The sequence below is a fragment of the Accipiter gentilis genome, chromosome 9, assembly GCF_929443795.1.
Source record: "Accipiter gentilis chromosome 9, bAccGen1.1, whole genome shotgun sequence".
Classification (NCBI taxonomy): domain Eukaryota; kingdom Metazoa; phylum Chordata; class Aves; order Accipitriformes; family Accipitridae; genus Astur; species Astur gentilis.
The window spans coordinates 4,544,880-4,616,968 of NC_064888.1; the positions used below are offsets into that span (position 1 = coordinate 4,544,880).

Genomic DNA, 72,089 nt, shown 5'->3' on the forward strand with positions numbered 1-72,089 from the left:
CACTATCTAGGTCACAGCCAGGAAGGAAAAGTTTAGTATAGCTAGTCCTGTTTGGCTAAAGCACATTTTTAAGCCTGGATCCATGCAGGCAAAGCCTATTGCTTTGTTGTAGTGTCCAGTCAGGACCACTTCTTGATCAGGCAAAGATTTTGAGAAGCAAGAGGTGGCTCGTGTCAAGCCACACCACTTTCAAATTAGTTTTTTGGCCAAGAAGCACTTGCACTAGATTGACGTGAGGCTCCATTCCTGCAGCAACATCCTGCAAGCCCAAGGCTAATGACCCAGCAGATGGGAAGAACGGATACTGCAGGACACGGAGCAGCTCTTCTCTTCCTGGATCAGATATTAACTATAAAAACACAAATAATTAATCCTTTAAAAGTGCCCTAGCATGAGAAAAGGTGAGAAAAGGGCGGGGGGGGGGGAAGCGATGCAGAGAGCAGGCCCCTCGATAGCTTGATGCCAGAACAAGATAGGAATGTCAGCACCATGGCCAAGAGGCAGCAAAACAGTGGTGGGTTTTCACAAAATGCATTGGACAATTTTACATTGTGTCTGGATTTTGAGAACCAGGTGGTAAACAAAGTGATGAAAGCACAGAAGTGAAAGGCAGATTTTTATTTTTTTTTCTTCTAAAGAGGGGAAAGGCTCTTCCTGCCTAACCTGTACCTGTCACGTCATAGTCCCACCTGATGGCATGTCACAAAACACCCTTCAGTCGGTTCCCCAACTTTTACTGTGAGGATGCCTAAGGGACAAGACAACCCCCAGGTGAGAAAACACATAGTCATTTGAAACACTGTCATTCAGTTCGCTTAAGTGATTTTGCTTTTGGTAGTCCTTCCAAGAAGCCTATGAAGAAAAAGGGTTGGGCGCGCACCAGAAAGGGCACAGAGAGATTTCCTCATTCCACGTCAGCATCTGCTATCACACCACCACCGCCATCAGCGATTGTCCCCATTAAATGAGGACAGCAAAGCAGTCTCTTGATGAAGAATGCAGATTTTGATGCCAATCCACTCCATGACTTTGGGAAAGTACCTCTGGCTTGAAGCCAGGCTCAGCTTTGGCACAAGTCAAACCAGACCAAGCACAGACTTTCCCCCACAGATCAGGGATCTTCTGATTTACATCCGTCCAGGAAAGAAGCACTGTGTACAAATGCACACGGCGTTAGCATATTGTTATTTCTGAAAAATTTGAACTATTATATTTCAAAGGGATATGTAATGCATAAGCGTCTGGGCTCATATATCTTTCTCATCATCCCTTCTGCCTTGAAGTAAGGTCTTGCTCTCTAAGAATCTAGACAAGAATAACACTTGAACAAAATGAAAAGCAACCTGGCTGGTGATATATATAAAAGATGACATCTCCAGAAATCCCAAACTTCAAAGGGGCAGCTTTCAGCTCATGACTATCCACTTCCTCCAGCCCTCAAGGCTAGTGTCATAATTTTAAAGCCACGGGAATCATTTGATCTCTCCAAATGGCAGCTCAGTGGTCTAGCACACTTCTGGATGTCAAAAAAGTATGCACCGCCACCAGCAATATTCTGCAGGGGTTAGTCTTTGAAAGGACAGATTGAGTTGAAACAATCAAAAGATTCAGTGGCAGGAGAATGGGGGGGGGGGGAGGGGGGGCAAGGGGGGAAGGATATTTGAAAGGACAATTGCATGCTGAGGGACTTTGTGGTCCATCTTATGTGACGCTGGAGCACAGGGTTGATGGCACAGCAGGATGTCCGAGGTTCCCAGGTGTGACGGTCACGCCAGCATGGTGCATTAATCTCCAAGGACTCCTCCCAGTCCCATACAACAGCCTGTAGCCACACTGCAAGTACCAGCCCTTCCCGAGGACACTCAGAGAGTGGGCGAAGAGGAGGGGACAGGAGAGGCTGCCAAGATAAGTAATTGGATGCCTGCTAGCGAGAACTCTTAATTAGAGGCTTTTCAGCAACTATATGTTTATATGGAGTTAATGTATTTACTTTGATGTATACACACTGTAATAAACGAGCACCCTTCCTATGCTCCGGCAATTAAAGAAGTGTATTGCAAACAAACAGACCCACTCCCTCCCACGGATCGGCTCGCACGCAGCGACTGCGAGGAGCCAGCCTGCAAACCTGCCCCTCTCCCCTTCCCCATGGCCCAAAGGCGACCTGCGGAGCATCCCCGAGAGATGGGATGGCCACAGGTTTCCCAGGGCAATGCCACGGGTGACCACGCTGCTGGAGCAGGGTCCCTTAGTCCAAGTAGGCTCCGTGGGTGAGAAACTTTACCCGATCCAGCCTAGAAACCAATAAATCGAGCACGGTTTTCATGTCGCAAACCGGGAGAAATACCTCCTTATAAACAGTCCGCTGAATTGTGCACTGGCGGCAGTTTCTGAACAGATTGGAGATGCTGTGTTGCCGCAGTTTAATAGAGTGAGTATTTATTCCTGTGTGGGAGAAACACTCCATTATCTGGTTTATTAATTGTTAGTTAAGTAATGGGAAGGTGCCCAGAGCAGGAGATGAGCCCTCATCACTTGTTATTAGCCTAGAAACCAGCAGAAATAAAATAACTGAAGATAAATTATCACAAGTGCTGCCCCAAGTACCGCAAACTGACAGATCTGCTCAGAGGGGAATTCACAGAGCGCTCTCAGGGGGAACGGAGAAGAGATAGCAATAGTCAGTCCAATTTTATACTTTTTTTTTTAAATGAAAAGATTTCATCATCTTTGATTTTGAACACCACTTTTCATGGCTGGGATCACATAGATATTCATGGCTGAGAGGGTATCCCTGCTCCTGCAGGAAAACTCAATTTATTAGTCTATCACTAGGAAAGCGAGACAGGCTTTGCATTAGTAGCACAATGCCGCACAGGAAAAAGAAGGGCTTTTTTTTTTTTTTAAAAAAAAAAATAAAGGCAACATGCAGCTGCAAACAGTCTGGCCTGCTCACTGCAGGGCTGCAATAGCCTCGAAAATACAGGCGACCCCATTATCAGCAGTCTGGAGCAGGGATGGGAGTTTCTATAAAATTCGTTTAACAAGGACCTTGAGCAGCAGCCAAGAAGCCAGCAATGAAAAGATACAGGAGTCTGCTTTGAATCCCAGAGAGGTAAAAACACCCAAGTTTCTCAAACATTGTAATAGCTACCAGATCTAAACAAGTAAAATCCAACTCTTGTTCAGCATCCGCATTCATTTCCCCAGAATTCATCTTCCAGTGGTGGCCATATATTCTCTATTTGCTGGTTCTCACACCTAGGCATGGTTTTGAGCAGGTTGCCCATCCAGGCAGAGCATTCCTGCCTACACACAACTCAACTACAGGGAGGAATAGGAGGCTCCCACCCATGTAGAGAAGGTGGGCTTGGATCCATTCGTGAGAGCAGGGTGCCCACAGGGACCTGGGCCAGCCGAAATCATCATGCATTTATCAGACAGGCTTGCAATTCAAGAGGAAAGCAGAATACCATGATGCATAGCACAATAGGCTAGTCAACCAGCTAGCATGCCATTACACTGAAGAAATTTAACAAAACAAATACATTTTGGGCTATATATCAGAAGAAGAAGAGTTAAAAAAAAAGAAGAAAACAGATAGTTGCTCTTGTCCTTGCAGCCATTTACCTAGAAAACTGATCCAAGTAGCCTTTTTACAGTACATCTAGCATTTTTACCTGCAGTTCTGCCATGCAAGGTAGATATAAGGAGACCAGTAGACTGAGCCAACACCAGCAGCATACTAATATTAACCAGAAACCAGTGACAGCCAAAGCTTTGGTCTAACTTTGCACGTTGGAGCCGAAACTGAACCAGGGCCATTGCCTCATCTAGGAAAGAACAGAAGCACCTGAGGCTATTCTCCACCCATGCAACCAGGCTCTGCTCCCCAAGGAGGCAGCCTCTCTCAACAAAATATATATTTCTGGATCCTCCAGACAGAGGATCCAGCCCCAGATTACTCCTTCCCTAGCAGTTTACAGCAGTTAAAAAAAAAAAAAAAAAAAAAGCAGGTTTTATTCACATGCTTCATTTAGTGACCAAACACCAGAGCTTGTAAGACAGCAAGTGATCTATGAAGAATTAATTGTTCTTATTTTAATCTCTGCAGTATATGCAGAGTTTGCCCTCCCAGGTGTCCCAGCTGCAGACACAGCAGGAGAGCTGCAGCACACTGAAGTCTCTCCCATAGCCCAGAAGAAGCCCTGCTCACACCACAAAGGCCTTTTTTTAAAGAAGTTTTACAAGAGTTGTGCCACTTTCAGAGTCTTAGCTCTTCAGGTAAGCATCTCTTACTCCACGTTTCATTTAACGCCTTCTAGAAATACAGCGATAAACACTGTTTCATCTGCATCCTGCAACGGAGCACCCTAGAGGGTGCCCATTCCCAAACGTATTTGTTTGTGAGAGAAAAGACAGCCTCTCCTAGCCCTAGAGGACTCCTAAAACGTTATATTTAGCTCAGTCTCTTTACTGGCATGTGTATCTCAAGTTAAAACAGAAGAATTTCTTAACAGAGTAGCAGCCCTCTGAGAAATTAATTAGCTCAAATCTGCTCCCCCATTCACAGTCTCCAAGTATTTCTTACCTGCTATCCCAAGTTTTCCCTAACTTCAACTTCCAGAATAGAGCAGAAAACTTCACTACTGCCTCACTCCTGCTTTTATAAGTTCTTGCAGCTATGAAACTGTTCACAGGTGGGCTAACTATGGCAGCCCAATCAGGCCTCCCAAACAAGATCCTTTCATTTAAGTGGATCCAGGTGTACCTTTCAATTTCTTAAGGTGCTTTCTTTTCTGTGTCTTTCTAGAGAGGGTACTTTACTGCTAAATTGCTTATCAGTTGAAGAATACTTTGCAAATGCTGTATTTTCCTCCACCTATCTTGTAACTTCAAGGATATACAACTGATTTGAAAGTGCCCGTGTTTAAAAAGGAGCTCTCTGTTCGTTGGTACTACCTAATACCTCAGAGGTAGATGAGCTTTGGGTGAGATGAAAGGAGATAGACATGCTGGAGAGAAGCTTTTCCTCGCATTACCTCTATATGTTGATAATCTGGGTTATTACTTCATCACAGAACTGTTTCTCATGGATAAATTGTAAGGTTTAGATATGAAAATACAGCACCTGCTGTCAATATAAGCATTTTTTTTCCTAGCTATGGGCTGCTGATGGATGCTCCGTGCCCTAATCTCTTCTGAGATCTCCCTGGCTGCATGGTCACACCTTGCCTGTGGAAGATGATCCTATCTCTCTAACTTTTCCCTTTCCAGCCTGGCTCGCCCCACCTCTGAACTTAGACTTATTTGAGCTTAATAAAAAGGTATTTTTCATCATTCATGGGCATTTAGAGCTGTTCCTGCAGGTGCAGTTTTGTCCCTTTGTAACTCCATCCCTTTGCAAATCTCCTCTCCGGTGTCCTGAATAGCTGCATTGCAGTGAGTTCATGCTAAAACTTTTGCAAGGATGTAGCCTGTCTGTCTGACAGGTAGAGCTAGAGAGTGCTGAAGATACAAGGAGGACATTTAGCATTGGGGGTAGAGAGGGGTGCACACTGGGCAAAAAGATCCACGTCAAAAGGAGCTGGCCCCAGCTCTTCCTCTCACTGGCGCTAACACTGCTCCAGAGGTGATTTTGTCTTGGAGAAAGCTCTCACGTACACTGTGATTTTGTGAGAGGCAGGGACCAGAAAGGTAGGCAGGATGAAAATCAATCAAGATTTGTCAAATACACTGGAGAACTCATTTTTATGAGATAAGTGCCTTCAGAGGAAGCGTTGGTAGACACCTACCACATGTTCAGCCTGCTTAGTGGCAAAGTAGGCAACATTAATCACTGTCACTTGAAGGGGCCAGGTTCCAGCTGAACCATCTTCCAGTTTCTTCCTCCTTCAGCCATCCTCTCCCCTTTCCCCTCCCCGTCCACTCACAAGAAGACGAGTTCCATTCACAGACCCGTGAACCTGCAAATCAGGCTGATGCTCTTGGCAGCTGCCATACCAACCATCATTTATTTGATGCTGAGCCACCCTCTGTGCTTCAGCTAGTTACACTGAATGGACTCTCGTTTCATGCAAGATAATTAGTGGTGTGGGCCAAAATGATGTTCGAGATGCCTACTGCCTCTTAGCAGATGAAGTTCATGTGCTGTTGTAACAATGCGGTGGGACCTTGCCCTTAGAAGCAGCCAGGAAAAGATAAAGCGACTGGCTTGGCAAACACCCTCTTCTCAGAGCAATTATCAGCAGTGAATGAAGATGGCTTGATTGGCCAAGCTGGTTGCTGATCACCGAGGAGCTTGAGCTCTGCTGAAAAAAGTAGCTTAGGAGCAGATCATGGGAATCCCACAGCAGCACTGGAACAGAAGAGCCTGCAGGGACCCGAGTTGTCTAAGTTATAGAAGAGGAAAAACTGATGTGCTTCCAGGACATTATCTCCAGCCTCCTCCATCTGCCTCCTGCTCCCCATAACTTTTCTTACTGTAGTGCACCATTTGCTGCTGTGAGGCTTTGTTATGGCTTATACTCACTCATCCTGAAGAAGAGCAAGGGGACTTCATCACAACAGGGTGAGGGGACAGCCCTGTCCTGAGGGGTATTCACAATGGACTCCTCTTTTTCCATGTGTCAACACATTTTCAGGCTGAGATTTTCTATGGTCTTACCACAGATCTTGTTCCCACATTTTAATAGCCTGAGTTATGGGTCTCAGCTCTTCTTTTCAAGGTATACCCCAAGGAAGTCATACGGGATAAAGCCTGCTAGGTTAAATATTGCACCTAGCAAGTGGGGAAAACTGGTTTGTGGCAATAGGTATAAAGACCCTGTGGACTGCACTGTTAAGACTACAAGGAGAGAAAGAAATGGCTAGGAAGTCATAAAAAGACCCTATTTTCAGGTCTTAAGCCAGTTACCATCTTTAGGGATTAGCTTCAGCTAGGGAGCAAATTGCCCTAAGCCCTCCTGCCACAGGGCTCTGCTCTGCACCATTGCAGCTGTCACGGAGGACGCAGTACGGGATTAGAGAGATGAAGCTCTAGTGAGACCTGTTCCTTGCAGCAATGATGACACCCATTGCAGGAGATGAGCGGCATTTCCAAAGCTTCCGGGCCAGGCAAGATTATATCCCTGCGGTAGGACTTGATTTAACAGAACAGCAAAGAGAGATGGGCAACAAGGACCATAAAACCTGCTTCCAGTCCCCCAGTTGCCAGCAGAAAAGCTGTCAAGAGGTGCAGCTGCCCGCTCTTGCTGACCCAGGCTCTATTTGCGAGCGTGGCACTTCCTAGGGAGGGCTTGCCGCAGCTTTATTTTCTGCTTCCCCTCTCATCTCTTCATACATCTTCCCTGCCTCTCAAGACCTTTCAGCTAGAAGGCTGAAATAGCACCAGTATTGTTGTTTCTGGGCAGCCCTTGCCCATACCCCCTTTCCAGGTGACCGATGATGGTGCAGAAACCCCCGTCCCATCCTCCTCCACGGGTGGAAGCAGCAGCGATGGGGTGGCCATACCCACCGAGGCCACGGCAATAACTGAACCACCACCTCCGACCTCAGGGCTGCAGGGTTAAGGGCACGCTGCCCAGCCGGGAGGCAGCTCATCATTCAGCACGGCTCAAACACCAAATCTCATCATGCATTAAAATGTCAAGCCTTGATGATAGTGAGCACTTGAGGGCAGCAACCTGGCTGGAGGTGGGAGAGGACAGCTGCCTGTGACCTTATCCATTCCCTTTGTAGGCTCAACCACGCTGCAGCAGGGATGCGCAGCCAGCTGCGCTCTGCCCTCAGCCTATAAACAGTGGCAGGGTAGCTCACTGCGAGGCATTTTCCCCACGCTACCATAATTTTGGGAATACCTTTCTCTTTGGGCAAGCCTAACATTGCAATTGACTTCCTTGTGCGTCATTGACATCAGCAATGAGGCCAGCATCCAACGCAAGGGGCAGCTGCCAAAGCTGGGGGTCTGTGAGGATCTTGAGACCCCGTCGCAGGTGGTAGCGCAGGTTGTATTTTGGAAGACAGGATCCTGCCGGACACGGAGGGTCCACGGAGTCTCTGGATCTTTGCTAGAGGAGGGAGGGATTCAATTTCCAAACCACCCTGCTCCTTTCCTTGTGGCAAGGACTGCCACAAATGCAAGAAAAATTGTGGTGACATGCTCTAGACCAGGCAAAGGAAAACAACAGAGCTGAAGAGAAGCAAAGCCAAGCAAACACCCTGCTCTGTCTCCACATCACCTATCAGGGACCCTTTCAGGGTTGTTTTATAAGGGAATCCGCAGAATCCCAAGAATCTGAGCTTTTGGGGTTATAAAGGGCCCATGTTCCCATGTCAGGGATGAAACCAAATCCAGCTCTCCAGAAACTGCACAGCAGCAAGATAACGTAACTCATGAGTGCTGTGTGTTTTGGAGTTACTTATCACGTGCCGTAGCAGTCTGGGGAAAAGATAGACTTGGACCGGCACACATCATCCCACAAGGGCTGTTATGAGCCATTCGTTCATAGCTCAGGAGTGAGGGCAATTCAAAATTAATTCAACACGTTGTAGCAGTAAGGGTGATCAAGGATCTAGTCCCTAATTTTATGGAGCTGCTGTCGGCACACAAAAAAAAGATCAGAGCATGCCTCCGTGCAAGTCTAGGGCACTAGAAAAAGATATAGCCAACATATTCTGTGGCTATTGGACAAGGAGGGAAGGAAAGACGAGGAAAATGAATAAAAATCATGCTGCCAATGCCTCAGACTGCCCTTCTCTCACCCTAAAAAGGGACAAGGATTCTGCAAATTGGGTGGAGAGAATCTGCAGTAAACATCTGAAGTCAAGGTTTTTAACATGGGTTTATCTTTCCTTCTCAATTTCTACATCAGAGAAAGCAAAAAGCTTTCAAGTGCTATATATACTACTATTTTTTACACTTTTTTTTCCTTTTGCTTGGCAATGAATAAAGGCTCGACTCCTACATCAAACCCTCCAGAGCCCAGTCAGTAAACCCACTGCCAAGGTTATCTCATGACTTAGGGACTATGGGAGAAATGGATTGTTGCATAGTAGAAATCACCAAAAAAATACTTCTTACTCATGGGTGTGGGAGGTTCAAGGGATGGACTAGAGGGTGTGGTATCTTCTGGCTCCCTCTGCCTCCAAAAAGGCACAAGCCAGGATGATGTAAAGTCTTGTTATCATGCATAGGCATGTGAGCACTTTGGAAAGGGTAGTAAGAGGGATATTGTCACCATCTGTCAGCTCTGGGTTACATCCCTGCCGTCAGAAGTTGGTGACCCCCAACCAGAGCTGGCAAAAGGGAGGGCGAGGACACTCCATAATCTGCTCCAGCGCAAGTCAAACCAAATTGTGAAATCTCAGCTGCTTCTCCCCAGTCTTTCTGCTCTGAAGCCAGAGATTTATCCAGAACAAAGGGAGAGCGGAGGGAAAAAAAAAAAATACTTCAAATACAAGTATTTATTTGCAGGTGCTAAATGATTTCTTGATTAACTCTGCAACCTGCTGCTTACTTGCCTCTAGCCCTTGCTGCTCAGCATTTCACAGCGAAAGTATTTTAGCTCAGCAAAGAGAACTTTCAGGCTGAAATTTGCCTGATGTGGACAGCAGGGCAGTAATTGGTTCGAAAAACAAAACATTGAGGAAGAACACGGAACTAATCTGAAACCCTTTTAGCTAGATAAAGGCTTTGATTTACCATCGGTACAACTTCTCCAGACCTAATAAAGAAGCATTATCATGACAGCAGATGTTAAACGCAAGCATTACTTTAAAAAGGGGGGGAGGCGGGGAGAGAAGAAAGAAATAACCTGTATATAAATATAGATACAGATAGATCGTCCCATGGTAGGCTCTCAAATTGCAGGCTTTCACATCCCTCTATTTTACAGTGGGATATCATCAAAATTAACATGACAATATATCATTACAGGAAAGGAATAGCTATCACACCCTTACACTAGCAACCCAAACAGGATTTGGATACAGGATCCTTCGCCAGACTGTCTTCCCAAGTCATCAGCATTGCCATTTGCTCCAAGGAGCACACGCAGAAATATGTGGCAGATGCAATATTTTTGGAGGTATTAATTACACAAACAGCGTAAACCATTAGGTCAGACTCCTGCCTGCCAGGCAAAAGCCCGAGGAGCTGGGTACAGAAAGAGGTGACATATTGAAATCCTGGATGTTTCAAGGAGAATTTCAGCAGCGCTTTTTAGTTTATTCATGATTTGCCACATGGTATGGGGTTCCCCTTTTCAGCCTGGGACAAGCCTTACTCAGAAAAAAGAAGAGTCCTGTGCAATATATTACCTCTTCCGTCTAAATGCAGCAGTAAAAACAAGATAATCAGATCTGTGACAATTTAATTATCACCCTCCTAAGGCGGCTGCCCCATCCCAACCCTGTTAGGGAGCCCATGGTGTGCTAAAACCCCACGACTTGGCCAAGACCCGCTGGGAAGCCAGCAGCAAAACATCTCCGCAAGGCAGCTGCCTTAGGAGACTGCATCCCCTTTTTGTGCATCGCCTTTTTAAACGGGGAAAAAAATGATTGAACCTCAGATCAGGAACTTGAGTAACTTAAATATGAAGAGCCTTAAAATCTTTGCAGCACCCTGGCACTGGTCCGTACCTAGGGAAACACGCCGAGGGTGGGCCCATCCATCAGGACTGAGGAATCCCCTTTTTTCTTGCATCAGGGATGCCAGAGGACTCCGAGGTGCAACAACTTGCAGGTAGCAGGAATGATGCGTTTTCTAGCAAGGAGGGGGCAGGGGAAGTCCTCTAGCAACATAAGTCAGTTCAGATGGTGCTGGCTTACAGGTCCCTTCCTTTAAATTGATTAATAATGACACATTTAAATGGATAACATAAATTAATTTCTGAATCGCACCATTAGTAAGTAATTAATTTCTTTGCTCTGTGAAACTAAGATATCACCGTTATCTAAATCTATAAAGAGAAGAAATGCTGAACGAGGACTCCATTAATGTAAAAATTGATTTTTCCATTTACCCTCTTCTGAGGGTTTTTTTTGCTCCCCCTCCCTCCAATGCATTTATTTTTCAAGTTGCTGGGGGTGGGGAGAGTAACCTAATTTATACTTCCAGTGGTAATCAAAAGATCATGCATGCTCATTTCAACCAAATGATGTCATTATGAAGGCTGTTAAAGCCGGGGTTGCCTTGGAAACACAAAATACTGATAGTTGAGGTTGGACATCCAAGTTCTCTGTAGGCACAGTAATGAGGAAATGCCGTGGCCCTGCCAGACCTGGCCTGACTGGTCACGCTGGGAAGATCACCCCAAGTTACTCAGATGGCCTCTTTAGCACTTATCAGGCTACCATTTTTCCTATTCCTCCCACCACCTGCCATAATCTATTACTTTTATGGAGCCAGGGGCGGAGAACTTGCTCGGTTCAAAGGCAAGCAGAAATGACAAGGTGTGGGGCAGGACCTGCTCGTCCCAGCGGGAAGGACACGCCAACTAAAAGCCGCGTGCTGCTTACCACCAGCTGGCTCACTTCTGCTTTTCGACCTAAAAAGACATAGCTGGTGCCTCTGCCATCCTCTTGGTGCAATCTGGGACTGAGAATTCCTGGGGACTCAGGGTGTCCCTGCCGACCAGAGCTGGGATCCAGCTGTAGCCAAGGTGTTAGATCCTCCTTTCCAAACTGAGGGACTCGGTAAACGGTCTGGGGCACGTTCAGCCTCAGCACAGGAGAACGTGCATTCAGCATCCTGTCGCCTGCTCTGGAGGGGAGGATGCAGCCTAGGAGAGGGGGAGCTTTATTTTGGGTACCCCAGAGCAAGGGGTTTCCTTGCAAAGATCTGCAACCTCCCTCTGACTGGACAAAACAAGACATGTCTGTCCCCTTTTACAGTCCTGGACCCTTCAAGTGAGGATATTTTGACTAAGAGTTATTTTAAAAACCATTCCAGAAATGGAACTGACTTTCTATCTACTACTTAAAGAAAAAAAAGCCTTCATTTTTTTTCCGGTGAATATTTCCATGGCTGTTCTGTCGAGATGGCTTTAGGCAGCTGTTCCCACTGGTGTCATCTGCATGGGGCAGACAACGAGAAGCCGTCGACACCAGTTAGGCAGCAGGCTTTGAGCAGCCCAGGACTTTTGGTCCACCAACAGAAAAGGATGCAGACTGATGCTGTAGTTTCAGGACAATTCCCTGGGTCTCTTTAGCCAGTTCTGCTCTTCCCAGTTCAAGGTACTGGGAGAGAAAGCTTAGGACTAAACTGGAGATACATTAGTAGCGCTGATGCAAAGAGCTGCATCTGCCTCCCTCCGCCGAGAAAGCCTCGTCCCTCCCACCGGGGTCCTTCAGCTGTGCCGAGCCATGAATTTCACAGTTCCTTTTCAGCTCTTTTTTACCTACCCTGTCCCAAGAACAATGCAATGTCATCTCTGATCACATCACGCTGAGCTGAAAGCCAACTTCAAGGTACACCTTGGAGAGAAGAGGGCACAGCCTGAACCACGTCTTCAAATGTAGGCGCTGTATCCACCACTCTAAAGAGAACAGAGCGAGTTGAATTATTTACAGCAAGTATTTTGACTGCATCCTTTTTTCTTTTTCCCCCCTCCTCTTGTTAAAGAGCACAAAACAAAACACGCATACAAACAAGTCAATGAAATGAAACATTTACTATCTGTGCAAGGAGTGTTAAATGAACTCATTTCAGCTTCTCAATTAATATCCGGATGTCCCCTAGTCACTGCCAAGTTTTTTTCACTTTGGTGAGTAGGTAATGACATTAATACCACCACGTGATCTTCTTTCTCTTCCCTTATTGAGTCACCTTCCCCTTAAGAGCAGGAGTTGCTTTTAAGGTTCATCAATTGAAATTGTTTGAATGCACCGAGAAAAATAATAAAACGAACATTTCATAACATTGGTAGGAGCATTTCAGGCATGAGCACTTTGAATATTTATTCGCCCTTTGTGTGAGCAATCTCAGCAAGAAAAAGGCGGTGTGAATAAAAGGAATTGCAAATACCAGCGAAGTAGGTAGGTAGTTTTCATTCATGAGAATATTTGCACAGGCTCCTGGGAGAATTATCAGGCAAGGTAATACAAAATCCCGTGTAGCGTCAAAGCTTTGGACACTCCGTAATCCTCCTTGTCCAATGAAAAACATCTTTTCCTGAGAGCTGAGGGCCTAAGCTGTTGTTGCTTGGGGTTTTTTTTCCTGGCTTGGGAAGCCTGGAGAAGGATTGGAAAAGCTTGAAGAATTGTTATCTTTGCCCTGTTTCTGTTTCATAGTGCCTCATATTTTCTCTGCCTCTCCTCTCCCACTTGCTCTCTCTCCCTTGAGCTGAAATGGAGAGAACAAGCTAAGCTTCTTGCAGAAGTCCAAAAAAAACAGGGGAAAAAAGGGATGGCCAAGCAGCCAACACTGTTGGAGGTGCAGAAAGGTGGGGGACTCAAAGGGAAAAGCCAGTCAAAGAGCAAGTCAGAGCAGAACTTTGTACCACAGGTCTGGATTAGACAAGATCCCATCTGGGATCAAAAGGAGAACGAATTGCTAAGGAGTAGAGTCAAAACATCCTTCTGCCTGGGAAAAAGAACGCAGGATAGCAGTATCCACTGAGTTTTGGGGGCTCAGCAATAAAAGCACCAGGGCCAATTTACTCATAATTAGCCTTTATGAGAAAAAAAATCCTACAGAATTTCATTCTTGCCATAGGATTTTATAGGGTGGTTCAGAAACGTATAGCAAGGATATTGCTTTCCATTATCTTGCACAGGTTTTTAGAGCATTTCTCTAGAACCCTGTTGGTTTCAGCCCTGTTAAATTCAATAACTTCCCTAAGGGAGTGCTTTAAGTGTCAGGCTTGATTCAGTTATATAAAGGGATAAGGGAATAATCGTTAGACAGTGCACAGAGATGGGAGAAGTGGTTTTGTGTGGCACCAGTCTTATTTAAGAACAGTCTGAATTTATAGATGAGGCTGATGAGAAAGTTGGAAGCAACTAACATAAGTGTAAAAGACAAAACCCAGGCAGTGCTTTTAGAGACGGCTGTGATTAACTGGGATACCACAGAGACATGAGGATGGTTTCAGACGAGTATTTTAAGTGGTTTTAGATGTTTGTCTTGGTTTCACCAAGATGATGCCCCATGTGCTCTTCTTGCTATTCATAACGTAAGCTATGGGCACTGGAGTTTATATAAGACCCTGTATTGCTTGCTTTGCAATTAACACATCCTGCAATTAGCAATCCAAAACACTGAAGTCTAATATTTCTTCTTACTGCTAATACAGAATATTTTACCTCTAATATACTGTTGTCCTTGCACCTTAATTTATTATGACAGTGTGAACCACGACTAATCCCTCTGAGTGCTGAGCACAGGCAGAGACCAAAAACCCAAATCACCGTCTCTCCTTCCAACTACTGACCTGGTATCCTCTCCAGGAAGGGAGGAGGGGGACAAATGTGGCCTTCAGGAGACAAGGAGTGTGAAGCATGGTGAATATCTCCATCCAAGTCCTGCTCTCATCAGGAGACACCTGCAATTTGAAGAGGAGAAAAGGCATGGGGTTGGTTTTACAATGTGTTGCAGCAGGGGAGAGGCAGATCCCAACAGCCAGGTTTCTAAGGGCACATGTGAACTTAACGATGCTCTGACAGACTTTTCACCTAGGCTGTGCATCTCAAATGTCAAAAAAAAAAACCCAAAACCAAAACCCAAGCAGACAGGCCCAACACCATCTTCTTCACTAACAGAACCGCTAACAGAAGCTTTCTGCCACTAACCAAGGATATTTATCAGCACTTCTGAGAAGATCTGCTTCATAAATAGGTTATCCCCAGCTTCCTCACCAACACCCAAAACCCTTCAGGAGGAGACACCTCATGACTCCTCACCACCTGAGTCTGATCCAGCCCCATTAGCTGGGACCCTTCGGGCCATGCTCGTGCATCGTGTGGTGCCTTCCCAAGTCTGCATCCAACGACGCTCAAGATGCCGTTGAGAAACGCTGCCAACACCAACTCCGACTGCAACGTGAGCCTGGATATTGCTGGAGTCAGCAGCAGGCGAGGCAGATTTGGGGCCTTTCCTCATTTTGCCATCAATGCCCAGAAACCAGTAGCAGCAGGTGGCAGGGCTGGTCGGTGCCAGGACACGGTGAGGTCACCCACGTGCCTCCCTGCAGCGCCCACGTGGCTGGAAACAAACTTCTTCCTCGCCTCTGCCCGTCGCTTAATGCCCGAAGCCTGGAGGAGATCAATAGCTCCTGGTTTTGTACAAGTCAGGACAACTGCAGGAACTCTTCCCAACTACCCAAACGCCTCATTTATCTCTGAAGTTACGCAGCTTTTCCTAGCCCTGTGCTGGGTGCAGACTTCCTGGTCCATCATTACGAACCCTTTTTACGGCTTCTTTGGGTTCATCCCTGGCCTGAGCGTGAGACGCTCCATTTGTTTTGGCAAGAACGTCCCTGAGATTTATACCTATAATTATACAGGTAACCTTTCCGACAGGGAATTTTAAAATGATCAACGCTAAAGCAACCTACGCATTAAATGTGATTAATAAGACGCCAAATGGCCGTGAGTCTGCACCTCCCTGCTTGTTAAGCACGTCAGCTGGAGCATCCCTGGCTGATCCCACTGCTGCGAAACATCGTGGGACACCCGAAAATGGTGTGGAGTGGCCTCGGTCATTCCTGTTGGACATATCCACCCCTCCCAGGCAATGTCTGTGGGAGGGTTAGGGTACACATGAGCACAGAGGATGACATTCATCTCCCAAAGTTTAATTTCCGAGGATGGAGACTTCTTCTGGTCCTTGTTAATATCTTCTCCTACCCTTCCTGCTCTCTGTCCTTTTATCCCCTTCCCGGTGGGAGCTGTACCGGTACAGCCGCAGCCGGAGGGATGCTGAAGAGGTGATGGCGGGATCTCAAGTGACAGGAGACAGATGAGCGCAAGCCTGGCTGGGAGGCAGGTTAAACGAGGTGCCTGCTCCCCCAGCGCAAGGTCCTCTCCGCAGAATTGTCTTGCCATCCCCAGGGGCGCCTAATGGAGCTCTTCTCCTCGCTCACTGAGCAGGCACCAGCTCCACCTGCTATCAAGGCACCCGCTACCCGATTAATCGGGGAAAATAGCATCTGTCAGGATATCTATCATGACTCGCGGAGGCACGAGGTCCCCTCCTTCCACCAGAAAGGGTTGCACGAGCATAAGACAAAGCTTTGCCGTGTGCAGCATTGCCAAGGAAGCTGGCTTCACGGTGTGCTTGGCAGGTTGCATAGCGCTATCCGTTATGGCCCGCGTTGAGTCGAGGTTTTACAAAGCTTGCATTTTGCTGATGGGTTGCCCAAAGACAGTAAAAATCAGTCATAGTCAAGCTTGCATTGACCTTCAGTTGACGGCTACAGCACACTAAAATTACAGGAGAAACCCTGATAGCTGCTTCCCTATTCTCTGGACAGAGTTATTGCATATAAATTGTGTATTGATTAGAGGCAGGAAACGTTAAGAAGCGTCTTTGGGAAAACTGGAGGGTGGAAAGAAATTCAGGGACTGACAAAAGAGTTACTTTGATTAGGAAGGAAAGCAAAGTAGTGGGAAGAAAAAACAAAGGCAACCACCCCTCAAGAGCCTCCCACTCCAGATCCAAAAATGCGATCAGGAATCATCTCTTTTAAGGAAAGGAAACTGGATTTGGGAGCTGTTGTGGCTGGGCATTGGATGCAGGAAAATGAGCTGGCTTCCTCGCTTCACCCAATGCTGATGAGGGTGGAGGCTGGGGAAAAGAGCAGCTATACTTTCTGCCGCTCCCAGATTTTGCATGCCAAATGGGGAAAGCGATAGATCACCTAACGAGTGTGTAACGAGCATGCTTGTTTCTGCTTTCTAGCTCAAAGTGCTTACAGGGTAAATACACATTTTGGACTTATTAGCTGTACTTACTAGGTTCTATAATCTGCAGAATGTGTCATTAGAGTATGGGCAATCTCAAGTGGTCTAAACACACTCAGAAAAGTTTCTTGTTTCTCTTCAACTTTTCCTGCCTCGACCTTAGATTACCATCAAGAGGTGAGGTGCTTGTTCTCACACTGGGAAGCCTCGCCAGCCCCCCCAGGACCCTACCAGAGGCTGCGGTTCCCTGACCTGGGACAGATGGGACACTCGTGAGAACACACGTGGCCCTGGCCTGCAGCTGATTACAGGGTACAGGAGTCTTTCAGAAATTTGGCTCTCATTCACACAGCCAAATAACATGTGGTGTTCATAGTAAAGTCACAGCACTCCTTTGGATAGACACCATTACGCCAGGAGCGGCTGGATCAGCTACATGGTTTCGGCTCCTGCCTCCTGTCACTTTGCTACTGGGCACTGCCAGGACTCTGCCTTCAGTAGGACAGCTTTTGAATTACACAGCTATCAATAAGCAGAAAATAGAGGTTTTAAAGTCGGTTTGGGTCTACGGGAAAACCCTGCCAGCTCGTCACAGATGGGACCGGTCAGGGCCAGAGCAAATGCAGGTTCCTGGGCTTATCCGAGCGTACAGAAATGAACTGTTTTAGGACTCTCCCACCTACCAGACTGGTACAGCCCAGGTTTCTCCCCACCCCAAATTATGTGCCTGTGACTCACTCCTCCTTTCGCCTGGAGTAATCTGCCTGCTGGGCTTCCTATCTGCCTCCCCTTTTTTCCAGGGCGCAGGCTGGACCCCCACCTCCAGGCGGCTGCTCCGGTCCATCCCTGCACGCAGCAGTTCCCCCCTGCAGCCATCTCGTAGCCCAGATCCTACCTTTGCCCCCAAAATTAAACACAGCCTCTCATTTAATGTTTGTCTCCCTTTCCAGACAAGAGCGAGCTGGCAGCTTGGCCAGGACTGGAAAGGCAGTCTGTGGGAAAGTCTTGGATTCCCACACCACGGACAATTAGCTTCTCCATACAACATTTCCCAGGGAAGCTTAGCTTTGCTAGTGCAGCCTTTTTTTCCAAAATCCCTTTAATTTCACACCGGTGCATGAAAGAGAAAAGCTGGTCTGGCCACCCATTCCTGCAAAGCACAGCCACATACAGCTCCAGCTGGGATCATCAGAGCTTCTGGTGGCACTGTGCTCCTGTTCAGAGAAGAGGGACAAGGGGGACCCTTTACCCCAGGCTGGAAACCACCCACAGCAGATGCAGAGAGGTGAGACATCCTTCCGAGAAGACGGATGAGGACAGGAGGTGAGCCAGCTCAGCTCTACCTCAACACCCAGAGGCCTCTCAGATCCAGGTTTTCCTAAAAGCCAGGAGACTGTAGCAGAGAAGCCCAAGGATGAAGACGGTTCTGCATCGCTTGCCTCTGGTGTAATGCCTCCAAGGCCATTACACCACAAGGACCAGAAATTAGACAATGCTACAGAGCCTAGCTTGACCTAAATCAATTGCAGCAGCTGTACCTAAGTTCTGCCTCTGACCTATCTTTGAGCAGTTTTTCTTTTTCCCCAACGTATGTCTTTACGAACACTTACGTGATATAAAGCCACGTTTTACTTCCTTCTGGTTCCTGCTTATTGTTTTGGCCAAAAAGCTACTTGCAAAGGCGGGGTGGGGGGGGGAAATAAATCAAACAAAACCAAAAAAGCTTGTGGAATATCCTGGACTGCAATGTACCCTTCCATACGGGGTCAAGGAGGTATCCAATATTAGGGTCAAACAGCGGAATAAAATCAAGTGGTGGTTGAAGTGGAAGATGGGAAGATACAGTGCCAAGCACATCACTTGCTGTCTGCGCACAGTGCCAGGCTGCAGCATCCCCTACTATCCCCCTCTGATCAGCAGTGAGCCTGGGCCACGGCAGCAGTGCCCGCACCCCTACTCCGTTTATGGCAGTGCCCCAAAAACCAGGCAGGCAGGGCGGGACATCAGGCTCCCCACAGGGGTAGGGACCACCTGGGATAATTGACCTCTTCCAGAAGCAGCAAACTCCAGCCCTACTAACAGAGCTAATGCATTTCTCCGGGACAACAAAATGCGACACAGTACAACACGAACAAGGATTTTCATGGTGATTTTACTCTAATTTATACGTAACTTCTTTTTATGAGCATCTAATACACTTTGAAAGCAGTACTCACCTGTGGGAGCCTGGTGGCCGCCTCACACTGGGCTGAACAGGAGAGCAGTGATAGTGTAAAACCAGAACGTTGTCCTTGTAACCACCTAGCGAGAGAAGAAAAAAAAGAAAAAAGAAAGCGTGACCACTGTTTTCTTTTTGTTTCTTTGGGAACTAACATCCCATCTGTGATGTAAATAATGAGCTACCCAAATGGACAATTTCTGGTTTCTCTTCCCTCGCGGGAAGCTCTGGCTCCGAGAAGCCTCCACTGAAGTGAGTAGAGCTTATTTGGGTTTATACAGGAGTAAGAGGGAGGAAAGTGGACCGTAGGCTTCAAAAGCAATGCCACAGCTACCTGTTACAGTAGCTCCAGATTTCTGGCCACCAGCCAGCAGGTTAGATGGCCAGATAACCCAAAAGTATCACTTATGTTTCTGCATGCTTAAGATTTCCCTCCTTATTTCTCTGTAGCGAAAGGCACTGTCCCGTACTTAAAGAAGAGAGTGGATATAATGCCAATCATTAAAGTAGCAATTATTTATCTCACAGGAGCTCCGAGAGGCTTAATTAGTTAATATTTGTAAACCACGATGAGCTCCGGCGATGAAGGATGCAAAACATCCAAGGAAAGAGAATGCTCACAACAAAGCCCAAAGCATCTCTGCTTTGCCGGCTGAGCTCCCCTTTGCTGTCCAGAAAGCCCGGCTGGTTTGAACCCCACTCCTCGCCGGTGGCACTGCGCGTGGTGAAGCTGAAAGACACCTAAGGGAGCGTTCCCTGCTGCATGCCAGCTCTCCGAAACCCAGCATGAATATGACACTAATGACATCTTTCAGAAATGTAATTAGCCTTCATTCATGGCAAGGTACATTAGGGAGAATTCAGAGGCTCGGAGAAGTGGGCTCCAGTGGGTGAGAACTGAGGCTTGTGCTTTGAAAGCTGCATTAGGGAAGGGGAAAAAAATAGAAAAGAAAATGTTCTAATATTACTTAATTACCCCAAGACATCCTCAGATGTAATTGAGCTTGGAGGGCTAAATGAAGGCTGCGCGTGTGAGACCGGCAAGAGGCTGATGCATTTATAATGAGGCCACTTTGCAAGGCAAACTAGGTCCCCACGGGGGGAGAGAGGGGCAAAGACGAAGGACAAGAAGGAGACTGGGGAAGTATCACAAGGTGCCTGAAGATCCGTCGATCTCCAGAGGCTTCGTGCAAAGTTCCTTCCCCTCTGCTCGTGGTTGCAGGCCAGGCTGGAGGGAGGAGGGAGGGTGGGAGATGAAGGGTGCGGATGCGGGTACAGCACTGCCCAGCAAACCACACACCGTGGAATTACCTCAACTCACAGTTTGGACACTAAAACCCCACAAAAACCCCTTAGTACCAAATAAAACGTATAAGAGCTGCTACCTCACACTGACGGCGAGACATCCCTCCATCCAGACCCAGACCCAAGACGTTTCGGCAGCTAATCAGCATCCTCCTCGGGAAGGCTCTCCAGGTAGGGAGCTGGGATGGGAAAGCGAGCACAAGCTGTCCTCGGGCCAGGGCCGACTGAAGATGAGAGGGGAAACCTTCCCCATGCTGGGCAGGGTTTGGCCCTGTTGCTCCCATTAACATTAATGGAAACCAGGTGGCTAAATCCCAGTACTAAAAATCAGCCCTTTTATCCACAACACCAGAGGCCCAATGCATGCTCACAAGCCCATTCCAGCCCTGATTTACATACTGTATAGAATGAGACATTAAAATCCAAATGGTTTATGGTAATTAATGCTCATTTAAATATTATACTGGTAACTATCACTTCCAATTCTACTCAGCCTTGAAGGGGCTCTATGCGCATGTATATATGTACAGGGAGATTTTAGAGGGATACTATATCTTCTCTCCTGATTGCTGCTTTCCCAGAAAAAGGATGTTTAATGTTCATTAATTGTTTCACTTTGAGAAATTGCTGTGAAAAGTCACCACAGGAGAGCAGAAATTTTTTTTTTTTTTTTTTTAGTTTTTGTAAAAAAAGTAATAATGGGAAGCCCTGCCTGTAGCACGGATGTATTAGCTGAGTACAGCACTGCTAGGGCTGTTTAAGCACTGCGATGTGTGACAAATAGCTATCAACGCTGAGCTCCCTGTCACCGGAGGAATGAAGACTATGAAGATCAAACAACCTTTAGGTGGGAACAAAATGCATTATTTATCACCAATTAATCTTTTTTTTTCCTCCTTGTTTGCTGGAGAGCCCAAGCAGTAGGACTGGCGTGGGAGGCAGCGCTACCTTGCTGAAAGCAAGGGGACCTGTCAAGCACCTTTGGTGAACCTTGCACTGATCCAACCCTTTGCGAGATCAAACATCAATGGGAGATAAACAGGCTGCAGGACAAACCTACAGGTTGTGGTACAAAATAAAGGCACAAGAGGCTGCAAGCATCCCAGTCCTGTTTTCAAGGCTCAAGGAGCCACTCCAGCAAGGGCAGGCGGGCATGGCCCTACTTTGCAGTCGAAGCTGGACCACGGCATCCTCAGAGGATGAGGAAGAAAAGGTGTTCATTGCCAGATTCTTCAGGAAGCAGTCCAAGCACCGAGGGCTCTGTCTCTTCCCGTCTCCTATGGAGTTTCCTCCTGGGAAGATGAATGATGCAGAAAATCATCCCTCAAGGGGTACCTGACAGCATCCACTCTGGCATCTACCAGATGTCCAGACAGCCAACCCCACTGAATCGCAGAGAGAGCGGCTCTCTCTGGGAGCATCTTCTGCCCAGGAGGTGGAAAAGGGCCAGTGTGGTTACCCTACCTCATATTCACCTCTTTCTCTCTGAGCACCAGGAGCACGGCCAGAGAACACGAGACCTGCGCAGCACATCGGCGGGATCCAACCGTTAGCGGCTGCGGCAGCTGCCCTCCAGTCAATCTCACGGCACAAGCGATGCAAAGATAGAGATGAAGTTGTGTTCCCCTCTTTCTCCCGGTGCAGACAAGCTCTGCGCAGCACCTACACCGAGCCCGAGGCCTTTCGCGTTATTCACTGTGAGATCAGATGGAGAACAGAGATGGAGTGTATGTGGCAGAGGTGTGAACAGCAGCAACGGGGGAGCAAGGGGTTAGCAGAAATGCACGGTACAGGTCTTGGCCAAGCGAAATGGCCCGCAAACCCACCCGCATACTGAGGGCAAGTGATACAGGTTCACACTTTGTCTGAAAAAACTACTCAGGTTATTTGATAGCCTCATGCTCCAAAACATTACCCACCCATCCATGGGAAAGCATGGGAAATGGCGGCAGAGCCCAGGAACTGTTGCAATGCCCCTATTATACTAATGATATTTTCTGCCCAAACCATCCCAGGTGTGGCTCCTTCTTGCAAAACAGGGGTAGCCAGGAGAATCGCCCTGATCCCTTCAGGCTCGGACCTGTCCCTTGAACCACAACTCCCATGAGAAGTACCCAGGATTTTCTTGCAGGGGACCACCAAGTGATGCTGAGAGACGTAAGCAAGAGCCTGTGCCCATTCCAAATGCTTGACAAGGTCTTGCAAGATCCATGTTTGCATTAAAAAGAAATTAAAAGGTTTTCCACTCCACTAGCTTGCCCAAAGCCTGCATACTAAATAGTAAATGCTACCGTTGAGGTTGAATAAAATCTTCATGAAAAAAAGCTAGCAGTCATTGAATACATCATGAACAATGACATTGGGGAGGCATTGTTCTTCTTCTGCCTGATGGACCATGCTGAAACACCTGTTTCTTATCATGAAACCGTTAATAACTGTCACCACTGAAATCAGTGCTGAAAATGTGTCATTAAGTCAAGTTATTCCAACCACCACCTAACAGAAAAAAAAAGCAGCAAGGAGGAATAGAGGCAAAACTAGATCTTAGATAAACCCAGATAAATGTCAAAAACATACTTGTCCATGTGTCCACTGAAAAACCACTTGCCAGAGGGGAGGGAAAAAAATCCCACCAAACCCAGTCTACACATTAGATGGCTCCTGCCTCACAGACGTCTTCTAGCTGACATAAAAAACACAGCTGGATAACCATAGGCAATTTTAACTGATTAACTACAGACATTGACCCCTTCAATTAATTCACCAGGGATTTGTTTCATCCCAATCATCTCCTAAAGCTACAGCCTCCCCATAGAGCCAACAGAAAACCAGTTTCTGGTCCTGCCTTTCCCCTACACCAGCTCTAAAAGGGTAACAGGGCTGGTTACTCAGGGGGTTTTAAGGTAATCCTGACTCAGGTAGGAATGACAGAAAGGATGTTTTGTACTTAGGAGGGTGGACATTTGCAGAACGCAACCCCTTAGGGACCGCAAGGTCTTTATCTTCTCAAAGAACTAGAGCGACGCACAAGTAAAATCCCCTAACTTTGTGTGGTTCACGTGTGGAAACAGACCTCAGTTTTGCAGTGCAGGACCACCTTCTGCATCAAAACCTCTTGCTGACACTCATTGTGCTGCTCACTGGCTATATGAACCTGATCTCCCATAACCATTGAAAGCCTTAGATTGGTTTTATATAGCAAAAATGGTTATTTCTCCACAAAATCACAACCAGTCTCAGGGTTTCCTCTTTCCCTTCAAGGCCCTGGTCAGGCCTTGGTTTAGTCCCATATTGGGCTGTTTCTGTCCAGTGGAAACCAGTGGCCACCTTGTAAACTAAACACATCTGTCCAGTTTTTGATGCCTTCTGCACTGGCAAAGCAGGCAGAGATATGAAGGTTGCTTGTCCATGGTGGTCTACTGCCTGAATTAGCTGCCTTTTTTCCATTATCAAGGACCAACCCTCTTGAGGCACCAGTGAAGTACTCCGCTATGTATAAAGCATCATCGACTGGAGGCAGCAACTCCATCCCCTACATTTTTGGCACAAGGCTATGTAGTCCTTCTAGCGAAGCCCTCGATTTTGAGGTGGGCAGCAGAGGAGCTGACACTGGGCCCATTCACAAGGAGCCACAAGAGCTCACTGAAATGGTTTCAGCGCAGTCCTGTCCAAAAAAGTCATTTACACTGGTATTTTCTGTCAAAATGAAAAATTAAGTGGAAAATTCCCAGCTAGAGCAACTCTTCGCCCTCAGCCTGGGAACCCACATGGTGCCAGCCTGAAAGCTTCACCCTCCTTTTACTGCACAGAGAGTCTGGATCAAGTCTCCTTATTTCCATTTTCTTGAAAAGTCCAAGTTTATTTTCCCCCGCTGTCCCTTGATTCACAGCTGTATCGCCTGGAAGAATTTTAAAAAGATCCACACTTCTCCAGCGGAGCAAGTGCACTCAACAAAAAGATGCACCTGAGATGACCTTGAAACAATCTGAAATGAATCTCTCCAACCCGAGCTGCTGCAGAGGGGAAACATTTCTTGTGCGGCCGCGTGCACACCGAGCCACGGTCGGGGCTTTGGAAAGTGGGATACGGATGGCATCCTTTATCTTCCTCTGCAAACTCCCTGACAGCCTGAGAAAGGATGGTTCAAAGGAGCAAAACAAAACACTCACCTGCATGACAGAATAGTTAGCTTAATCCCCCAAAGGCAAATCCCGTTAGCATGTAAAACTAGGAGTGATAATTGTAACCAGTTTTCAACCTTTACTGTAGTGGAAATAATCACTTCAGCGGTGCTGCCTTGCTTCCCAGAGACTTCTTTCTCTACAGATTATTTTAAACTAATCTAACAAGGGGGAGCAGAAGAGAAGGAGGATATAGGATTAAAGAAGAGAGAATATTTAAGACTGGGGCAGGAGGATGTGATTCAGACAGCTACAGGTTCCTCAGGCTGGTCTGAGCAGCATCTCTGCCTGAGAAACAACTCAAAGGCAAAAAATTAAGAAAATGGGTAACACACAAATGGGATTTCACGCAGATGGCTTCTGCCAGGCAATCCTGGTAAATATATTTTTCTGGGAGATAACGGCTTTTTTTTAGACAAAAGCCAATCTTTGTCTTTTGTGAGAGAGCTTGACCATCTGGACTTCAGAAAAACATTTGATATTGTGCCACATGGGCAAATGATTAGTTAAACTGTAGGAGGGGAACATTACAATAAGAATTATGAATCAAAGAAAAGCTTTGCCTAAAAAAAAATAAGATTACAATAGATAGATAATACCAAAAAAGGAGGCAGTCTGGAGGGATTTTGCTGAGCAGACTGTTCAGTGACCACTCACATTCAATGCTTCCTTAACAACAGGGGGACCAACACTCATCAAACTCACTGTTTAGGAGGAAAAACAACCCAAACCAATGAGTTTTGGCATCATTCAGAAGGAAATGATGACTTTGAGAACCAGACCGATGGATGTGGAATGACATTCAACAGTACAAAATTCAAGGCCGGGTTTAAAAGATAGTGGCAAGGATGGAAACTCAGTGGAGATGACAAATGATAAGACCCACCCGTGTGGTTTAGCTGTCCTACAACAGATCGGGGGGCCCTGACACAACACGATTATATAAAGTCATCTACAACTCAAAGTATTGCCAGGAGAGAGAGAAAAATCTATTAACTGCTAATGAAGAACATCTCCAGGAGATCATAACCTGAGTACTGTGGTGAGGTTGGAGAGAGCAGATATAAACCACTCATCAACACATTTAGCTTAGCTAATTACTATTCACTATCGTATGAACCAGGGCCTGAGACAGCCTCCATGGGAACAGCAGGAGCAAACACCCACCTGCCAGTGAGATAGCTCTCGATAAAGTTCATTAAAAAGGGGCATGGTGAGTGGTTGGTTGCAATAGCGAGCGACTGGAGACAATGAGCCATGAGATCCTTCCAGCCTCACGTTCCTCTTACACCAGTCATTATCGGGGGAGCAACGATACTCCCCAGTTGGCCCTGTGCCCATCATCATCTACCTGCTCACCAGATCCCTGTGACGTGACATGCCAACACGGAGAGGCACTAGTGCAATTAAACTTGTAATTAGTTTCTGGCGGCACACCCAGTTCGTGGGCACCTCATTGCCCACTTCACCACAAGTGGGTGAGTCCCCTCGCAGCTTGAAGAGGCACTTCTCCTCCCATGGCAGGGCTTCTCCGAGTGCCCAACATGCTTTCCACAAACATCATTTGAGGGCTTCTAGGCTTTGCTTTATACAAATGCTCAGAAATACCCTCCCTGGGTTTTTCCCAGGTCCAAACCAGGTTAATTTAAGGCTTGCTCGTTCAGGGAGTGCTCTCCTTATTACAGCTGAGCCACCTAAATTTAGTCTGGAGTTAAGTACCTCTCACTCACTCTATGAAGACTTTACAAGAATACAGATATCAATAGCTATCTCAAAAACCAAAATGCTGAGGAACAGATGCAATACAAGCTGGTCTTATGTCCTACCAGCATGGGAGGTCACACAACACAGCATCTCCAAACCCACCTCTTCGCCAGCCCTCTCCAAATGCAACGATCATCTTTGGAGGAACACAAACCCACGGTTTCTCCTTCCTCAGGCAGCCCTACAAGGTCTTTGGAAAGCAGTAAGGGATGAAGTGAGGGGATTTTGGCAGAAATTAAACTGAATTTACTCTGGTGAATTTTCACGAGAAGATACTTAGGGCAAACATTATTAAGCCTCCCTAGGTAATGTAATTAGAAGCTCTGCCCCTTTTATCTAAAGTTTGCACACAAAGAAAATCCATCACTGTATTAAGTGGTAAAAAGGGCTTTTCCTTCTTTTTTTAATTCTTAATAAAGGGGGGGGGGGGGGTTAAAGCCTTCTTTAAGCAGGTGAACATTTCACAAGGAATCCTGGGCTCGTTCTGAGTACTTTTGGATCTCTCCCAAGTAAACCAGGAGCCAGGTTCAGGTTTTACATCAAAATACATGACAATACACCTCAAAATTCAGGTGGCTATTCAAGGGAGAAGACAGCAGCAAAGGCCTCCAAAAGGAGAATTACTCAGGTTTACCCAGCCACTTCTGTGTTTATGGGCAAAACCCACTCACTGTGAGTAAGGATGGTCAGGAACTGAGACAAAATGGGTTTTAGTCAGAGAATGTCAACTTGCCAAACCCAAGACCTCACACGGAGGTGGAAGAAAGGCCACTTCAAACAACAAATTTATTTACCACAGCCAGAGATTTTTCAGCGTCATCATGGAGTTGTCAGCGGTTAAAAAAATAAAAACAAAAAAAAAAAAAGGAAGAAAGAGGAAAATAAGAAAAAAAAAAAAGAGCTTCACAGAGCACGAATAACCTGGTATGCTGGGTACTGGCCAGGGATGCAGATGGTTCAGATTCAAGCCCTTGAATCAAAGCAGGGATTTGTACCTCTCTGTCTCCAACATTCCCAGTGAGGCCTCAGCCATAAACCAGTCCTGGGAGTTTCACTCTCATCTTCTGTTTGAAAAAAAAAAAATAAAAATTTAAAAGTATCTTGGTTTTATTTTGATGTAGAAAAAGTACTTCTTTCGAAATCTCAGGAAGGGTTGTGGGATGAGAAAGAAGCAGGTCCCTTCCCTCCCTGTTTCTGATTACAGCTTATTAGCATCATTGTTTGGTTTAAGATTTCCCATAAAAATTCCATTCCTGGCAAACACCTCAACTGAAAAAGTAAGCAAGCATTAGTAGGAGCCGTCTCTCATTAAGACCAGTTTCTTAAGAAATGGGAGCTCCTATGTGTGTGTGTGTGTGTGTGCGTGCACACGTCCATCTCAGTCAAGGCACCGTTCAATAACTTTCATCCAGTTTTGACATAGGGTAGAAATCGCAAACTATTACATTCCTGAAAGCTTAATGAAAATAAATAGCTGGACAAAGGAGAGAGCAATAGGCCCATGAAGGACAGCCTGCCCAACCTCACTATTAGCCATCAGAGAACCCACACTGAGGAAAGTCATAGGAGATTAAGCTCTGTACCTTCCCCTGCCAGCAGCAGCTCTTGGCTCTTAAAAAATAATAATAAACTGCTGTCAACAATAACCTGGACTAAGAGGCAGGGGGAAAGAAAAGAGGCTTTTCTGTTGAGCTTGTCCTTCTCCTGAGAATGGCCGATTCTCACAGCCAGTCCCCGCTGCTGGCAGGGTCGAGGGCTTTGCCATCGCCAGCTCCAAGCAGATGGCGTGGACACGCCTGAGCTGGAGAAATCTTTTGTAATAAAATGCCTCTCCCAGAAATTAACTTTAATTAAGGCATGAGTGCTTAATATCTGTATTTGAGATATTAAGCCTTCAGTGGAGAGGCCATACCCAGCTTCTCATCTCACACCTTCCCCAGCATCTCCTTCTGCCCCTCGCAGGGGTGCTGTGACCCAGTGTTATCCCCTCCCTTGAGGAGGCAGCCCCGGCTGCTTATTTGTAGGAAAACGTGCAGGAACTTCACGTCTCGGAGCTCTCTATCCCTCCTGGTAAATTTGACAAGGGGTTCAAAACTTGTTAAGAGGAGGCTGGTGGGAGGAAAAGCACTGACAGACAGTACAATTGCATAAGCTGCTTTTCCTCAGGAAACCAGGCTAAAAATAATACCCTGCAATTTGACAGCCTAAGCCCAGGCGAGCCACCAGCGTGCTAGCGAGGATGCAGGAGCAGAGCCTGGCCGGGTGCTGGCTCCGGGCTCCCGCAGCACCAAGCAGGCTCGAGTAAGGCACAGGACCAGCACCCACAAGTCGAAACTGCACCCTCAACCAGCAACGGCACCTGCTGTGGCTACCCCAGACCCTAAGACCCACCAAACCCAGAATTTTGCAAGGGACTCCTGCAAGATCCCCCGGCTACGTACACGCACCTTGCACAGTTTCACCATGCTGCTGCTCAATTAGTCTCAAAAAAGCTGTTTTACTGCCCAAAACCATGTTCCCCCAGTGCAAGAGGGAAATCTTGCTGCCACAGACACAATTCGCTCCCCACACCCCGCTCCGGTGATGGAGGAGAAAACCCTTTAGTAGTAATTGCTATGCAAGGGGGGAAGAGATTCTGATAGCTTTTATTATCAGGGTATCCAGACGTAAAACGAATGCCTGCAATATTTATACATGTCATCACTTATAATAAGTAGCCTGATTTGTCAAACTGAGACAAGATTCAAAGATGTCAATTAGGAGGAGACGGAGGGCGAGGCAGGGAAGAAACGGTGCGTGGTATTTATCAGCGCTGCAGATGCCGCTTCCCAAATGTCAGACGCAAAACCGCAACCGGCTTTGACCAGTGAAGGCACAGCCAGAAACCCAAAACGAGGTGGCGAGGGCAAGGCAAAGGCTGTGGCTGGGTCCTGCTTTGGGGTCAGCCCTCTGCTCCCAGGATGGGTGCTGGTGCTGGCTGGCCGCCCGCAGAGCCTGGGGAGCAGGAGGAGAGGGAAGGTTTCCTTTGACTGCCCTCTAATGCCAGGTAGAGGAAAAAGTGATGGGTGCTGCAGGACACGGCAGGGGCCTGCCAGGAGTAAGGCAGCGGGACTTGGGAGCAATCCCCACAAGGAGGTGAGAGATGCTGCCATAAACCTGATGGAGCCCAAGAACAGACCAAGGAATGAATTGCCTTTCTGGAGACGCCAGCACCACCGCACTGTATGCCCTTGTGGGGTATTTTAAGCCACTGTTAGTGGCAGGGATCCCCCTTTTTCCTCGGTAATCATTAGCCCTGCAGAGAAGCGATGGACAAAAGTCTCGCTGAAGTCTGGAGGAGGGTCCCTCCCCCCCAGTTCGTGGAAGCTTCACCCATGCTTGCGCTCCCCTTGGCCAGGCAAACTCTCCTCTGCATAGCCAACACTTACCAGCAGCAAGAAGACAAAAGCTGAAGTGCACAAGAATTCATTTAAAAGTTAGCGAGTCCTGGCCTCTGAACAACCCCTAGAAACTCACCACCAGCCTTAAAACCTGCCTCCTATAACGCCCATCGCTGGTGGCACCAGGCAGGAGAAAGTACCTGATGGGAGCAGGGCAGTGGAGAGTGACAACCCCGCCATCGAGGTCACAGCTTTGGGGAGATTTATACCCAACGTTTATGTGAACTTTGAGCAACGCTCCTCAGATGTTTTGCACCTTTGGATTTTTGGTGCCAAGCCCCCCTTCTTCCCCTCGCCCAGCAATAGGTGGCAGCAATGAACTGAGCTGGCCGTGCTCTGCAGGGCCACCGCCTCTTGCACCCCGGTACCTGGGTCCTTCCCTCAAACCACGGCCTCTATTTCTGTGCAGACAGAAACCACCTCTGCACCTTTGTTGGTGGCCAGAGGCTGGAGCCACAGAGGGCATGGGCGACAAGGGAACCGGGGTGTCCTCCCTCCTCTGGGGTTAAGTGGCCCCACGTGTACCATTATAGCAGTGTCACCACAGCAAGGATGAGGGATGGGGGGGGGAGAAAGAGAGGAGACCTCCGTGGAGTCTCATCTTCCAGCCTGACAAAGCAGAATCACCCCAAAGTGCCTCAGCTGACGGCGACGGTAAAGATCAATCGGGTAGAAATGTCTAGTTGAAGACCCCTTAGAAATGCAATTACGTGCGATGTTGTTTGCTCATCAAGGCAAAGGAAGGACGCTGCAAGAAACACCTGCAAACAGCAAGAGCTTGCTCCTCAGCCTAAAAATTAGTAAGGAATGAAATGACTGAGGTGTTTTGTCACTGAAAATGGTCACCCAGTCACGGTTTTGTTCGTCAGCCTGTCAGAGACTCAAGACAGGCAACACCCTGAAACGCCAATACTCTACATGCTTTTTGAATCAATGTTAAAAAACTATATCCCGTGGCACAGAGCTATATAGGAGGAAGCCACAGTGTGGGACTGCTGCAGAAATACAGCCTCAGAGTCTGCCTCCCCCCAGGAAGCTGTGTCGCATCTCAGGCAGAAAATATCCAGCAAGTTTCCAGACTCCCAAGAATGTCACCCTGCGCCAAAGTCACCACGAGGAGTCCTACAGGAGAAGGAGCAAACCCCTAAGCAAAGCCAAGGGAGATGCTGACACCAGGATTCGTCTTGCTTAACTTAATAACTGCAGACACCTACATCTGAGCTACTCATTCTGCACGCCTGTCTCTCTGTAATGAAGAGAAATAGGCACTTTTAGGATACAAATCGATTTTAGGCATCCACGTTAGCAGATAAAACCTGAGCTGAAAGCAACGTGCGCCGGGGAAGTCGCAGCTATCAACATCCAAGCTGTCCATGGAGCAAATTGCTCCCAACCACGAGACAAGGGACAGCAGAAGGAACCGGCCCGAGAGCAAGGCACATCTTCACGAGACAAGAGCTGATGTCTGGAGACAGCCATGGCTGACGGGTGAGCGATGCTGAGCAGGGTCACCCTCTCCTCCATCGGAGACGGAGCACCCAGCCTTCTACCTCTGGGGACCGGCCAGGAGGGAAGAAGGATGACAGACACATTAGCACCTTCTTCTTGTTGACAGCTTGTTTTCGTCCAAGCTTTCTCATCCTCTGCTAATTATTTCCTTTTGATTTGGAGACTCTCAGATCTCAGGCTACCCGCCTTGGGGCTGAAGAGGGGGGAAAAAAGCCCTCAGAGGAGGGGGAGGCTCGCTCTTGTCCTTGCATCAAGAAAGCAGGAGTTTCTCTTTAGAGGCATTTGGTGCATATAAAAACTAGAGGCCAGACCTGAGAGCTACAGTACATTGCACTGAGATTTGGGGCTGTCTCGGGGAGACCAGAAATGGTTGAGGTCCTATTGCAAGGAGCACTGATCAGATACGCAAGCGGGGCCAAGGAAGACAACATCAAGAGGCATCCAAAAATACAGCACAAGGATATGCAGGGTAATCTAAGAAATATGTTTTCAGACCTGGGGGGCCACTCTACCTGCTCAGGCCCCATGCTGGGTACGAAGCATAAATCTCTGCAATGCTTCTCCATGGGAAGAGACTCACTAAACAGCAGAAGGTCAGCAAGGGTGATTCAGACCAGTGGTTTGGGAATTCTTGTTTTGACCGAAAATTGGAAAGGAAAAGGGCACACACTCACGGGAGAGGGAGGAGATGGTCTCCACTGGGAAGGGAAACAGTCTGCACGCAACCACAGCCTCTGCGGGATGTAAAATGCTTTCACCGCGCCATCCCACCGGCATCCCTCGCAGCGATGCTCAGTCCTGCAACCCTCCCCAGCTCGTAGCTTTGGGGTACTGCACGCACGGAGCCATGAAGATTAACTCCCCACCCACCCCCAAACCATCACGGCACACGTAAGGCGGTGAGAAAGCACCCGAGGGTAGCGACAGCAGCCCAGAGTCCCTTCCAGCACCCTCCTCGTGTGATGTAAGCCGGGTTGAAAGGACCCTTCGCTCCGCGCCGTCCCAGCCAGCAGAGCTGCAGTGACCCGAGGCATCAGCGCGCTCGCAGCACGCGGGGGCCAACGTGGGGCCGGCCAGGCATTTGCATGCAGAAACCCTCCGCCTGCTTGGAGCTTTTTCAAGCCCATACGTTTATATTAAATGGTCTGTTAGAGATTTGCTGGTACTTTTCAAGCTCTGACAGCCCTGTTTTTATTTCAATTGCCTTTAAGCCACTTCATGGAATTTTCATATATAAATATGGAAATATGCAAAAGTCCTCAGATATATAGGATCTGACACTGTGGTTTAAATGAATCCCCAATGATCTTGTCTTCTGTTCATGCCCCCTCCTGCAGCACCCCTTCCTCCCGGCTCCAGCGCGCCCACTTCGTGCGGAGCAGTAATCCTTCCCAGGCAGGTTGGGAGACGTATCTGCGGTTCCCTCTGCCTCCCAGTGTGCCAGTCTTCCATCATTTACGCTAGCAGGGCCTCTGATTTGCTGCTCCTCCCGCGCAAACGGGGGTCATGCTGTATGGTAGCAGTTCAGTTTTGAGCCAGGCAGAGGAAGGCAGTTCTGGGGATGCAACCACAGTAGTAGGCAGTGGAGAATCCACAACCCGCGGCTGCGGGAAAAGCCTTGGTCAGATCCTGCGTGGCTTCGGAGGAGATGGTCCCAAGACAAAAATCTCTTGGAAATGCAGCTCCCAAAGGGAGAAACTCCTCACCTTACAGCTCCCATCACAGGAAAGCCCTGCCATCACTTTGGTGTTAAATTGGAAATAAAAACCTCTTGTCTCACGCTGCATCTTCCCTTCCTGCCTGTCTCTGCCGGAGGATCAGGAGGGAAGAGCTAACTCAGAGCGGAATGGGTCCCGCAGCTGTGATGGGAGCCGAGGGCAAGCCGAGGTTTCTTTGCCCTCCAAGAGCGGGACAGCAAAATGCGGCATGCCCATGGGCATGCAGGCACTCGGCACGGGGCTGGCTCCCGGCGATGCTTCTGGACTGAAATCTCCACAGGGCCTGCTTGGAAATATGCCTTTCCTCTTTTTCAAATCACTCCCGAGCGGTCGAGTGCAACAAAAACCAACCCCTGAGCTCACAACGGCAGAAAACTACCCAGAAACTTCAATCCCCCTTGGCAGGGGCACACAGTTTACCCCACAAGGGGCACAACCAGGGGTTCATCTAAGTTGCACGGCCATTGCCATCACACAGATGCTTAACAATAAATTAAAAAAATACATAAATCAAGATTAAAGTAAAGGTAGCCTACATGAGGCCAATGCTTACCCTGGTTTAAATCAGTGCAAGCCATTTAAAAAAGGAAGAAGTAATACACGTTCGCTAGTAGAGGGTCAAAGAAAGTCAAATCAGCGACCTGGAGAAAATCGCTGGTTCAGTATGTGCAACAAGAGCCTGTTGAAATAATCTTCCGGCAGCCATATATTTTTCTATAGGTGCCCCATATTCTCCCTGAATACTAACTTGTTTAATCGGCTCGCTGCAGCCCGGGAGGTGGTTCCTTCGTGGCTGAGAAAGCAGCTGGAAAATGGCTGTGGCATCCTGTCGACCTCCGCCTCTCACACTTGTTTTGAGAGCAAAATTGGAAGTTTGGCTTTGCAACAGAGCTTAGTTTGTAAGCTTTGAGGACACACAAGAAGGAAAGCCCAGAAGAGATGGGGCTGATTTACTAAGCACAAGCAATACCGCCTTTGTTTAACAAACTGTGTAGCTGGAAACACAAAACATCTTTGACTAGGAGAAGGCAGCACCACCTACTCAGGGACTGTAGCACTTCTCCTGGACTTCCCCCCCCCCCCCCCCCCCCCGCCCCGCCTTTTGGCCTATTTTCTGCATCAAGAGAATTTCAATTTCCCTCCAAAAGTAACCTGATACAGATCATGAGAAGAAAAAAAATTGGGGAAAAAAGTGTTGGCACAGCTTTTACTGAAGAAGATGCCTATAAACAGCTGTACTGGAGCATGTAATTCTTTCAGATAAAGGGTATTTGTTATTTTCTGAGAGACTTTAAATTTAAACCTCTAAGTTTGGTGTTAGGCCTACACTCCGTTATCAGTTTGACAGGTCCTGATTAACCAAGGAGAATTAACCTCTCAGAGTGCAGAAAAAGTTGATTATTTAAGATAAATCAAAGATTCTTTTCCAGTTCAGATCACACGGACAGTCAGTTATTTTAAGTTGATCCACACAAATACATTTTTGGCTGCACATGCCCTGGCATCCATGGGCTTGCTAAGCTGCTCCGCCAATGACTCCCTGCAAACCCCAGGCTTTGCTGCACCCGGGGCAGCTGCCTTTAGCCGGAGCCTTTCCCCCTTCCAGGATTTACTGGGGGGAGGCTAAGGAAGGGCAAAGCACCTTGTCCTGACTCGTCGGCTTCCAGCAAGGTGTGCCCAAGCCTCCGCCGCCTCGTCTCCTTCTTCACACCTTGCTCAACGCTTTCCACCATCTCCCACTTCATCCCTCGGCACGAATCATGCCACTATTAACTTGTGACACCATTAGCTTTTGCCAGTCACCAGAGCTGACAATTCAAAAGGCCCTCGAGAGCTGTCTGCAGAGACACAATAAATGAGATCTCTTAATTAACACCTCCCTTAACTAAATAATTTTATGCAGCTGATATGTCGCATCTTCACAGTTTGAGGGTGACTGAGTAGCTGAAAACATTGCTCTCCTCTGAGCCGGCGGAAAGACTTTTTGCTTGACAGTGTTTCTATAAACAAACCCGGCTCCGAGGTGGCTGCGGGTGCGTGACAGGCAGCGAAGGGAGGGAGGGAGGGAGACGGACCGCTGGAAGCAGGCCAGCTGGCATCCCTCTGCTTCAGCATCCCTCAGCACCTAGGCTTCCAGGAGAAACACCTCACCCGGACCAGGGAGGAGAAGAAACCCCTCTGCAAGGCAACACACCTCCTTTTCTTCCACAGAGCGAAACCAGCTGCAGCTGTGCCAAAGCACGGAGAAAAAGTCAGGACGCTTCGCCTTTCGAGTGAAGACGCGTGAATCCGGTCTTGCAGTGAGTGCTATAAAGCCTAGATCATAAAGATTAAAAAGAAAGGACTTTGGCGCACGAGAGTTAGGATTTCAGCCCCTGACCTACAGGCATCTGACGGGCAAAGCAGATCTCACACCCCCAGCTAAACGCAAACAGCTCTCTGCCTAAATATAAGCGTGGAAAATGGCTACACACCGAGACTTCACATCCAGCACGCGGTTCCTGATGGATCACTCGGCCAAAACACTACGTGTGGCATACCTTAGGTTTTATATGTACGCACACCCTCCTCTCCAAATTCATCTAACTTTCTTTTCAAGGCAGATGGCATACAACGTGCATACTTTCTCCAAAACACCTCTCAAAGGATAGCCTTTGCTTTCACCTTTCCTCCCCCCCCACCCCCCGTCTCTCTCCCTTTTAACCCAACAAGCAGGATCCTCACTGGGAAGGAAGGAGACCTGGGCTCTGGTCGGCATGCCCACAACTTGTTTTCTATAAAGCAGCCACTGGTAACATGATAAAAGCTGCCTCTATAGCCTTTGATGGCTGGGAAAAAAAAAAACAACCTGAAAGCTTACCACTAAAAAAGACATTCTCCTCCGGGTCTGAATAACCAGTGCAGCTTTTGGTCCTTGAAGAAATGCGATAATCCAAGGGAACAGACTCAAGGCCAAAATCAGATTGTATTATCCAGGTTATCAAGAGGGCGCCCTGCAGAGATGCAGCCAAGAATTATTTCCTCCTCCCTCTCTTTTGCCTGGTAGAGCATGACAGAGAAAGACTCTTCCTTTTTTTTTTTTTTTAATTTCTTTTTTTAAAGGAAATTAATTAGATTTTTTAAAGAGAGGCTTGGATTTAAAATCAATTTCCCAATTAAAAAGCATAAGGTTTATAGTTGGTGCAGGACTTAAGCTCAGTCTGTTTGTTTGCCTTATGGAATCGATGCACAAACCCCAGAGTGCCCTGGTTTTCACTACTTCGGTGAGAACTTTTTAGGTAACCTTTGGGGGATCTGTTTTCCTGCTCAAAGCCAGTTTAAAGGAGAGACAGCAAAAAGACTTGTGCTACTGCCAAGTAAAACAGCACCAGGCAGCTAACATCGAAAGATATTATAAAGCAATGTCCACCTTCTTCGCAAGAGCAAGGAAAACTGTCTTCAACAAATCAGGGACCAGTGTGGGTGGACTCTCTGATGTGTACTAAAGGGCTGCTTGACTCGGAATTTCTCCCCGAAGGGGAACACCAACAGCAGCTCCTCTTTGCCCAGCTCCCTCTGCTCACCTCTGAAGGAACTGGTTCAAGGCTAGACTCTCTTATCTCCTACAAACAGAGCTTGACCTCTGCCATATTTGCAGCGAGCCCTATTACTTTGGGGTGATTCAGAGCTAGAAGCTGATTATTACAAGCCAGGAAGGAGCATTCTGGCTTCTTCGGTGTTTACAGCTTTTATCGCAGAAAAATCCACCTGTGCTAGCTATAAAAATAGATAAAATCTCCCAGCAAAGCCTGCTCTACTCAAGATCCCATGCCACTAACAAGTCCCTGTATGCTCTGGGAATCCCCCCCTCCCCAGAGAGCAGGAGCTCTGGAAAAAGCTGTAAGGTTTTCCTCCAATTCAATCTGGCCTACAATCCTGTCTTAGAGGAGCTCTAGAGACAATCTTAACGCTGACAGGACAGCACAGCACATCGCTGTGTTGAACAGGGTCACACAGCAAGTTGGATCAACGCTTCCATCGTCCTGGCACTGTGGCACACGCCAGCAGCCATGAATGTGTACTCGCAGCAAAGCAAAGACCGAATGATGGCAAAGGGGAGAAGGAAGAAAAGCAGGTTAAAAAACCCCTTTTTTATATCCCTTTTCATTCACCAGTGGAGTTACTTTCACACCCAGAGCACAGGAAGCTCATTCATGGTGGTGTTTTCACTTGCTTCCAAGGCTGCAGGGAGATTTTGTCCCCTGCCACTGCAACGTAACGTAAACAGTAGCTGTTGGTCAGCAAGGCCAACGGTATTCAACAGTATGACATTCATTCCAGCACATTTCTGCAGCGCACGAGATTTACCGTTACATGAAAACACTGACTGCTTCCTCTGGAAAGGGGCTGGGCAGTGGGGAACGCTTGGGCCAAACACAAGTGTGGCGGTGCTGAGCCATTACGAGAGGGAGGTGCGGGGAATGGAAAGGAGATGTTTGAAGAGCAGCAAGGTGAAGACGCGAGTTGAAGAACGGTCATACAGGAAAGCCAGGAGATGGACCAAAGACAACTTGGAGGGAGGAAAAGGGACTGGAGTAAGTAGCAGCAAGCAGTGGTGAGTGCTGAGGGAGCTGCAGGAGCCCGAGGGCGAGGAGATGTTGGAAAGCCATCACAACGAAGTAAGGCTGGAGGAGGAGAGAGTGCCGGGGGTTGGCATCCAAACGAAATGAGACTGCGCACAGCCAGCTTCAAAGTCTTTTAGGGTTTCTCAGAGCCCTGGTGCCACCAGAGAGGATTTGACGAGCTGAAAAAAAAACCCCTCACCTTGCATTTTAAAAAGTGTCTATCTCCTACAGCCAAAGAGGGAAGAGAAAAGGGGGGGGAGTGTAAACACCCCATACACACTGCAAGGGAAGGAAGGAAGCAGGAGACATGCAGAACCCCAAGCTTGACTCACATCTATTGATGGAAATAAAATGAGTTTGCCTGTAGTTGCTTCCTTCCCACACTTGTGTCCAACCCATCTTTTGGTCTTTCTCACTCAAAGAGCCCCTCATTCTAGCTGACCCATTCCACCAAAGCTTGAGAAGATAACGGGGCTCCCCAGGATACACAGTTCCCACTAGCTTTCATGAAAACCTACATCTACACCAGCAAAGACATCCATGCTCATGCAGACCTGGACAAGGACGTCAGCAAAGCTGTGATGTTGTGCAAAGGATATCTAGAGGTGCTGGACATGGTCAGACAGACCAGAGGAGTGTGGTACAGGAAAGGCAGGGGCACAGAGAAAATCAAGTTTATTTATGTCCTTCCCCCCTCGCTACTCCTGCTGATCACAGCACAGCTTGCTTTCTTCCTCCTGCCTCTCTCAAGGAAAGTCATCCTTCCTTTTCTCATCTTCTTGAGTGAAGGGCTTGGCTTGGTCACACCTAAACCCCAGTGCCAGAAGCTGTGATAAGCCCTATCACGCCAGCACCCAGCTCAGCTTTTTAATCAAAATGTCCCTCCAAACACAGGGGGAAGATCCTCCAGCCACTGAAGAAAGAACAGTTTCTGGTTTTAAATTTTTACAAAGCTACTGCTTCCACGGGAGATGGAGGTATTAATTAAAGTTCATTTTTCAGTGCAAAAAATGCCCAAGATAACCCAGAGTCCTGAGGTGAAATAAGCTGAAGGACAAAGGCGCGTGGGACTGCTGGAAGGGACGAGAGCTCCTGCAGCACGCTGCCATCACTGCCGTTTGGATGCCCTGAGATGACATTATCACTTTTATCCTCATCTCTCCTTTCCAATTCCCAGAGAGTTAAGCAAAAGAAGAAGTTTTTAGAGAGGCAGGCAAGCACGCACTTTAACAGTGCTACCAGCACACTGCCCATCGCCCGCAGCCACTGCTGCACCTAAAAGCAGTGATAACCTCAAGAGAAGCACAGTGCAACCTTAGCTCAGGCAAGACCACTGGACACGCCAAGGTCCGGGCCCCCAAGCCTATTGACATGGTGCCACTTGCCCCCTCCACCCTAGACGAAATGTATCCCCTTCATCTGAAGATTTACAAGACAGAGCATAAACCTATTTGCTGCCCCACTCCCACCCTCTTTCTCTCTTCCTAAGTTGTTCTCAGGTCTCAGCCTTAGTGGCTGCTTAGTTCACAAACTCTTTTTTTTTTTTTTTTAAATAATTTTTGAAACCTAATTATTGGATCCCTGCTGTCTTCATGGACACACCTCAGCTAAAAATGCAGTTTCAAAGACATATCATTCATCCAAGGCCTGAGAGGGAGCAAAGAAATTGTTCACTCTCTCCACAAACAAGCACAGGAAAGGCAATATTCCCTCCCATTCCTGCTGTTTCATTAAACTAATTTTATGCATGAGGTGAGATTGCATCTTTCCTAAAAAAAATAATAATAATAATAATAATGAATACATTTTTCTCCAGTGACAGCATCAGTGATGGGGTTTTGCTTTACCACAAAGTAGACATTTCAAGAAAACGCATCTAGAAGCTGCCTGGTTAAAAATGCACCATGAACAGCCAGAATCAGCATCTAAAGGAATTTATGAGGCTTTCTGGGTTATTCTGGAGTGGAAAGGTTAAGGAACCACACCATGTGGAAGACGTACGCAAACCTGTTTCCAAAGCAGCCTCCTTCTGAGGGCGAATCGATACCCATAGGATCCACACACATAATTGGATTGAACGAGCAAACTAAGACTACCGAAGCAGAGATTCACAGATCCTAACTTTGTTAAAGCATAATCCTTCACAAGTCCAAAACACAAATCTGAACAGGGATGCCAGATAGCACCCTGCTGAAAAAAAGCAATATCCAAAGTGAGTAGGGGATCTCCAATCCCCACATCACCTGCAGAGAGCTCAAGGACAACTCCACTCGGTCCTCTTCCCAAACCCCAGTTATAACAAAGAAGGGGAGACGGGAAGATAAATAGATAAAATCAAAGTCCTTGCAGAAATACCAAGAAATGCAGAAGTAGCTTTGGGGGGAGAGAGCACATTGAAAGGAGGTACCTCAAGAGAGAGTCTGACTGTGCAACACAAGGAGAAGGACACGGAGGAAAAAAAAGAAAAAAAAAGCTTTTAGCACCTGTTTGCCTGCACTTATAAATAAGAAAAGAGGCCACTGCAGATAGGGAGGACAGTAGACACCCATCTCCCCTTGAATCTTGGCCGCTGTCCCCTCTGTGAACTCCACACTTCATCAGGTCTGCAGCTGCGAGAGGTGGGAAAAGGCGAGCGGAATCACATCCCGCTTCCTAACGAAGGCGGGCACGGAGGATGCGCAGCCCTAGTCACACACGCAGACAACTTTCCCAGAAAGAGAAGCTGAGAAAAATATCACCTATAATTAGAGGGCAAGAGTCATAAATACCCCAGCTGAATTAAAAGCAGAGATAAGTCCAGAGCAGAAAAGCAGAGCTTGAGCACAGTCAAATCTATGTCCCCAGCTGCAGCATTTGACAAACCCTTGAACGCGGTTTGCACTGCCACAGTGCTCAGCGTTTCCAGCCAAAGGACTTCACACATCCAAGGAGATGATGAGGGCTTAGCTGAACCAGTAACCCTGAGCACGTAGCCCCCCATGCCAGCGAGATGTAGGAAGAGCCCCTTTTCCACAAACAGGGATGGAGACGCCTCCCCCCATCATTAGTTTCCAGGGCTGAATATGTTTAGCATGGATGATAAAGCGTAGTCATTTCAGAGAGCTGTTGCGAGCAAGGTTATGGACATCGCTACCGCTGATTAAAGAACTGAATGTGCTTTGCTAAGGTAGAGCATGTTGCTATTTGCAACCCAGCACACAAGGTCACAGAGCACAGGTCCCTTCAGACAAAGGCCAGAAAAAAACAGCTATTTAACACAGGGAGCCGTGCCCAGACCACCTCCTCCGCCTGCCACAGAGCGCCCTGAGCACCCAAGGCATTTTATTAGGTGGTTATAACTCACAACCGCACCAGAATAAGCCCACAGCTGTAACCTCCAGACCTCACCACCAAAGAAGCCCAGCTGAATCAGCAAGGTCCACGTCAGCTCACTCATCCTCCTTGAAGCCCTGTGTCACTTGGCTTTGCATCATCTAGCGGGAAAGGCCAGTAAAGAGGACGATATCCTGAACAATAACAAGCAACAAATAAAGACATGGAGAGGGAGAAAAGCAGCAAAGCGATTTGCAAGCCCAGGTCTCTAGTCACGCAATGGACAGAAGACGGTTGCAGCGCACACAGCAAGCGCCCGGTTCTTCCTCTCCTGTGGGGAACTCCAGAAATTCTGGCTTGTCCTGTAGGAGAAAGTTAAGGGTGTTTGCACCCATCATCAGTTCACAGATAAGGAAAGGGAGTGCTGTGCTTTAGGCTACAGATACTCCGGCCACCAGCTCCTCACTCCCACTTGAGGGCGAGGAGAGCAACAGCTGGTAGACTTCAGTCCCTCTGATGTAAAGTTACATCCATAGGCTCTACTCAACCAGAGAATCAAGCAAAGCTGTGCCAAAGATTTGACGCCATGCCTGCAAAAGGCAACAAACGCAACCAGTTTGCTGGAAGAGCTGACTTGCCTGTCAATGCCTGGTTTCATAGGAAAACTGCCTCTGACAGCCTAGCAAGAGTGGCAGTGAAACCGTGGAGCAACGCCAAGGTGCTGTGACCTCCAGGTCCTGGTCAGGAGACCAGCAGACTCCTGTCCTTGCCCAGCAGGACAGGACAGCAGCCATCCACAGGCAGCAGCGGGCCCGGCTGCAGTCAGCCTCCTGGCTAATTTCAAACACGTGGAGAGAAGGCACACCATCAGCTCTTCCCCAGTTATTTTTAGTACCTGATGACTTTCCTGGAAGCACGCCATAGCGGCAGGTCACAGGAATGACTGCAGAAGGGACAAACGTGGCTCCTCTGCCAGGATCGCACGGGCAGCGATAGATGTCAGTCCAGGTTTGAAGGGGTCGCCGATAAACACGTGAGCATACCGACCACGAGCTCCAGGCCGTTCTTCCTCCATCCTCCTCTCTTTCCCCATTCACCAGCAGCCGAAGCCAGCCCCGGGGGTCCCCGCTGCCCGCTCTGACCCCACACAGCCTCGGAGAGGACGCGGAGCTGACAGCGCTGGCATGGAGACACCAGAGTTCATCTCAAGACTGTGGACGAGAGTCAGAGTCATTACTGAAGAGGGCAACAGGGCATTGCCCCTGAAATTGGATAAAGGCAACGGCAAAAAGCCTCGTAGCTCTGGTCCCAGGGCAAACTGGCAGCTGCACTGCAGCACCTACAAGCAAATCGCACCCGCCAGCCAGAGTGACCGCTTCCCACAGCCCTGACCGACGCATAAGTTGTCTTGGCATCTCCTAGACTGCTGCTGGCCATCAGGAGAAGGAGCTCAACACTTCAGCAGGGATTAGGCTGGAAATGAATGACGTTTTCCTTTACACTATCAGATAGATGCACCGGAGACACATGAAGGCAGGCAGCTCAGCTGAGAGCTCCAGCAAGGAACTCAGCCTGGTTTTCCACCTCAACTAACACACTCCCCCCAAAAGAGTCTTTAGGACAGCATCTCAGAAGCGACGCATTAGGGTAACGGCAGTGGGAGGAGAAGATGAGAATCGGATCGGCAGCACATGGAAGAGCAGCTGGAGCTGAGCACAGCATTGCCTTTGGGGTTGAGTTACCGAAGAATTACCGATTTACTCTTTGCCTGCACTCAGGGGTCTACAAGCAGAAACACTCCCATGCATTGCACAGCATTTTACAGCTGGTAAAATCTTAATGTTCAGGCACCCTGACTGAGCAGAGTCAAGATAACACTAAATAAATAGAGAGAAGGCGTGAGAATTTCAATATTCTTTTTGCTACATTAGGACCCTAATCAACAAAGGCAGGAATTGAGAAAAAACAGGATACACAGCACTCTGAAGTCATTCTACAGATGCACGAGGCAAGGGGCTTAATTTTGCGGGGAGCACAAGACACATCCCAGCTGCCTCATACTTGGCATATAAGGTTTGACCCGGTTGGGATCAGAATATGTACAATTCTGACAACGATAAAGCTGCCTTGAGGCCATATCCTATGGGGCCATACCAAAAAAATGGGGTGGCTAGGAGCCTGAAGGAGCAGACAGAAGTTTAGCAAATTAAATTCTTACCAATTCACCCCCTTTAAGATCTTGCCCTATCAAAGAGAAGTTTGACCACTGCCACCCCAGCGCCGTCCCCACAGCATCACTCACCCCACTGCTGGGATTTGTCCTGGGTAGAGCCCTGCAGCTCGGGAGCTCACAGCCTGAATCCCTCCCTGATGCTGCCAGGGAAGCCAGGACCCAACCCAAGCCTTCTCCAAGGCTGGCTCCTCTCAGCTGGGGGAAGGCAGCTCACGTGGCCCCACAGCCCTTCCTCAGCGACCCATGCACGAGGCTTGGGCACTCGGTTCTCCCTCAGCATGGGGAAACCCAGCAAAGCCCAGTGTGCAGAAGCTTCCTACTCTGCTGAGAAAGTCCATGGTTTTGTCCTTCCATAAATGATTTAGTCGACTTTACCTGCAGCCCAATTCTATGTCTAAGCATTTAAGGGACTAAAAAACCTTGATGTGTGCAAACTGTTGCTTTACCTAAATTAGTTTGCTTGGTTGTATTGTTTAGGATTATTTCTTTAATGCATTCTGATCAGATATCTTTTCCATTTTGCTTTATGAAAAAAGAATTGATAAGAATTAATCTAAAACCTGCAATAATGGCAGGGAGAGGGAATAGAGTTTTACGAAAGATGGGCATTAACGGGGTTAGAAATGCATCCTTTTGAGATGCGAGGCAGTAGGTTAGGAAATGAGGTGAAGCATCACAGTGAAGGGGTTTTATTTTGGCTGCCTGAGAACTTCCACATCCCCCCTCCGCAACTTCCACATGTGATAAGATTCATAATGATAACTAAATGTATAATTGAAATGAAGGCAGTGTAAAGTTCAAACAGATGCATTTGCAAGTCCTTTGCAAGAGCTGCGTACATGCAGAATAGAAGCATTAGTGCAAAGCTTTGCTCCCTCATCAAGAGGAATTGTTTGAATATCTGATGTAGCACGCGTGCGGCTAAGGCTAGTTAAGCGCTGACACTCGGAGAATATGAATGAAGGCAGGCGTTTTTAAAGGCCTTAGAGGAATTAGGTGCCCAAAACACACACAGGCAGGCATTTAATTCCCCTGAAAATCCAGTATTTCAACTACCTTGCTGAAAAGATTTCTTTAGATAATCCAGAAAGCTTACCTAATACCCTACAAAGATTTTTTTTTTTAATTTTTTTTTCTTAGGGACACTTGGGATTCAACATTATGATTCGGTTGCAGGAGGAATTTGGTCTTACGCTTCTCCTCACAAGGCCTCCAGCCTTTTGGGAAGTTTCACAGTGCATTTTCTAGTTATTATGGTAATAAATGAAGAAACGCTCCAGCCTAGTATAATGGGTACAAGCTGCAAGCAAAGAAATCCCTTTTCTTCCTCACACCCACTTGCATCCGTCCACCGCCCATATTTTTAGCAAAAAGGCAACTTAAACATATAAGCCTCATTGCTGCACTAAATGAAACAGAAACATCTAATCTCATGAGCCAAGAGCATCACTGACACCATCCTGGAAACATTGCTGTAGACAAGGTGAGCTCAGCGACCTCGCTGTCCGCATCCCCTTCACAAGAGTTTGAGGGAAACACGAGCAAAGGCACACAAAAATCCAATTATGGTATTACGAAGCATCTTGTTTCCTGTCCTAGAAAGAATTGTGCAAACAGGGTAACTCCCAAAGCTCAGATTGCAAACTACTGCCATCAGCCTCCCAAGGCTACTCAGCATCTGTGGCTCCCAGGCGTGCACATGGAGTACTTTGGATTTCCAAAAAGCCCTTCTCCATCAGTGGGATGAGTTATTTTCAAGGCCATGTTATGCAAGGGCTGGAAACAGGCGCCAATCACCATTTTGTGCCTATTTAAATCAAGCAGGACATAGCAGAGTCCCCTTCAGGGAGTCTCTTTACCTGTGTGGGGTTTGGCAGAGCCACCTTGGCTGGAGGACGCCATCTGTCCCCTGCCTGGCCTCCTCCATGCAAGAAGGGCAAATGGACAAAGACAGATTGGTCACAGAGATAAAAAAAATTTTTAAAGTACCAAGAATACTGCAGGCTCCTGACCACGCAGGAAAGTTATTACAGTTAGAAGAAAGCCACCTGCATCAGAAGGGAATGAAGCCAGCAACCGAGATACATATCAGGGGACAGGGAGGAGGGTGGGACGTGATGAGAATTGGCATAAATATGAAGCTGAGGCAGAAATCATAGGAAAATAAGGAAAGGAGGAGAGTTGGGCTACACGGCATCCCTGGTTCATTGGATCCGGGCACTCCTGCAAGCTCCTGCTAAAAGCAGGAAAGGTTTTATCCCCTCTGTTCCCATGGGAAGGCTGGTCCAGAGTCTGATTGCTCTCTAATTGTCAGAAATGATCTTCCAATTTCCAGGCTGAATTTATTCTGGGCCAGTTTACGTACATTTGTTCTTGTGCCAACACTGTCCTCAGGCATAAATAGTTCTCCTTTGCTGATGCTCACCCCTCCCCGTCTTCCACCAATGTATTTATAGGCAGCTATCTTCCTCAGCTTTCATTTTGCTAATTTAATTAAGTTAGGCTTTCCTCGCCTTCCCTCCAAACACACGAGCTTTATTCCTTTTATCGTGTTAGCAGCCCTTTCCCAGCCCCAGTTCTTTGGTCCAGCTCCGGTGTCCCTTCAAGGAAAACACAAGCTATACGATCGCCAGCAGTGATCTCTCCTAGAAAACAAATGCTTGTGAGCTGAGTGCCTAATTGCAAACTAACAGAGACAGGCTCGTCTTTTATCCTGTCAGCTGTTTTGAATCAGTTAAAGATCATAAATAGTGCTCTGGAGCACAAGCAGGTCCCGTAGTGCTTTGTAATGTATTCAGTTTACATCTTAGCTGAGTTGTCTCACCATAATCCTGAACCGTTCTTCTTTTTCCAATTACGCTACACCACTTTGTGAAACCATATGATGCCCATCAGATTAAATATTATCCCATTTGGTGTTAGACAGCAGCTGATATTGCAAAAGGAGAAAGCTAAGTCCAGTGGAGTGGAGGACATTAAGAGGTTTCATTCCTGCTTTTCTGGTGAAAAGAGATGTAAATATTGCTGTTTCACTTAGCATTTGGGGAAGAAGTCCAACCCATGGACTTCGAAACAACTAAAGATTATGCAAAAGTGGCAAAATGTGGCAACTACAAGAGCAAGATATATTTAGGTGATCAAAGCTAGAGAACTTGGATTCAAGAATTCTAAGAGAGCCAGCCAAGGAGCCATTTGGACCATTTAATGCTCATTTAGTAAGAGCCAGAATACCAGAAAAGCTTTCAAAAGATGGAAAAAGCTAACATCACATCAATATACATACATAGGGTATGGTGAGCAAATCTACAGAGCTTTAAGGAAACTAAAATTTATGCTATTTTGTTTAAATATTTGATTAACAGTGTTAATAACGTTAGATCTTTCATGTCACTAGTATTTCTCATTTTCTAACTAGATGCTGGTACTTAGTATGGCCTTCCTTCAATATGAGTGAAGAAGGGACAGATTAATAAATGCAGCCAACTGCCTGAGGACTCACCCAGGGTACGGCTCAAACCTGGCTGCAAGGCAATTGCCATCCTAACTATTTCTGGGAGGTGGTTAGTTCCTGGATATTTCACCTTAAGAAAAGCAGAGGCACAGAAACTCAGTGTCTTTGCAGCTGCTATTAGGCTGACATTTAAAAAAAGACTCTGTCAAAGAGCAACTCTGCTTTTCAACCTCTCCAAAAATGTTTGTTAGCCCAGCAAAAACTGTTTTCTGCCTTGTGGAAGCATGCTTTTCTCCCCTTCTCACTGATGACCTAGACCAGATCTCTGGCTCAACAGCAGCTTTGTTGCACTCCATGCAGGATAACAAACTTCTCATGCTCCAACTCGGTCTCCTCTTGACAGCAACAAGTGCAAGCTGTCCTTCGTGTCACCAAAAGCCGAGGCAAAGGGGTATATCACTGGTTTGGTGGCCATTAGCTCCGGACTGGTGCCAGCGCTCTACAAGGCAGTGCAGAGGAACACAATATTGCCCCCACGTGCCATTGCATCACTGCCAAGTAAGGCATTATTTTAATACTGTATCCCCAATGGCTCATTGCAGAACTGGGTACCATTTCCTGGGATGGTTTTTCATCACCCAGCAAGTAAGACAGGCTCCCTCCAGCCAAAACGGAGGAGAAAAGGTGCAGCTGGAGACCAATTTGCTGTAGCGCAACTGCCAGAAATAGCAGAGAAAAATGGAAATATCCTCCGAGAATCCCTAGCCTTTCAATAAATAAGGAAAGCTGTTGTCAAGATGTAAAATAGGCAGGTGTTATTCGTAGGAGAGCAAATCGTAGTGGGGTGCAATAGGGCCAGAGGAACAGTTATCTCCAACCACTCTCATTTCTTTGCAGAAATCGCATTTGGTGTCAACTCAAAGACACGAAAGCCGCAACCATTTCCAGCAGCATTAGAAACACAAACAACACATCAACCATTTGTCAGAATGACAAAACTAGCAGGAAAAGAGATGGGGAAATATGTTCTTTTCAAGCACCTCCACAGGGGATTTGCAGAAATTGGGTGTTAAAAATAAAGCAAATGGCCAGCGTCCTCCAACACAACTCCCTTCATTTGTGATTTTACTCTTCTGGGTTGCTGAGGCTTTTCTGAGCCAACAATTTCTGCTAAAACAGAGAAGTGCCTGCTACAGAGGACTCAAGGTGGTCTTGTAATTGGTTTTCTTTCAGCTAGAAACAAGCAAATCTAGCACCAATGCCTCCTAGCGAAAGGGAGAGGGCAACGGAAAAGCATGCAGCACTGTTGAAGTATTAGCTTTTAACTGCAGCATTGCAATTCCCTCCAACCTGCGCCCTTCTCCTGCAAGACGCTCGTGGGGAATCTAAGCTCAAGCTTAGGGGTGGCCAGGCTTCCCCCAGCCCCTCCAGCGCTGCCGAGGAGGGGGCAGCACTGGCAGAGATGGATGGCCAGCCCCGGGGCGGCATGATTGATTTCCCTCGTTAGCCTGAGTGGTTAAGTGGGATGGAAGGGTGGCCGCACAGCCGACAGCTGCCCAGGGATGGGGTGCGGGGAGAGCAGTTTGTCTCGCTCGAGTTCGACACAAGTAGTATGTTCCCAAGCATGACGGTGGGCAGGAGAAGGCGTAGAGGAGCAGAAAGCCCTTGCTGCTTCTAGCATGGAGCTTAATACATTTATGGCAAAGGTTATGTGTTGCCCCACAGCTGGGGAGCCAGGCAGGACAAGCCCTTCCTTATAGAATAAATTGGGTTTTATTGCTGTTCCTTCTACACTGAGCTTTTCCCTTTCCATAGATGAAGAACAAGTGGAATTAAGGCTCAAACAGCTGATGCTGGCCTGGTGTGGTAGAGCAAAAGAACCACTTGGTGATAAAGCAAGACATGCCTCCAAGTTGACCCCAATCATCCTGAGTTAACGCTTACACAGCCTGGCCCAAAGGAAGAAGTTCCCAGAAAAGTTTCTTTGTAACTTACCCAGCTCAGTTTAGCTCTTGAGATCGATCCTTATTTTTCATTTCCATACTGCTATTGCTCCAAAACAAAGCATTCCCTGAGAACTCAGTGCCCATAATGTTGAAACTAAATCTTAGGGCGAGGCTGCAAAGGGGAAGAGTAAGAAATCTCTAAAAACTTCTCCATGGAAAATTCTCCTGCAATCTCAGCTTTAAAGGTAGGTTAAAACTGGTTTGGCTTGGGGTTTGGTGGTTTAGGGGGAGGTTTTCTGGAAATCAAACAAAAGCACCAGCCATCATGCTGTGACACCCGCAGCATGATGAATGTGTGAAGCAATCACTAAATGTGGCTGCCGCGGGCCATGATAGAAATGAAATATGGGGAATGGTAAATCAGCGTGGACAGGAGGAGGAGAGAGCACCGGAGGGGTACCAGGCCTGTTGCCTTCAAGGCAGGTCACCAGTTGTAGCGGGGAGAGCCCCTCGCTCAGTGGACATTAACAGATGCAGAGAGGGGAGACTGGCTTGATTTTTCATTGCTACCTCAAAACCGGCTGCATCCCTCACTCCAAAGGCAAATAAACAGAAGCTCGGCTAAACACATCACTCCAGCCCTGCTGAGCTATTGCTGAGCCTTTGCCCTCCACTGACATCCCTGGATCTGGGAAGTTTCTCAGGAAAAACTCCACGCCGGCTATTTTTTGTCCTGGCACATGGCCGTGCCGGGCTCAGCCCCTTGCTCCGAGGTGGGGAAGCGGGCATCTGCCTGTGCATATAATTGTGCATGTATATAGGTCAGCGCCGGCTCATGGGTCCGGTGGAGACATGTATGCATTTTTCTTGTGTCCTTAGGCAAGCTGGAAAATGTCACTTACTCGCTAGGCAATCACTAAACATTTTGCTGCCCTAAGTGACCACCTGCTCTGCGCATGCAGCTCTGCGGCTGTGGGAGCAGGCTGCAAGCACATGTCTGTAAGACTGAGAACAGGTTTCTCCTTTTTCATACATTTTGCTTGATTTTTTTTTTATTTTATTTTTAAAGGCACACAGAGTGATTTAGAGCCCAAAACTGGGGCAAACGTCCCTACCCACATATGCATCCCTGCTCTCATCTGTGCTTCTGCAGTATCCTTCACCTCCCTTTTTATTTTAACCCAGTAAGGGAAACCCCATTTTCTGTCTGGCTTCCTAACAGCAGCACCATAAAGCTTTTATTTGAAGCAGGGCTGATGCCCAAGCAAAGCCCACAGAGCAGAGAAATGCCTGCAGAGGGCTAAGAAGCTGTTGCACATCCTGAAGACAAAGTCCTGACCAAGGAGGTGGGGGGTGGTCCCTGTGTAGCCCATATCTGCATGCAGAAGAAGTCACAAACATGCCAGAGGGGCTGCTTTTTCTTAGTCCTGGCTCCTCCGTCCTTGGGGAGGAACATGAACATCTGGCACAGGACTTAAGTTCACAGACAGGTGTCTGCTGCCGAATCCCTTGCTAAATAAAATAAGCGGGTTTGGGGAGTGGGCTCACAGCACCGTTTGGAGCAAGCACCCTACAGCGAGCACAGCACCACGTTGCAGCAGGAGGACACGGCACGTCCTTCCTGACAGGTGTGCAGAGGCAAGGGGAGAAAGATGAAAGGGATGAGTCTGAACGGAGGAAAGGAGCGGAGAGACTGCACAAAGCCGAAGCTCTCCAGGAAAGTGGAGGGCAGCTGAAGATGCTTCAAAAGGGACTGTGCTTTCCATCTCCTAGCAACAGATGCCAGCAAAAAGCCAAGGGAGATGGGCAGAAGATAGTCTTGGTTGAGGAAATGGGGGCTTTGCCAAGCTCACCCTGATGGACCCCCATCCCTCCCTTCCTTGGGCTCCTTACGGACACCAACACCACTGTCCTTGCCCCGGCCAGGCTGGTTTTTGCCCCCAAAGGCCCAAATAAGAGGTTTGGGTGTTTTCAGCCCCACTCAGAGCACCTCTCGTGCTCTCTCCAGCTTAACTCAGGGCAATAGAGCCACAATTCGGGCCGTAGCCATGCACGGGCGACAAGCAGCTCGGTAGCTAAAAGGGGGACCCCAATACTACGCAGAGGATGGTGCTTAGCTGGGAGTGAGCTCTCTGCCCCTCAGGATCTTCTGCTGCTCAGTGTTTTGGGCTCCATCTGCTTCCCTGCAAGTGTATTCACCTATGAGCAGCAAACAGGGCAATATTTACAGACCCCAAAGCATCTGGCACCAATCCCTTTTAACCCATCAGTAAATGCCTGCAGGAGACCATATTCAGTGCTTTTAAAGACATTAGGGGGGGAAAAAACCCCTGCCTCTACAGGAAAAACCACCCTTCCTCCATTGCTGTATCAATTACAGAAGATGCATTAAAAGGTTTCAGTAATGATTTCTTGTCAATAACCTGGATCTTCAAGTCCCAGTGTCCTTATTCAAACTCTCCTGGGAGCAAGACGTCCCAGCAAAAAGGGACACAGCACAGATCCGACGGCAAAGGCAGAGGAAAGATAATAGAAAAGAGATATTGGGCAGAGAAAAAAAGATCAGAGACAGCAATCTGTATGAACACAGACAGATCACCAGTTTAAAGGAAAGTGATTCTTCACTCTACGCCTATACAAATGATTTCCTTCCCTCTGCGTCTCCCTCCTCCCCTCTGCCCTGATGATTTGAAGGCTTTGGGAGCTGCAGTAAGTGTGACTGTTTTTCCGTGAGAGTCAGCCAAAGATTTAAGTAGGCAGGAGGAAAGCACTCTCATTTTCCATCAGTGTTCAATAGTAAGACAGTTAAAAAAAAAAAAAAGGAAGACGACAAATCAGGGAAGAGTCCAAGCTGGGAATCATTAAAAGAAAACACAACCAAGAACATAAAAAACAGAGAGATGGAGTGGAAAAATACACTCAGGCAATCCTTCCAGCACTGAGCCACCCTCCAACACTTTTCAGGTATGTAAGGTCTTAACGCAGAGATTAATCTGCAAGCTGCCGAGGCAGAGATGGGCAAGCTGGCCTGGTCGGAGCCTTCTCCACACCAGGCGAGATCTTCTGATAATCCCCAGTAGAGAGCTAAGGAGGAAAGTTGGCCAACGCTTTTGCTCAGTCCTTGGGCGATAAAGAGGGGGAGCGGAGGGCTGCTGCCGGTAATGATAAGGCTGCTCTATGAATGCTGATTATCAGCCTGGCCCCGGCTTTCTAATCCAGATCTCTAAATCCCTAACCCTTTGCCTGACCCCATAAAGCCCTCGTACAGGGCCAGGGCTGTCTGAGGCAGGCGTTCGTGTTATGGGTGTTTTGTGACGCAGCCGGGCACGCTTGCTAGCCTAGTTTCCTAAGGAAACAGGGTACACACGGTCACAACATCCATCTGTCCATCCCTTCACTAATCATTTCCAAACCTGTCAGTCCATTTTAACTACATTGAAAAAGAACAGAAGAGAGCCACTCCAAAAAAAACCACCGGGTACCACAAATGTCATCCTCCGTGGTAAAAGCAGACAGGGGAGACGTTTTTCTGATTCAGAGAAATAGACAGCAACTGGGAATTTCTCCCTTGTTAAAATGCAAAGAAACCACACAGGAACTCCATGATGAGCCCAACCACAAGCAAAAAACCAGGGTTTTTAGTCTTGCACATCACGGGATGACTTATTTTCATTACATAAGGAAAATTCAATAGGGTGGAACAGAAGAAGCTATTCTTGATACAATCAAAACTCACCCCCAGACACGTGATGTTGCAGGAACACATTTTTTCCCATGCTCCAAAGACATTCCCAGCTCACAGGAACAGGAATATTGCAGGATGAGTGCTTGGCTGATTTTGTTGTTGTTTTTTTTTTTCTTTCCAAGACCTTCATCTTTCTTTGCCACCAAACACTGCCTGGAGCCCATCCAAAGCTTTCCAGGAGCACAGCATCTTGAACGTGCATGCCTTGCAGCTTTTCCATTCTTCTTGACGTTATAAAACTGTCTTGTAAAAGCAAAATTAAAGGCTTGAGTGCTGGCCACAAAGCCCTTACCGTGGACATGTTTTCTGTTGTATGCAACTCCAGGACAGAGGAAGGGGGGTGGAAGCGGGGAGAGAGCTTTATGCATTAAACTTCTTTATAAATCTATTGAAGGTATTTCATCACTTCCCGACATTCCTCTATAAAACCCACTCAGCTACGTTTACAAATTATAAAATTAGTTTTATGTGCAGGGTCCAGCTAATGGCACAGCTAAATCTAGACAGCAGGAAGATTAGATGCTTCTCCCTTCCTCATGGTGGAATTTATTTTGCAGCATCCCTGCACAGAGAGCAGCATCCATCCTGGGGTGGAAGCTTTCTCCCTTCCAAGCCAAAGCTTTCAAAGGTCAAAAGAGATTTGACCACTAACTGGAGAGTTCTGGAGAAGCCACGTCTGTGGGGACCAAATAGAGCTGGATGGCTAAGGGGAACATTTGTGATCCACAAATCCACCATTTCTGGTAAATTAGTGAATGCAAAACTGGAGAACTTAAATCCCGTGCAAGACAATTTACGCATATGGGATGGAGAAAAAGGGGTGAAATATTGAGAATTTTCAAGAAAAATGGACAGTTTTCATTACTTTTCTTATTTTTGTAAAACAGGTGTATGCCTCACTCTGTGCTTTGAGCAGAAGACTATGGTGGTGGTAACGAGCTAACTGTGTTTGAACATTACAAAGGTGCATTTTGTTATGCACCTAGGACATAAGATACCTGGCAGCTATATTGCATGTACTTGGTCCCCTGCCATGCTGTTCAGAGAAACATTGGGCAGCACCAACCTACTTCCCAGTGGTCTTCCATTCCTTGGCTACAGCCCAAGGCACTACCCAATACAGCTCTCTGGAAGAGTGCTAAAAGACCCATTACAGAGACAAGACCAGCATAAATATTAATTCAGCACAGCACAGCTGCCAGGAAGGGAGGGGGTGATACACTTCAGCCTTTTTGCACAGGGCCAGCATCTCTCCTGCCCAGCTCTGTGCTTCATCCCCACTCAGGTCCCCTCCCTGGCCCCAGTCCCTCTCCAAACTCCCCTGGCATTATACAGGGGTGCAGAAAGAGGCTTGATGTTGCTTACCTGGTCCATGGGGATGCTGCCTGCTACCCAAGGCAGCCCAGGCCTGTGAGAAGGGATCTTACGGCCGAGCAAGGTCACATCCCGATGTATTTGGCCACTTGCTGATCCTCACAGTGCTGGGGATCAACGTTGCAGGGGAGGAAGGAAAAAACCACAGCAGTTCCCCCAGTTAATGCTGGAGGAAGAAACAAAAGTTAATCAGCCTGGAGCACAGGGCAAATGAAGGGAACAAGCTTCTTCAAGGCACATTCTCAGCTTTAGTTCTTTGCTCACTTAAAAAAAAAAAAAAAATCCCTCTGTAGTGTATTAATCACCACAAGTGAGCCTCAGGAAGAGTTATCCATCGAGCTATGCAAGGGCTGTGAGGACACTGTGTTATAGCAGGATTATTTACTTTTATAACCTTTACAGAAACAAGAGATAACTACAACATTAGAAAAACTTGCTCACACACAACAGCAGCAACCACCCGATTCGTTCCTGCACCCTCCCATTTGTGCACATGTGCCGAAAGAGCCGATGCTCTGGTTGCCACCGAGAGAGCACTGCCACCATGCAGGGGTGGCTTTGGAGACAGCCAGATTTGGAAGGTGGCTTTTTAGTGAGTTTGCCTCTCAGAGGACCAGGGGGTACCTGTCTCCCATCCCACTGGGTACTGGCACTCAAGGGCTCAGGACCAGAGGCCACCCAGGGCTGCCCTGTGCCCCAGGGATGTGTGTGACATTGCGTGGTGGCACAAGACAAAGTGGCTTGTGCAGGAGGACCCTCAGAGCTTCCCCATTGCTTCCGTTGGGTTTTTCTCTCCAGCAGGCATCGGCCACCCGCAGAAAGCCTCCTAAGCAGCTCTCAGCCACGAGCTTTCCAATGGCTCAGGTCATTGCGGGCCAAGAGCGAGCCTGCAATAAACTGAGAGCCCTCCCCTAACAACCACCCCATCTGACCCGCAGCTCCAAGCATGATGCATCCTTTGAGCAAACAAATGAACAAGCTCTCTTCTGCACTGCCCTCCTCCTCTTCTCCCTGCCCTCTGATGCACGGCTGAAGTTAAGATCTGTGGGTGGTATTTATTTCCCTGGCCCCTGCCATTGGGACCGTGCCCAGAGGCCAAGTGCCCAGGGGCAACTATTGCACCTCTCTGCATTTTGGGTGAGGCATTGCAAATTTCCAGCCAATTCACCCGCAACCAACCATGCTGGCAGTGGCTTCACCCCCCCTAGTCTGCCAGGTGCAGTCTGGAACCTTTTCAAGAAATCACGACGTGGGGAAAACAAAACAGTTGCCTCCAGTCCCTGCTGCAATGAGCCAAACCTCAAAGCAAAAGTGCTCTTACATCCCCGATTTCCATTTGCCCCTGAACCTGTGTCTTGCACCCTCCAGAGCAGTCTCCCATTTCCGCAGAGCTCTGTGGGTGACATCCTGATCTACAGACGTATAAAGGAGTCTTTGTTTACAAGATAAGAGCCACAAAATGCAAATAAAAAGCCCCAAATAGCACAAGATCAAACAGGGTCTATATCTACCCTTTCAAAGGCATCCAGGCTGCAAAGCTCGCTATAAGCAATGGTTTTGTTTGGAACATTAAATATGATACTAAAAGCATCTTCCGTGCGAAAACAAAACGCGTGTGAGTTTGTTTATGCTGTAGCTTTAATCTCTCCAATAACAAGTCTTTAAAGCTTTTTTTAGGCTGAAAAAATAATACTGAGTAATGAATCGAGGTGTATTGGGTTTGTGTGGCAAGGTTTTGGTAGCAGGGGGGTTACTGGGGTGGCTTCTGTGAGAAGCTGCTGGAAGCTTCGCCCATGTCCGACAGAGCCAGTGCCAGCTGGCTCCGAGATGGACCTGCTGATGGCCAAGGCCGAGCCCATCAGCAACAGTGGTAGCCCCTCTGGGATAACATATTTGGGGGGGGGGGGGAAATGTGCAACAGCAACTGCAGCCGTAGAGAAGAGTGAGAAGATGTGAGAGAAACAACCCAGGTCAGTGAAGAAGGAGGGGGAGGAGATGCTCCAGCCTCCGGAGCAGAGATTCCCCTGCAGCCCGTGGGGAAGACCCTGGTGAGGCAGGCTGTCCCCCTGCAGCCCAGGGAGGTCCACGGGGGAGCAGATCTCCACCTGCAGCCCAGGGAGGACCCCATACCAGAGCAGGTGGGTGCCTGAAGGAGGCTGTGACCCCGTGGGAAGCCCACGCTGGAGCAGGCTCCTGGCAGGACCTGTGGACCCACGGAGAGAGGAGCCCACGCTGGAGCAGGTTTTCTGGCAGGACTTGTGACCCCGTGGGGGACCCACGCTGGAGCAGTTCGTGAGGAACTGCAGCCCGTGGGAAGGACCCATGTTGGAGAAGTTCATGGAGGACTGTCTCCCGTGGGAGGGACCCCACACTGGAGCAGGTAAGAGTGAGGAGTCCTCCCCCTGAGGAGGAAGGAGCGGCAGAGACAACTTGTGATAAACTGACTGCAATCCCCATTCCCCGTCCCCCTGCACTGCAGGGGGGGAGAGGAGGTAGAGAAAATTGGGAGTGAAGCTGTGCCCAGGAAGAAGGGAGGGGCGGGGGGAAGGTGTTTTTAAGATTAGGTTTTATTTCTCATTATCCTATCCTATCATATCCTCATTTGTCCACGTCGAATCTGTTTTGCCCGTGATGGTTAATTGAATGATCTCTCCCTGTCCTCATCTTGACCCATGAGCCTTTTGTTATATTTTCTTTCCCCCATCCAGCTGAGGAGGGGAGAGATAGAGCAGCTTTGCTGGGCACCTGCGTCCAGCCATCAACCCACCACACAAGGCCTTAAGTGGCTGATAAGCAGCAGGGAACCATTGCAGAGAGTGTACTCCTGATTTAAAGTCTTAAACATACTCCAAGAAACAAAATCCATCTACCCATCAATATGATGAAAAGACTGCAAAGTTCCCTTAAACTCACCCTGCCACCTCATGAATCTCCTGGTTGGGAAAGCAAGGAAAAATGCAGTCCTCTTTCACTTAAATCTTCAAACCAGCGACTTCCACACAAGCACGAGCCATTTTGCTGCTCCTGGGATATGCTAGCAGGAGCTATACCTGTGCAGTGAGCAGGGAGGAGGCGGCTTGAAAGCTTTTTCGCAGCAGGGGTGCAGCAAAGCCCAGGTCCCCAGTACCCGTCCTGCAGCTCAGGCCACACATCACCTCCCCTCCAGATGCTTTTCCTCCAGGACCCTCCATGGCATCCAGTTTTTTGGTGTCCCTTGCCATGCAAAAACAGGATCCAAGATGCCTCCAGGCTCTGCAACGCTGGCAGAAGCTATTTCAAGGCACTCCTCTTCTGTACCTTGGGACCGCTCAAATGTCCCTATCTTCCCTGTTTCTCCTGGCTTATACTGGTGGCTTATTCTCCATTTTCAGAGCAGCAAAAAAACTTCATGTCACGCTTCACAGGCACGTCCTGCACCCCAGTGGATGGTCACAGCATGGAGCATCTGTGTGGTACTCCAGCAGACCACAGATTTAAGTGGTCTCCATGAAGAAGCCTTTGAGCATTCCCGGTTCAGGGGGAGAGATGGCCTGACTCACCTGGAAGGAGAGAAGCCAAAGGGATTTAAGTACGTAGTCATCATTAGGCATGCTAGTAACGTTCTCCTGAATCGGAGCTCGGGCAACCAAATGAAAAAAGCAAATATTTGCTGGAATGAAAATGTCAAGCACTTGGTGGCTTTCCTTTTGCCTTGGGTTTTTTGTTCATGGTGGCTTCAACCAGTTAATAACCATATAATTAATGGATTTTTAAAAAATTTTTTTTTTTGGTCAGGGAGGTGGGGTCATTCTGAGGCAGCTCAAGACAAAAGTTTTCCTTATTTCTTCCTAAACAAAATTTAAAGCAAGGAAAAAATGGGGAAAAAAAGGTTCACTGGGGAAGCGCCAAACTTTTTTTTAAAGTTAGCATTAGCTTCATTTTGGCTCCAAACATCGCTTCAGAAAGTAGAAGTCAAAGCATCTCATTTCAAAAACGCACAAAGTGGTTTGATTTTTTCAAAATTGCTACTTTCTGTTGTAATTTTTTGTTGACTTCAACACAAATAATTTCAGCTGACCTAAAACCCTATTTTTCAACATATGCATTTATATAAGCTTAAAAAAAAAAAGAAAAAAGAAAGGAAGTCTAGTTCTTTAGCCTGTATTTGTGCAAAACCACTAATTTTTAGTTGTTGGCTTTCTGCTAGAGATAATCACACCAAACAAATGGCTGAATAAATGATTCTTCTCGCAGGTGTATCACAAGGGCTGATGGAAAGAACAAAAAAAAATAAGATGGTGTATCAGAAAATAATATAAAGCGTGTATAGATATAAACCACTAGAAATATTTATAGAAACAGAGCACCAGCATCAACACTTGAATGCTTGTGCTACCAATTCCCTTTTTGCACTTAGGTTTCGCATCTCATGGCATTGCATACGTAGTCCCTGTAATCCAAAAGCGTCAAATTAAAGGAGCCTAATTTTATCTGGAAGAGCTTGGAGCGACCTCAAGAACAAGTGCTCTTTGCTTGGAGCCGGTGTTTGAATTTCTTTCTCGCCAAGAGGAGCATTAGTCCCCTGGGTAACCCAGCTCGAAGGCCTGGGGGACGGCTGCTTTATTTCCTCATTAAATAATTCTGACTCGTGAACACATCAGAAAACTTGCATTGTGGCCTTTGACAGTTTACCTCCATAAAGGCAAAGTTTGTCGAAGAAATCATTTTCTGCAAATCATTCACACAGCATTAGTCATGTTTGTTCCTTCCTCCCAGCCTCACAGAGACAGCTCCAGTAATTTGTATTATTTTCATTGCCTTCCCCTGTACCCTCATCTATCTTGACCGAGTGAACTTGCAACTTTATCTCATCTTCCTACAGCAGCAGATCAAGACAGAACTGCTTGTCCTGGCCAAGAGGAATGGGTTTAAATAAAATTTTCATCTTTTTCTCTTGCAGACAAGCTAAATGCCCCTAATATCCCTGTCCAGGCTAGCTCTTGGCCTTCAGAGGAGTCTGACCAACAAGGAATAATGGGCATAAGGACATGATTGGAAGGTCAAACCTTATTGATTATATTTACCTCCATTGCTTTTATCTGTATAACTCTGGCCTCTCCCTCCCTTCTGATTTTTTTTTAAACCAGCCAAACTACCTGTGGGCATCTTTCATGCCCACACGTCTCTAAGCCACATGCAAAGCAGAGCACTGAGAAAAGATGAATATGATAAAGATGCTCTTAAATGTAATCTTGAAGTTGCTTAACCTTGCACACAGCTGGGCCCGTGAGCACATACTGTCTTGGGTTACATCCCGAGGTGACAAACCAGTTTTTGAGGAACTTTTCCATGCAAGAGAGAAACATCTTAAACACCTGATATTCCTCCCCGCCCCCGCCCCAAACCCTGGCATATTCCTAGAAGATCTATACATTTCTATCTGGCTGCTTAGTAGGGAAATGCTCTTTCTGAGCCATCTCCACTGTATATTTTCTTCTGACATAAATATGAATTAAGGTTATGGCCCACTATGATCTTCCCAGGAAAAAGTGTAGATTACATCAATGTGACCCATTAAAACAATCTGAAATACCCACTGATGGGTCATTATTGCTAGTTACTTTCCTTCCTGATGTAGAATTTCTTCAATATATTGGAGGAAAAAAAAGTCTCCAGGAAGGCATTGCCTGTGCACCGCATTAATAAAAAGCGACAACACAAGGGATGGGATTGACAAGTTGGAAGAGGAGTCTCCATTTACCCAACCCTGCTGGATGAATCAAAATACCCCTTCTGAAGGGCATGTAGGCTAAAGGGAAATCTTTAATTAGCAAAATTCAGAAGGAGCAAGGACATCCCTATCCCATGCAGCAACAGACCATGCTGTGTGAAATATGAGAAGACATGGATAAAATATTATGCCTGCCTGAAAATGCTCAGGAACCCAAGAGACCCAAGGACTAACCCATCTCCTGTTGCGTGTAGTAAATATAGCAGCCGGCATAGCACTGTATCTGGGACCAGTGGGTAATTGCTTATGGGATCGCCTACAGCGGCTGTATGGGGTGATACAGGTCAGAGAATACGTGGCTGCGGAAAGGACTGGTGCTCCCACGCCCCAGCAGCAAAGGGACCTCCCAGACACAAGCGGCCAGTGGCTCATACATGACTCATATGTGATATTAAATGTCACTACCTAATTAGCTAGTAGGTTTGTGGCTGCTTTTTCTAATAACTTTGCCCCACCGCAAGGCAAGAAATGGCACGTTGAGTTGCAAGTTGGATTTAGGTGCAGAAAAGGGGGTGGAGGGCTCCCCAAGGCATCGCCACTCACTCCTTCTCCATCCCCTGCGTGGAAAGCAGTGACAGAAGGTGGCTGCAAGGCTCTTCCAGCTCAGGGGAGATGGGACTTCATGAGCCCTAAAAAAAAAGCCTTTATTTTATGCTTTGCCTCTGCAACCTGAATCCAAGTTTATAAACATTTTGCTGTGAGTCAAGACTAGAGGGATTTTTTTTTTCTTTGCACCTATATGATTCAATTTAAAAAAAAACAAAAAACAAACAACACCTGTCTGGAGAAGGAGTAGCTTGTACTATGGAAAGAAAAACTGCTCAAACCCAAGGCTGAGAGAAGAGAACACATACGCTTACCGGCTTTCCTCCCTTACAGACAGCACAGTGCCAAAGACACACATCCAAGAGACAATTCCTGGCAGTCGGCCCTGAGCTATGCCGGCTCACCATCCTACGAGCGGTCACGCCGAAGGCTGATTTCAGCTAACCTCCAGTTCATGCCACTGTGTGCCCAGGAGCCCTCGGTGCCCAGCACAGCTACAGAAACCAATGCAGCGAAGAAGGGAAGGAGCTGCAAGCTTGCTACCGGGTCCTGTCGCAGTGCAAAGTCCCGAGGCACCGCTGGGGTTCAACAAACCTTTAAGGGCCAAGCAGAGCTGGGTGCTGAGCACAGGGGATCAAAGGCACCCTGCACCCCTCCCACAGCCCCTCCATCTCCTCTGCCTTCAAATGGGGAGAGCAAAATAGCAAACAGCATTTGCCAGCACAGCACGGGAAGCTTCTGTTCACAGCCTAGCACATCATCTTGCCCATTGCAGTTGGTTTATGGTCCCCTACGCTCCAAGGATCCACAGACCTCCCAGAGGCACCCCCCCTTTTCCAGGCATCCCTGCATCCATAGGGTTAGGAGTGAGAGACGCTGCCAGAGCCTTTTTCCAGTTGCTATGGGGCCTGTGCTACCCAAACCCTTTCCCTAACAGGATGGCCCTTGCACACCAAAACCTGCCCCAAAGGGCCAAGAGGCTCCTGTGAGTACCTCTCACACTACGTATATAACAGAGGGTCCCTGGGGAAGAGTGCCCTGAATCATTTAGAGGAGGCCAGGCAACCCGCGGGCTGCAGCTGCAAGGTGAGACACAGCACATCTTCCATTCTGTTAATTCATAGTATTGACAAAACATAAAATATTAACACCAGAGAATACAGAGTTCTCTTTAAAGAGATTGATTCGCAAAGGTTGGGAGTGGGTCCTCTGCCATGCAGAACAAGTCAAGCAAAAACTCTTCAGCATCAGGCAGAGGGGTTTGTGCCAGGGAGCAAGGATTGCCTTCTCTCTCTTCACCCTATGGAATCAGGGGCTTTGCACGGTGCCCGCCCTGAAGCTTCACAGGCTCCCAGAACATCTTGGATTGGGTTGTCATCTCCTCCCAGCAGCCCAAGGCAGGTGTCCTGGGCAGGCCAATCTGCCAACACCTCCCTTAAAATGACACCCTACGCTGTCACACTCCTTCTCCCCACCAGCACCCACCGGGAAACAAGGGACACCTGCCTGGGGGGAAAGAGTGTAGGGAGCCAAGAGCAAATTGAAGCCTACCTTTTTTTCCCCAAAGATTTCCAGTTGTGTCAGCTTCTTTATTTGCTCCAACTTCCTTCCAATTTTCTGTATTCTTCATGCTCCTAATTAATGATTCAGATCATTAATGTTTCTGGAGCAGAATTCTCTTCCCATCTATAAAGTGGCCGTGCCAATTCTTAGCCCTAATTTTAAACAACATACTTTGTTTAAGCTTTCTGCAGAGAAAACAGCTTGAGACCAAAGACTTTTCTGTCTCTTCACAAGACAATTACTGAGAATGTTATCAGCAAATCTTAACGCACCTTCATCTGCGAGGAGAATTTCTCCCAACACAGCTACACAGTCCACCCACCTATAGATGCGCACAGGACTACAATCAATACATGTTAATTAAGCTGTAGCCCACTCCAATTAAAATTATAGGATCTGAAGGACAGACATTTATTTTTGTCAGTAAATTAATTTAAGCATTCATTAATTTTAACTTTAATTTTTAAATTATATATCACTTTAATGATAAATAATTCCTCTCATTACAGGGGAAACATATGGAAGAGAAAGATAAAATGGGAGAGACTTGGACCTAGTGAGGAATATGTTCTCCGGCACTTCCTTCCCTTTCAGCACATCAGCAACCCCATTTATGTCTGCAAACTGGGCTCTTTTGAAAATTTGGCTGGTGAGTGCAGTGCTGAAATAAGAACAGAGATTCTTTGAGTATCTCACCTCCTTCTCTGCTGGGAACATGAAAGCTCGGCTGTGAAATCTCAGTGTTTTAGAATAGCTGAAACTTTGTACACGCTACCAAAATAAACACTTTTCTACGGAAATAAAAATATTACCATGTTAACAGTTTTTTTTAATTTATATAGAAAAGGGCAGGTTGTTTTACAGCTTAACCCTTTCTGCACGTAGCCCAGGCAGAGAGCACTATTTTTAAAATGAGGTTTGTGCAGTGTCCTGCACTCAGAGTTAAACGTTCCCTGGCTTGCGTATGGCAGCGAAATACGCAGCAGACCAGCAATATTTTGGGCCTTCTTTTCCCAGCAGATGCCGCGTGGCAAATGATCTGGGCTGGTCCAAAGAAGGGGTTTAACCCTCAACATCTTCATATCCCAAGGGACTGCCCAGCAGCTCAGCTATCAGCGTCTCTCACATCTGCGCCACGAATTTTCTCCGCTCCACCTCAGTGCAAAACTCAACAAACAACCCGAAGTCTTTTCCTTCTGTACGAAGCAGAACGCAAGAGCGTCTGGCATCCTAAAACGCTCTCTCTGAGATCACAAGCCCTTCACCCCGCCAAGCACATCCGCACAGCGCTTCCCCTAGCCGGGATGCTGTATAAATAGCAGCGCTGCATACCGAGACTCCTCCACGCAGATGAGATGTACCGTACCCTGCCTGGGACTTGTCAAATGCCAAAAATCAAAATAGATTAACTGAATAAATTATTCAATGGAGAGTGCCAGTAATCCTCAAGCACTGTGTTGGACTGGTAAGAATCGATCAGCTTCACAGCCGATGGTGGCAAACAAATAGCAAAACAAAAACGTTCAGCAAACAGACTATCTGACCAAAAAAAGAGCTAGAAAAGCACCAGGTCTCAACCTCCGGGGAGCTTTAGACCTGCATTGCAATCATGGTCTCTTCTTACCATATTTCTTCCCTTGAAACAACTACTTAGACCTCTTCCCAGCATGGTTCTGCAGCTATCACGGCAAACCATTGCTGCTGCGTTTTTAGGACACCACATCTCCTACAACTCCTGGGAGACAGGCAGAGAGAATCCCTCTCTGAGCCCCGTTGCAGAGGGCTCAGCGCAAGCACGACACACAGGCACCGTTCAGACAGACGCCTCTCTGCTGCCTTTTATCCACGACAGTAGCACCAAGACAGGCACCAGTGAGCAGCACAGCCCGGCCAGGACCTCCAGAGATAACTCAGGGCTCCTAAAAGCCAGACAAGTCACGACTACTTGCACACACATTAAGCGGAGCAGAGCATCCCAGCCCTCTCAGAGCCAAAATTCACTTTTTCCAGCTCCTCTGCCTCTTGACATCTCCTGTCTCGCACTGTGTCACCTTCCCACAGTGCCAAAATTAACTGTATTCCCTTCTCAAGATCCATACCCTTCCATCCCCCTGGAGAACCATCCCTAGCAGCGTGGCTTTGCTGAAGCCAAAGGGATTCCTCCTGCAAAGAGGAGCCCTGCTGCCTGCATTTCCACATATCAGTATAAAAGCAAGCAGGAGATAACCCAATGCTTTGAGCAGGTGGAGAGGCAGACCAGCAGCTTGGAAAACCTCTTTAGCAGGAACATGCAGGACCTAAGTAACGAAGAAGGTTCAGTCGAAAGGGGAATGGGGCAGTGAAAGAGAAACTATGCAAAATATTACTTTACTAGTATTTTTCTGTTTACTTAACTACTGCGGATATTTGAGCATTAAAAAAAAAAGGCATTTCTCCCCATTTATCTATTACCTCTTCTTCTACTCAGCTGTGCTGCTGAATGCCCATATTTATGACATCAGTGCATGTTGCTATAGAGATAATTAATTAATGCAACATAATAAAGTCAGCAATTCTACTACCTTGCAGGTTAACACAGGACTGGAAGTAGAGTGGGGAGGATAGAAAACCTTACTTCTAAAAAGCATTATTTTTAACGATCCTCCAAGCACTGAAAGAGAGACTTGGGCCTGAAAATCATTTCCACAGTACATGAAATGTGCTACATTTGGTATAATCACTGTCATTAGGAGCCCAGAGAAGAATTAGAAAAACAGCAATAAAGATGAGTGAAGGTTCAGCCGAACAATTGCGAGTGGAGGAAAGAGTTCCCTCAGCGCCCAGCAAAACTCTTCCTCTCAACCTGGCAAAAACGCACCAGCTCACAAGGTATTTGGCCAAAGATGCTACAAGCTGTGATGTATCTAATCCCAAACGCACAGGGCCTTTCTCCAAGAGCCCTCCAATGCTGCCCACCCCAAAAATCATCTTTCCAGGGGTGTCTGTCTTCTATGGAAGGGAAGCTGAAGGCAGGTTAAGAGCAGCTCCTCCTCGTGGGACCTTCTGAGCAAGCCCGTGATGAGAGGGGGGTTGAGACAACCTCTTTGCACCCCGGAAGGCTCAATGTCACGCTCAGCCACGAGCCACTGGCCTTCCCAGCTCTCATCAAAGCAAGATTTTCCTGCCTGTCACAGGTGGGCCACAGGAGGAGGCAGGAGGTGAGACCAGAGTCTTTCACCTCTCTCATACATAGCTGCCTCCTGACAGTCAGGTTGACATTTACAGCTGACAAGGACATCAGTGACTTGTCAACATGTCCAAACAAGACGACTCTTTGATGAGAGCTGTAACTCCACCCAGGAGCTAGCCTTCCTACCAAGAATTAGGCCAAAAAAAAAAAAAAAAAGATGCTGTGGAGCATTCAAGTAGGTGCCACACTTGCGGTTTGGTTTAACTCCACCCTTTTGTTAATTTAGAAAATTAAAATCAATCCCCTTTTCCAGCAAGGTCTTATTTTATTATTTGTCCTGCACTAATTAGAATCTTTTTATATACTTTTCAGTTCAGGGTCTCTGCCTTCTGAGGTTAGAGAGAAGAAAGCAGGACAGATGAAATTAGGTCACTTAACCCTCAGGACACCGCCATTCCTCAGCAAAGGTTGCTCTGCATGCAATGAAGCAAAGGGGAAAATGCTTTAAGAGAAAGTCACATGCAGAATAGATGAGCAAAAGACTGTGTTTTGGGACAAAAGTGACATCATCAAGCAACATTTGCCTTCCATAACCATGAAGGCTTTGTCATGTTGTGATATTTTCATGGCGAGCTTCACTGTCATGCCATAACTGAAGACACCTACACTTCTCAGAGAACTGCCCAGTGAAAAAATAACGAACCGAATTATTAAAAAATTAAAAAAGATCACATAGCAGAAAAATCAGAAGGCCAGAATACAGTTGCCCAACTTCTAAGCCACCTTCACAATACATTATTTCAATAAAAGCACAGAAAAGTGTGCAGCTTTTATGTCGCATTCATGTGCAACACAGTTGAGGAAAATTAAAACAAAAAAATACCCAAGTATTAAATGCATTACAATCTGTTTGGAGACTTCAGCATCAGCTACCAATTCTTTACAGGCTCAGCTACTTTCAATAGGATAAATCGCACGGAGTCACTAAAATCCAGAGCTTATTGCATACCATCTGTGGGCATAGTTTCTCTATTCCCAAGTCATAGCCGTTTTCCTGGCAGGCTGCTGCTTTGACCTGTCGCAAGACTTCTTTGCGTCTGTCTGCAACACACTCCCCAAGGAGATGGGTCCATCTTAAGGGGTCAGTTTAGCTGCAGAAAGAGAGCGACAGAAGTCTGTTAGACAATTTTCATGAGACAATTTGAATGGCAATATCCAAGCCACCAAAATATTTGCTTGATCCGCACAAAAAAACAGAGCAAAACCCACTCTTGCAACGACCAGCTGCTGCTGCATAGGTTTATAACTGGAATAAAGAACACACTTTCCCTAAACCCAGACAACAACCCAACCCAGATAGCAGAGGCAAAAAATCATCTATGGTGAGAGTAACAATGGGCAATTTAGCTTGATTATATCCTTGCAGATCTTCCTATTTATAACGGTTTGCATTATTTTGAATGCAAACTGTTTTTTTTTCCTGTGCATCAGCTCTCGCAAGCAAAAGTTGTCATTAGCTCCTGATTAAAAGAGGCTTTAAATAAAGAGTGGAAACAAGCCCAAACAATGAAGTGCTGCTGCATCCCAGTCCTGTTGTATCAGACTGACTGCTGCAAATGTCAGTTTTATTTACTGTTTGGAGTCCACTAAGCTTCTCTCTTGTAGGAGAGTTAAAACTGGGAATACTGGGCCAGATGGGAGAAAAGAACAACAGAGGAGAAGAGAAGAGGTAAATAAATAAGCAACCATGGGGCCCACGTGTCCAGGTGGGTCCTGGTAGTTCATACTAGCAACATACATGCAAGTTTGCCCACAGACACAGCAAACATTAAATAAGCTTCACTAGTGAGAGCCTGACCTTTTCCATCCTCCCCCCAGCAGAAATCAAGCTCCGACAGGGACCAAAAAGAGGGTTAGAAATAGCAAAGATAATAAAGTCAGTCATCAGAAGCACAAAAGACTGAAGGAAAAAGACAGGCAGGTGAAAGGACAACCTCAGGAAAACCTGAAATATTGCAAGTCATCCTCTATTGCCAAAATACCATGAGATATAATCTATCCCACTTAAATAGTGGCAGCAGAATATGTGACCAGCTGAGGCTAGGAGCTCCATTTCGATGCTGAGAGAAGGACCCTGCTCTGCTTTGTACATTAAATGGCTCATTTTGGCACACATTTGCCGTGTATTTTTTAGTGGAACAGAACTCCCCTTTAGCAAGGTGCAGGCGGACACCAAACAAGATTACTTTGAATTTTCCAGTCCCGATGACATCTGGACCACAGGAAACAGCGCTGATTATTTCAAGTTGCAGGTTCTTAACCCCAGTGACGGCCGAGCCACAGCCTTTAGGGGATGTCTGCACTGCCCGGCCACCAATTCCTCTGGTTAATGGAGAACCCCAGCCAAAGCCAAGCTGGTCGACCACATCGGCACAGGGCACTGCCTGGGTTATTTAGCCCCTGCTTAATCAGCCAGGATGAGCACCACTGGGAGGCAACGTAGCAGGAACTGAGCATGGGATGACACTCTGCTCAACGGATGCACCAGTTTGGTTAGTTCAGTCTCCAGCAGGTACCAGTTTTGTAGAAGCATCTCTTAGTCAAGATGACGGGAAAGGGAATAGAGAGGAGGGGAGCCTCCAGCCCTGTCTCTCTCCTGACCGTACGTATGGCACACTGCCTTTGCCAGACAGGCTAAGGACTTGCTGGTGAGCAAAAACACTGCTCAGAGAAGCTCACAACAGCTGTCTCAAACCCCACAGCCGAGCCCACACTAACGCACCGCTCCAGATTGCCTACCCATCCCAAACAGCACAGGTACTCAACCCTTGTCCAGCCCTCGAGAGCGAGAAAAGCTAACTTCAATAAATGCAAAGCAATTCCATTCGATTCCACCTTTTAAACGCAACACTTAATTAACTCTACTGGGGCTTCTTTCGCTCTAACTGCTTGTGTTTCCATGCCACCAAGGTTAGGAAAACACTTTCTCCCTTTCCACAGAGGGGCCCTGGCTTTCCCTCCCTGTTTCGTGCTGGCATTACATTAACTAGAGTCTGGGCCCTCAGGCACACAGAGCCCAGCCCCAAACAGAAAGAGCTTCTCCTTCAGAAACCTGTGACTAGCTGGTCATTTTTTTTACTTCTCTGGCTGACCCTTGCTTGGACTCCAACCCAGTACCCTGGCAGGGCTCTGGTACTCGAGTAGAAGAGGAGAAACCAAGCTGTCACCGCACTAGATCCAACATTTAGAGTCAGTAATGCTAAATTCTCCAAAAACAAAGAAAAAAAAAAAGCAAAGGTGGGGGTGGAGAGAGAACAATCAAAACCAGATGTTTCCAAGCAGCTGGCATCTCCGTTTCTCCCGAGATGCTGATGAACGCAAACTCTGCGGCTTGACAGACCCCCATCGGCCACCCTCTTCCTGCTAACAGAGAGTTCCAATCAGCTCTGTGCTGGATTTAATCATCTTCTCCCCTTAAATAATTAACTAGGGGGAGGAGAGGAAAAGGATTTATTCATGTCACTAACTGTCAAAAAAATGTTTACTGTGCTAAAATAACCTGGGCTCTTGAATTGCAATAAGGAGGAAAAAAAAAAAAAAAACCAAAAAAAAAAGAGAACACCCAAGGGAGAGGGAACTGTGAGAACATCAGCTCTGCACACAAGGGCCATGGACATGCTCAGGTAGACGTTGAGATGGGACATACGTGAGGTCTTCCAGCAGATATTCAGGGGTAAACGTAGTGAAAGCACTGCAGCGGGGAAGGAGGGGAGTGCCTTGATTGGCTTAGCTCAGCTGTTTGAGCTGAGCTCTGCTTTTTGGACAGAGCTGAGAACATACATTTTTTAAGCAGAGCCTTGTGAGACTCGCACCAAACCCCAGCGCTAGCTCGACAGTTTGCACAGCAGCTCCCCCAGCCCTGGCCTGCTGCCCTCGGCAGTAGCGGCCCACCCTCTCCAAAACTCTTCGGAGAGGAAAAAAGAAACATCAGAAGCAGGACCGCAAGGTGCTCCTCCTGCCGAAGAAAGGTCAGGGGATGCAGGAGGCCCTAGAAGTAACCGCAAAAACTCAACGTACCAGGAAAAACAATGACTTTGAAGCACTACTGAAACACGTTTCCAGCTCTGTCACACAAGGCATGAACTGCAGAGCTCCGTGCAACAGGGCATGTGAAGGGCCCATAACCCAAATGTTTAAACAAAGTGGCAGAAGCCCATCAAGGGCTATTAAACACTAAGTTACAGATTAACTTGCAGCCCAGGAAGCCCTGAAGCTGCAAAATACCACAGAATGGGAGGGAGCAAGATGGGGCACAGGGTCTTTCTCAGGCACATCACCACATCCTGCCTCTTGCTGGAGACCCACCAGTGAACTCAGCACAGCCAGTGCTTTGTACCCGCTGTAGATAAAATGGCCGATGGCCACGTTTCACTGGTGCAGGGGCTGAGGCTGCTGGCGCAGTCCCAAAAAGCGTGGCCCCTTGAGGGGCACCCATGGAGAGCTATACCCCCCATCTATCTAGGACCCCTTCATCATCTGCAGCAGGTAACTGGGGCAGGCACAGAGGAGAGCCCACAATGAGCATCCCATCCTTCAACACACCCAAGTGACGGCATTACAATCATGCACAGAAGTAAGGATCGCTTTTTGCTGGAGCATGGCCTTCAAGACAGCCTTTCCGGAGCGGACATACCATATTCTTCCAGGATGATGAACAACTTGCAGTGAAAATATCCCAGCCCCCCTACAATTCATTTCAGTCTTCTCACGCAACCCAACCCGCCTCCTTTCTCTCCCACAGGCTTCCATCCTTTTATACTGGTGCCCACAGCTGAAATCCTGTACAGATCTATTTTTTGGTGTTTTGAGCACATTCCCAACCTTTTGGAGCTCTCCTGTGCTTTAGCAGTTATTTGTCAGCCTGGGAGACACTCTGCTGGTGGGATCTAACAGCACAGTGAAGGTGCAGTGGGAGCCAAACCAGTGGCTCACATCTCCAGTTTGAGGTCTAGAGGCAACAGCCACCTGCAGAAAACAGTCAACAGGGGAATTAGCCACCAACAGCTCAGCCAGCCCTTGATTTTCTTGATGTCCTCACATACCCTCGGGCTGCCCAGCATCTGGGAAAGCTAAGAGGCCTCTCTAGATAAATCAGCACAAAGCCACAGTGAGGACAACCCTATCATGGATAATATTGATATAGCTGAATCCAGTAACAAATTGTTTTCTGCTATGGACCATCCCTTTCATCACAGTCCTTAGGGGACAAGCAACGCAATGAGATTCCCTCCTGTCAGAATTAAATCAGGATGCCTATTATGAGAAAATGAACTCAACTGCTGCACAATATCCTTTGATATTCCAGTTTCATGATCCGGAGGTGGTCGAACCGCCACGATTTAGCAAGAGCTGAAGGGCAGGCTGGCCACCCGCCGCTCAGACTGCCTGCGGACCACAAGGACGTTGGGCATGCAGGATGCTCCGTCCGGGCGGCTGCACACTCAGGCATATCGTGAGCAAGCAAAAGAACCAGGAACCACAGGGAAGCAATTACTCTGTGAAAACTGATGCCTCATAACTTATTCCAGCAGCAGGACGTCATTCCAGCTCCACCTGCAGGAATTTCTGCCGGTGAGAAAGCCTTGAAGGTTAGATGGGAAAGGTATGGCTCAGGGAGAAGCAGGCTACAGGTTTGAAAAGCGGGGAAGGTGGTGAGTCTTAGGGCTGCATAGAAATACTATTAAATAGCTTGAAGAGTCAAGGGGTTTGGGTTCCTGGGTATAATCCCACAGGCAAATGCTGAATGCAGCTTCCCAAGAGTGCTCTCTAGCAACCGTCATGAATTCTCTGCTCCAGCCCCTACTCTTTCTGTGTTCAGTCTCTCTGCACAGTTCAGCAGCTGAAGTTTCCAGAAGGAATATTTGCTGAAACTGAATTTACAGCAATATTAGAGAACATTTGCAAAATGAAATCTGACAGAAGGGGACATTCACGATACAAATGCCATTCCAAAAAAAGTTACTCCTCTAAACTGGAGGACACACGATTGGTATGTCTTTGCAAAATGATTCACCTCTTTAATTGCAGGTTTTGAATATCAGAAGCTTACAGTGCTTTGAATCTGCAGGCAGAAAACACCGTCTTGCAAATAATAACAAATGGGAGCATACAGAAACTGTGGCCATTTCCAAAATATTTCACCTAGAAAAAGTAAAAAAATTCATCGCATAAATTGAAACAAGGTATATGCCCAGCAAACACACCACTAATGGTCTAGAGGAACAAACTTCCTGCAGAAAGGGCTCACCTGGCTCTCCCTGCCTGTCTGGAGCCACCTTCCCTTATTTCCCAACAGAGAAGAAACCAAACTGGAATTCATTGCCCAGTAGGAACAGCTTCTGCGGGAGGCTTCTTCCCATTGCACAAGAAGAAGAGCACAACTCCTGGAGAAGCACGTTTCCATGGCAGAGCTGCAAATCCCTATCTTCAGAGTGTCTCAGAGGCAGCAGATAAGCCTTTGGCTTTGAACTGGAGACAAAACCCAAAGAGGTAAGCGAGCAAAACCCACGGTGAGGGTGCAGGTCAATTAAGTCTCTGTGACACTTCAAGCAACCTGACATGATTTGGGCGTCAAGCTCAGGCTAAAAGAAGTAGCAACCCAGCTGGTTTCATAAGTAACCCATCCTATTAAACAGGGAACATTGTTAAGAGGTACAAAAAAGACCTCCAGTGCTTTTCCCCCAAGAGTAAAACCCTCAAACTTATTAGATTCCGGGGGGAAGGGGGGGAACAAAAACCCAAAATCCTCAAATCTGCACAATTTAAAATACATATATTTTTAAATGTTATACAGCACCAACAGCAACAAGGAAATGTATGAGCACATTATGGCTCCCAGAAGAAATCCCTACAAATAAAAGATAGCAAAACAGGACCTGGAGTATGAGAGACAGGAGAGTTCACAGCATGGATCGCCAGTCCCAGAGCAAGCGTAAGGCATGGAAAGAAGCAGCAAATGAGCTACATGCAAGAAATGAAGAAAACTGCAACCTTGGGCTGAGAACACATTTGTAACAGATCTATAAAGATGTCAATCTTCCATTTATATAGCGGATAAATACCTGTGCAGCTACCTAGGAAGCCATGCATAAAAATTCTGCACCAAGCTCCTGAGAAAACCCCATGCCAGAGACTTCTTTGCTCCCATCTCTGTATCAATCCACTGCAAAGCTATACTAAATGCCTCTTTTCCTCCCCACAGCTAACAATACAAGGCCTAAATGCTGTGCATTTTATCTGAATTATCAGCATTTGCTGGCCCTGGCTTTACCTATGC

At 47.3% G+C, this 72,089-nt stretch overlaps 1 long non-coding RNA gene across 1 annotated transcript; it reads right to left on the reverse strand.

Annotated features, from left to right (window-relative positions):
* Positions 1 to 14,447: 14,447 nt before the first annotated feature.
* LOC126043130 (uncharacterized) lies at positions 14,448 to 52,460 on the reverse strand. The gene is made up of 3 exons (XR_007507346.1): positions 52,323 to 52,460; positions 19,122 to 19,206; positions 14,448 to 14,546 (listed from the first exon to the last, which is right to left on the reverse strand). It is a non-coding gene; the product is annotated as an uncharacterized LOC126043130 (long non-coding RNA).
* Between the last annotated feature and the right edge of the window lie 19,629 nt (positions 52,461 to 72,089).